This window comes from Lynx rufus, unplaced genomic scaffold (assembly GCF_022079265.1).
Source record: "Lynx rufus isolate CCGP_SWC_20201006 ecotype Redwood Valley unplaced genomic scaffold, mLynRuf1.p SCAF_5, whole genome shotgun sequence".
Lineage (NCBI taxonomy): Eukaryota > Metazoa > Chordata > Mammalia > Carnivora > Felidae > Lynx > Lynx rufus.
The window spans coordinates 81890055-81960696 of record NW_025814867.1 but is presented as its reverse complement, the minus strand read 5'-3'; the positions used below and the strand labels follow the sequence as shown (position 1 = coordinate 81960696).

Genomic DNA, 70642 nt, shown 5'->3' with positions numbered 1-70642 from the left:
GAAAGTGATCACCAGGATAAATCTAGCCACCATCTGTTACCATATAAAGTTTTTCAATATTATTAACTATATTCCCTACGCTGTACACTGAATTCCCATGTCTGATTTATTTTATATCTGGAAGCCTGTACCTTTTAATCCCCTTCCCCTATTTTACACCCTCTCCTCTGGCAACTGCCAGATTATTCTCTGTATCTAAGAGTCTGTTTCTGTTTTGTTTGTTCATTTATTTTTTAGATTCTACATATAAGTGAAAGACTACATATAGTCTTCGTCTTATTTTATTTAGCATAATACCCTCTGGGTCCATCCATGTTGTCACAAATGGCAAAATTTAATTTTTAAATGGATATTCCATTGTGTGTGTGCGTGTGTGTGTGTGTGTGTGTGTGTGTGTGTGTATAATCAATCTTCTTTATCCATTCATCTAATGATGGACACTTAGGTTGTTTCTATATCTTGGCTATTGTAGATAATGCTGCAATGAACATAGGGACACATGTATCTTTTCAAATTACAGCTTTCATTTTCTGCAGCTAAATATCCAGAAGTAGAACTGCTGTATTATTTGGTAGTTTTGTATTTAATTTTTGAGGAACCTCTGTACTGTTTTCCATAGTGGCTGCGCCATTTTGCCTTCCCACCCAAAATGCATGCGGGTTCCCTTTTCTTCACATCTTTGCCCATTCTTGCTTGCTTGCTTGCTTTATTTATTTATTTATTTATTTAATAGCCATTCTTACAGGTATGGCGTGATAGCTCATTGTGGTTTGATTTGCATTTATCTGATGATTTGTGATATTTAGCATCCTTTCATGTGTCTGTTGGCCACTTGTATGTCTTTGGAGAAATGTTTACTCAGGTCTTTTACTCATTTACTTAGGAATAAATTTAACCAAGGAAGTGAAAAATCTGCACAATGAAAACTATAAGTCTTTTCTGAAAGAAATCAAAAAGAAGACACAAACAGATGGAAAGAAATGTGTGTTTATGGATTGGAACAATAAGTATTGTCAAACGGCTGTATTCTGCATAGCTATCTACAGATTCAGTGCAATGTCAAAATATTATTACACAGAAAACACTATTTCAAAGAAACCACACAAATTTATGTTTCACATAAATAAAAGAAATAATCCTAAAATGTATATGGTACCACAAAAGACCCCAAATAGCCAAAGATATCTTGAGGATAAAAGAACAACACCTTATTTTAAACTAGATTTCAAAACCATAGTAGTGAAAACAGTATAGTACTGGCACAAAAATAGACATATAGACCAATAAAACAGAAAACCCAGGATTAAATGCTGGCATATAGAGTCAACTAATATTCAACACAGGGCCAAGAACACCCGGCAGGGAAAGGATAGTCTCTTCAACAAATGATGCTGGGAAAACTGGAGGAATACATGCAGAATTGAATACATGAAATTGGACCTTTATGTCACACCACAAACAGAAATTCACTTGAAATGGATGAAAGACTTACACATTAGACCAGATAACATAAAACACCTACAAGAAAATATAGGGTAGTAGCTTATCAATACTGGTCTTGGTAATGACTCTTCGGACATGACACCAAAAGCACAAGCAACAGAAGCAAAAATTAACAAGTGGGACCACATCAAATTTAAAAAAATTCTTCACAGCAAAACAAACAACTAACAAAATGGAATAAAATTTTTGCAAAGCATATGTTGGACAAGAGGTTAATATCAAAAAAAACCATAAAAGATAGCACTTAATAACAACAAAACCTCTGAGTATCTGACTTAAAACATGGGCAGAAGAACTAAATATATTTTTTTTTCTCAAAGAGGACATCAAAATCGCCAATGGGCACACAAAAGATGCTCAGCTTCACTAATTAGCAGGAAAATGCAAATCAAAACCACAATGAAATATCACCTTACACTTGTTAGAATGGCTATCATTAAGATGACAAGAGACAGCAAGTGCTGGTGAGGATGTGGTGAAAGGGAACTCATACACTGTTGGTAGGAATGTAAATTAGTGCAACCACTATGGCAAACAATATGGAAATTCCTCAAAAAATTAAAAACAGATTTACCGCATGATCCAGCAATTCAACTTCTGGGTGTATTACAACAGATGAGTGGATAAAAAAGAAAATGGGGTACATATACACAATGGAATATTATTCAGCCACGAGAAAGGAAGATATCCTGCCATTTATAATGACATGGGTGAACATTGAGCACATTTTGCTAAGCAAATAAGTCAAAGAAAGACAGGTGTTGTATGATATCACTCATATGTAGAATCTAAAGTCAAACCTGTGGAAGAAAGTAGCAAGTAAAATAGTGGCAACCAGGAGATTATAGAGGGAAAGGGATTGGTTAAGGTTGATGGTGTTTAAGTATATAAACTTCTACTGTGTAGAAATAAACCACAGAAATCTAATGCACAGTGTAATGAGTGTGGACAATAATATTGCACTATAATGATGTAATATGACAAATACTACTTCAATGGCAATCATATTTACAATGTATAAATTTATCAAAGTAACACATTATACACCTTAAATTTAAAAACTGTACTGTGAAATTTATCAAATAAAAAAAAGAGAAGAAAAAAACTCTCCTTAGCTTTCACTCCAATCTATTCACTTAGTTGCACTCCTAATAACTTGAGCTTTGTGGGTGCATAAACTGAAGTAGGATAGAAGCAGCACATTTGAAGAAACCTGGGGTTGGGAGATGAAAAATAAATATATAGCTGCCTAGCACATAATATCCTCCTAAAAACAGGGATTACAAGAGTGAACCGGACAGAGATCAAGAAACACCAGAATACTGGCTAGAGTTTTTCTTCACCTAGATGGTAAATGATGGATAAACACTAAGGAGTTTGGCTGCTCTACGGGGAATATCTTTTATGACACTTCCTTTAATTCGGGTTCAAAATTTTCCAACTATGCTCCATTGCATACTTCATCGAGCCACTCATGTGATGTAATTTTTGGATATATGTAGATTTATTTCCTGGAAGACTGAGATATTCAGTGATATCTGAAGGGCCGGAAAGGGCAGTGATGATAACTTTCTGAAGCACACTATAAAAAGAAGATGCGAATGGAAAATAAACTTCTTTCATAGGATTTGAATGTAGTTTCGTTTAAAGGAGGATGTGACTCTTGTAGAAATGAAAAGTAGACTCAGTGCTATCATAACACTGTGTGTGTAGGTGGTAATGAGCTTGAGGATTACAGTTTACACAGTGAGAAGAGAGGGAGGGAAACTTGGAGAGTAGATATACTTAGCATTTATTTCAAAGAGTATCTTAACAGTACTGAGTTTTTTTTAAACATTTTTCATTGTGCTCCCCATTAATCAATAGAGAATCAAAGATCCATTTTCTTGGGGTCATAATTTTAGAAACCACTTAGATGGAAGGAAATTAGAGAAATTTATAATGTGTTCTATGAAGCTACTACAAGCCTGATGATTGATTGGGAACAGCCTACAGAACATTTAAAAGGACTCATTTGTGCACTTGAAGATTAAAAAACTGACAGAATTGGTTTGATTTTTCTGAAGCATAATTTTAATGATCAGAATGTGAAGACTCGATGTGATAATTAAATTACTTAAATAACATTTGATGGTTTTCAAAGTGAGCCTTAAACTCTCTTCCTTCATTTCCCCGCAGCAAATAGAAACATATTTATCATACTTTTTGCTTATGTTACTTCCTCTTTGGGATTTCAGTTACCCCAAATATAAAACAAAGGGGTATATCTAATAGGATGACCTACTATATTCTCTTTATAGTATTATATACATTATAATGTAGAACAGTGCTGTCCAATAGAACTTTCTGTGATGAAGTGAGCGTTCTCTAATGCATTGCCCATTATGGTAGTCACTAGATACAACTCATTACTGAGCACTAGAAATGTGGCTAGTGGGATGAAGAAGCTGAATTTTCTTTTCTTTTCTGTTTTGTTTTTTGTTTTGGTTTTCTAATTTTATTTAAGTCCAAGTTAGTTAACATAGTGTAATAATGGTTTCAGGAGTAGAATTTAGTGATTTATCACTAACATATAACAGCCAGTGCTCATCTCAACAAATGCCCTCCTTAAGGCCCATCACCCAATAATTTTAATTAATTTATAGATGCACATGAGGCTAAGAACTCCATACTGAACATTCCTTTCACAAAACTCTCTCATACTGGCACACATAAACTATTTTATTCAAATGTAATATTTCATCAAATATCCTCCTAATAAAGAATTTGTTTTGCTTTCTTTTTTAGCCTGCTTTTGGAAATACTGTGTCTGAAGGTTTTTCTCTGGATACAAAAAGATAAGAACATTAGAAAAAGATACACATCTACTCACCACTACTTAAAGATTCTAGCTATTTGAGCATAAAGAAAGGATGGCGTTTATTCTGCATACTGTATGCTTAAGGTTTAAGTTGTGAATGATGACAAATCAGTTGCACTTTTGCATGGCATGGGTTATCAAATGGCCTTGTAGTGCTAAAATTTACAGTGCTGTATCTATTGTATGCTTTCCGTAGATTCATTTTCTACATATAATTTTGTCTGGTGATGACTCTGATTCTGAGCTATCAATTAAAATATTTTAAAAAGCGGGGCACCCAGGTGGCTCAGTCGGTTGAGCCTCCGACTTCAGCTCAGGTCATGATCTCACTCACGGTTCGTGAGTTCTAGCTCTGTTTGGGGCTCACTGCTGTCAGGACTGTCAGCATGGAGCCTGCTTCAGATCCTCTGTCTCCCTCTCTCTCTACCCCTACCCCGCTCGTGCTATCTCAAAAATAAATAAACATTAAGATAAAAAAATAAAATATTTTAAGGGTGCCTGGGTGGCTTAGTCAGTTAAACATCCAACTTCAGTTGAGGTTATGATTTCAGGGTTCCTGAGTTCAAGCCCCACATTGGGCTCTGTGCTGATAACTCAGAGCCTGGAACTTGCTTCAGGTTTTTTGCCTTTCTCTCTCTCTCTGCCTCTCCCCTCTCACGCTCTGTGTCTCTCTCTCAAAATTAAATAAACATTAAAAAATTTTTAAAAAAAGTATTTTAAAAATCATCTTGGAAATTAAAATAAATTTAATTGTATCAACTTATGGAAAAAATATGCATCATTGTCCTTTCTTTTTCTTATGATTGTGCTAACTACTATCTCTTTTCTGTTCATTTGGACAATTGTCACTGAAACTACTACAACCAAATGAATACATTACTGGGAGCAGAAATATATGGTTTATTAGACTCTGGAAGAAAGTAATATTAGATGTCTCAGAGATAGAAAACTTTCTTATAAAACAATTTGCCTATTGGTTTCTTAATTCTCATCTATGCCTCCTCCATAGCATCACGAACTATTTGAGACTCAGAATGTCTATAAGAGATTAGCTTCGTTGTACCAAAAAAATAAACAGAACAAAAGAACTCATTGGATTTCTCTTGATTCTTTTTTTTTTTTCCTTTTCACATCCATATATCAAACTTGCTCTTGCTTACATATGAACAAGCTTATTAGTCAATTCAAGGCTGGGAATTCAACTTCAATATTGTGTGTCACCTGTTCTAGCCCCAAAACATTGTCAACATAACTTAAAATAACATTAAGGACTAGACTAGATGGCAAGGCCAGCCTGCTCACATTCCCTTACTTCACAATATGGGGGAAATGCAGTTTACCTACATGATATCAATTTTGTGGTGCTTTAAGAGAAAATTATTGCAAAGTATGAACAATATTGCTTAAGTTGAAAAAACCATAAAACAAACCAAGTTGAGTGACATATCTAAAGTGCCATGTATATACTTGTTAGGAACCACTCAAATGTACATAAATATTAGTTGCTCAATCATGCCTGATTATTCCTACATATTTACACCAGTAGTAAACAGAAACATAATATTGTTATGAAGAAAGACAAAAATTCCCGCTTTCATCATCTCATGTTTATTACCTTTGGAACAGTTAAACAATATGCAGGCAGTTTGAATCTTTAGGAGTAAGGTCACACAGAAAGGTTTTTTGCTACTTCTTCCTTTTAGGAGAATCCATTAAGTTATATTTTAATAGTTTGCTTTAAGAAATTTAATCCCTAAAGCTATCTGTAGATTAAAGGTAGAATTTGTTAGACTTTCTGTAGTGTGAGTAAATTTTAAGATGATGCGGCATCATAAAACATCCCTCATAAAAATTGTTTATGTAATTGATGACAGAACACAGAAATCCATATTCACAGTTTGCTCTATGAAGCTTCACAAGTGAATGAGATGACTCATCATATTCTGAACAGAAATCATGTTTTAATTTCCTGCTATGTTAAAAGAATGCCCTATTTTGAACTGGTGTACTGTTGATTTATTTTCTACTTTGTATAAAGTAGTGGTGGAAATAACATGAAATAAAATAGTTATAAGTGGAGAAAACATTTTTCCTTTTTTGTTCATTAAAGTCTTGTATATATATTATATTATGAGATAAATGCATTATTACACATCAGAATAGATTATAAATCCATACATTGTGACCTCTGACTTTAATTAAATGGAATGCCATAAGCATAACTTTGCATTAAAAAATATAGGTGATAGGAAATCAATTTGTTTATTTCGACTTTAAACCTTCACCATGAGAACATTTTAGGCTAAAGTAGGCTTTAATACCTTTTGTCAATGCATGAAGCAGCAGCATCCAAGTGGATTAGAAGCTTACAGATAACCAAATGGGAGACAAAGGGAAGAAAGAACCTCCAAGGAATAGAACACATTGCTAAAATTGAACAGAAGGTTGAAGAAAGCTGGCAAGAAACATTTTAACTTCTTCTTCAATAATTATTTCAAATAGAAAGTCCTACAGGATATTTTCCGTGTACCACTGCTAACTTTCTTTTTTTAATTTTTTTTTCAACGTTTATTTATTTTTGGGACAGAGAGAGACAGAGCATGAACGGGGGAGGGGCAGAGAGAGAGGGAGACACAGAATCGGAAACAGGCTCCAGGCTCCGAGCCATCAGCCCAGAGCCCGACGCGGGGCTCGAACTCACGGACCGCGAGATCGTGACCTGGCTGAAGTCGGACGCTTAACCGACTGCGCCACCCAGGCGCCCCGCACTGCTAACTTTCTAATGCAAGCTTCTGAAAACAGAATCGGTTAGCTCTCTCAAAATTCATTTCTCCTTGCTATAGCCCATCTATCACAATTAACAAAATCATTCATTTACTGTTTTTTTCTAAAATTTGAAGACTTTCAGCAGTTGAAGAAATTTTCCCTAAACTAAGAATACAAAGCCATCCATGTTCTAAGTGCATATGTTCATTTCTGTGTGTCTTTGATTGTATTCTTTGGATCATACGTTTATTCAATTTTAGTTAAAATTAACAGCTATCCATTTCTCACCTCTTGTAATATGAATATACCTCCTCGTAACATTCTTCCTTTATATTCTAAAATAAAACTCTGCCCTATTCATCAAACTTTTCTCCTCCCATATATCAGGTCCATCTTACAGTGATTGCTAGGGTTTAAAGAAGTTTTCCAGAGGTTTTACAAACTTCTGCTACTCTCTGGTTCAAGAAATAAGTTGTCTTTGTGTTTTAAAAGCATACCCAATGTACCATTGGCTTATGTACCTAAGTTGTAGTAGTAATATTGTAGTTATTGTTGAGAACTGAGCGTTCCAGAGTATCAAACTTTATACTTCAATAGATCAATTAAAAATAATTTGAATCATTTAAAGAAATCATTCTTAAACACATTATACTTTTCAATGCCTTTTTAAACACAGTATATGAAACCAGTCAAACAGTTTCTTAGGCAAGTCAGTAGCATCAAAAAGATTGTTTATTGTACTGTGTTAAAATTATGTGTACTTAATAAGCCCCAGACTGGTCCAGTGGTTTACTTTTTGATGATTCCTAGTCTTCTTCCATACTTTCCTCTGTTACTCCTGTGTGGTTGTTCTCCTCATAATCAGCCACTGCTACTCTTAATTAACTACCAGTTGTAACTAAACAGTTTTTTAATGTTTATTTATTTTTGAGAAATATAGAGAGCATGAGTGGGGTTGGAAAGAGAGAGAGGGAGACACAGAATCCACAGCAGGCTCCAGGCTCTGAGCTATCAGCACAGAGCCCAGTGTGGGGCTGGAACTCACAGACCACGAGATCATGACCTCCCAGACCGCGAGACCATGACCTGAGCCAAAGTCTGACGCTTAACCGACTGAGCCACCCAGGCACCTCCTACCAGTTGTAATTTAGAGAAAGTGGTTAGGCACCATGAGATGTCCAAACCTGATAAATGATTAATATCCTTCACTTCCTAATTCTGTCAATATGCCCTGACCTGCAGGTATTTTTTTTTTCAGTTCTTTGGAATAATAAAATTGATGGGCTTAATTACTGTTTTTTTTTTCCTTGCTTACACATCTTCTTTTATTTCTGGAACTGAGGCTGTGCTTTATTTGGTTGAACCTGACTGTAATTTGAATACATTAAGAGAAGCCTAATCTCATTATCATTTCCAAAGAGGCTCCCAGGAAAAGGATAAAAGAGAAGAAAAAATATTTAACAGAACATATACAATATTGTCTTTCCATGTTCCTCAATAATGAACAAATAGATCCTACCTAAGTTTTACAGAAACAAATCAGTCTTCAGTTATTATTCTTCAACTGGATAAATGTAAGTGGGAATATAGAAAGTATTTCACTGTATTGTGTTTTTTCATTGTTTCTTAGAAAAGTAAAATTTGGGGCTAGGTAACCATTCCCGTTAGCTAAAATGTATATTTAAAAAATATCCATACATTGAAGTGGTCTGCATAATTTAATTAAAGCTGTAACAATACTGTGATGTGATGGACTGAAGTTCAAACTGTGGAAAGGATTTGCAGAAGATCAGTTCCTTAAAAGGTTAATCATTAAGGAGTGTAAAGAACTTCACTGGAGCATCTTCCATGTTTCTGTGATTTCACCCAGGGAAGTTGTGTCTGCAAAAACAAAAGTTGAAATTGTTAAAGCTACGAGAACTCCATAGATAAGGGGAATACCATCAACTTCGCTTGAGAAGAACTAAAACTACATGATGTTTCATTATACCTTTTATTTCTAGGACATATTTTTATTGCAAAGACAATAACACAAAATTAGATCAAAATGCATTAAGAAGAATATCTTCAACGTATAAACTAGGTGCTTATTCTCAAGCCACAGTTCCTTTCTTTGGGTACTTGCTCTATTCTATTTCTTTTCCATTTTCAATCTTGGTTCAAGGATGTTGCCATGACATATATAAGAAAGATAAAGAAAATCTGACTACTACTTCCTGTTTATTGCTATGATAACATATTGATAATTGTTGTATATTTTGCTCAAAGGGGAACAATCATAATACTGGAATTTAAACATGGCATTTCTGCTCTTTGAGAGTTCTGTCAGTATATTTGAATGATAGTGTGTCAAAATTGTTTTAAAATAAAAAAATTGTCAGTATAATAAAGCAACATGTGCCTTACATTCTTAAAAGTCTTAGTGCATATGGCAGCAAGGGGTAGCATAATCAATAGTCCTATTTCTACCAAATTTGATCAGGAAGGCATCCTGATTTCAATGGCCTAGAACTTGCTAACTGCATTTAGAGAAAACACCTCTCTGAATTTAAGTTGTGTAGAGCAGAAGGCTATAAAAAACTCAAAACTCAAAATTTTGGTCCAATATGTTAATGACTTGAGGAAGACATTGTGCAAATACCAGATTATCTTCCTTTCCAAAATATAGCAGAGAAGAGGTTAGCATTTGTTCTGCAAACTAGGTAACATAAAGCAGCTGTATCTAGACCTAAACTCAAAATAATAAGCAAAACTTCCACAATTAGAACCAGTTTCACTTTTAGTGTGAACACTTACAGTGAAACCCAGAAGGTGAAAACCCACAAATAAACCTGGTCTAAAAGAGCCTACATTAACTCCTACAGAAGCGGAACAAAGATTTTCACAGTCAGACATACTGTTTCTGTTTGTTTTAGAAATGTATAACCAGAGAAATTGGCATCCAACAATGACAATTATACCCTGAGGACCTTATAGGTGATGAAGAGAACTTTGGTCTAGAAGTCTAGAGACCTGAGTCCTGGACCTTGCTCTGTCTGAAAGCCTGTACAATTTTGAGCAAATCAATTTCCTCTCACAGACCCAATGTCCTCATTTGTTAAAAACAAAACAAAACAAAAGGATTGGATTAAAATAGACCTTATATTCTTGAATCTCTTAGTACTTAATCCAAAAAATATTGTACCAATAAGAAATAATATACCAAAAATTGTTTTGAAAAGTTAAATGGAAATTAGAAATCTATTTTTATGTTTTTTATTATTCATAAACCATAAAACATAAAACTTCACATGAGGAAGTAAAAAAGCATCTGAGAAATCCTGGTGATCGTGGCAGGAAATAATAAATAGAAACCTAATGGTTGAGCAGGTGCACTTGCAATGATTGACAAAAGAGAAAAAGAAAATATATGATGTTAAGTTTTATTCTAAACCTATTGTTCTGTGATATACCATCATGAAACTTTAATAACAAGGACAGTGATTTTCATGATACTCAACAAAGCCTATTAAATGAAGGACATAATATATTAATTTGGATTTCACCCATAGTGATTCGGGAGACATTATATTAATTCAACTACCTTTTGATAGTTTAGTAGCTCTCTGGAGTTTATATGGTCTAAAACTTCATATGAAATTATATGGAAATGAGTTTCCTGAATGATTTTTTTCTTATCATAACCTGTTTTGGCTTAATTCAGAGATACCAAATGGGATGTCCAAGGTGATAGAGAACAGGTGGAAACTGATCAAAGTTTTAATCTCAGTGTCATAATGTTATCAATACATCAAGAAACTGGAGGATTGTGATCCTGATTTCAAGGAGTTACTTGGTTTGTAATAGCAATTAGTTAGATCTTTCTCAGATATAAGGTGGTGATTTTTAACAATCTTAAAGAGTGACCATACTTGGTATATCTCTAGATGTAAAGAAAGTCTGATCTATGTTTTGAAGATGCTACTGCTCAAAACGCACTGTTCGTCACAGTATTCATTAAGCACCCCCCCCCCCCCAGTATTTGTGGACATTCAGTAACTTCATAACTTCATTGATCAAGAGCTCTGTGGATGAAAAAAGATTCTTTTAACTAAGTCATTCTGAGAATAAGAAAGTTGAAGTAAAATATTGACTTCTCATTGTGGTTTAGAGCAGTTGACAAAGAGAAAAAACAGGCATGATTCAAGTTGAGAGGTTCAGGGCTAATGTGATGCTCTTGGGGACTTTGCAGATCTGGTTTAAGCATCATCTTGAGAGAAATAAAGAGCAGAGTTTTCTCTTCTGTAGCTTGAAATTGTCAAACAGTTCCAGGTTGTCTTACCTGCTTGGGAGAGAGGATGCATTCTCTGTAGCCTTTCCTGGGAAAAAACATATTGCCTAGATTTTATGTTTAACATTTACTGTTTAAAACATATAATATGTATGACTAAATATACTTATTAAAATATAAGCTTAGAATTTAAGTTTTCTGGATTTGAATTCTACTTACATCACTTACTAGCTATACGGCATTGTGAATTAATTAATATATCTAAGCTTTTTACTTATTTGTATAATAAAATAATAATAATTGTTATTATTATTATTGACTACTACATGTCAGACGTTATTCTAAATGTATATTGTATATCAGATTTAGTCCTCTGCACAATGTAATGTGATAGAACTTATTATTATCCTCATTTTACGGAGGGGGATTTCAGAATTTCAACAAGATCCCACAGCTAACAGATAGATGAATTAGGATTTGACTACAAAACTGACCTCTCTAGCTGGCAGTTTTACCCCTTATACTGTACTGTTTCTCAAGGCACTGGAGAGAGTAATAGGACCTACTTTATGGAAGTGATTAAATGAAGCTATGTGTGGACAGCACTAAGTATAGGGTCTAGTGCAGAGTAAATTTTCAGAACTATAATCTAAGGTGTTATCACTTGCATGTACTATGTGTCTAATACATTATAGACTACTATATGCATCTAATTTAATATTCACAACACCACACTATGTATCACAATACAATCACCGTGTTATTATCTCAGTGTACAAGACATAGAGAAATAAGGTATCTTCATGGAAACAAGATAATGAATGATGACAGAACCAGGATTTTGATTAGGTGCTCTGATTCCGTGCCTATACTCTTTCTGCTACATCATTTGCTCTCCTATGTTCCATGTTATCATAATTCTGGGAATGTAGTTATTGGCAACAAAATGGTGTGTGTCACTGAAATGTGTCTTCTTCATAATAGAGGGATTAGCACACAGTTATGTACATGTGAAGGTGATTTATTACATCAATTAGAATTTTAACCATTGTTCACATATTAATACTCAATAGTTATATAAGAATCTGGGAGAATAACTGAATCTTTTTTATGGTGAAATATATCTCGGACATTCTTTTGCTTCTTTAATGTCATTTAAGTTATTTAGCATCAATATATTATTGAGTACAGAAATGTTGAAAAAGTTATTTTATAACCTAGGAAATCAAAAGGGCAATTTATAAATCAACTGAATCAATTAGCCCATGGCAAAACATTAATCAGAAGCCTGCATATATTGTTACTTTGTCAAATGGTACTCACAGTTGGAATCAATTAGCCTCTGGAATTTGAGAGACGGTTTCCACCAATCCGATCCACAGGGATACCAAATCGCCTTTTTGGATGATCTACTACTTTCCTGTAATAAACCACGTAGAACATTTCTAAGCTGAAGTCCAAGTTATTAATTAATGACTTTTGCTCCTTTATTTCTTGCAGATCTGGGCACTGTCTTTGGGAGTGGGCACACATATGATAGTTACCTTTCATCAGTGCCCACTATATGCCAGACACTATCTCTTATCCTTTCAACATCTGTTAAAGTGGGTATACCTACCTCCATGTCACATCTGAGGAATCAGAAGCTTAGAGAAATTAAATGACTTATCCAAACCAAACAGTGCAGTTGAGAGTTGGGTCTTATTAGCATATCAGTTTGCTAGGTGTTTAGCTTGGGTAAGTCCCTTCCTCTCTTCAAATCTTGGTGTATTCGTTTGATAATAGAAGAAGATTGAAGTCTGTCAGTGGTTTTCCCCAATCTCTGCCTCAAAATGGTTCTTCAAGGGAAAAATGGTAGTGGGAGAGGAAAAGTGCTGATGCCAACATTGAATGTGAAGTGCATCTCTCTTGTCTTCCCTCAGATTTTACCCAGACACACTTGGTACACAATGGTCTATGTCTGTTACATAGTCTCTGTGCCAAATACTGTTTGGAAAAAAAAAGCTTCATTATTACAATAAAGTTTAGGGGCACCTGGGTGGCTCAGTTGCTTAAGTGTCCGACTTCAGCCTAGGGCATGATCTTGCCGTTCCCAAGTTTGAGCCCTGTATCGGGCTCTGTGCTGACAGCTCAGAGCCTGGAGCCTGTTTCAGATTCTGTGTCTCCCTCTCCCTCTCTCTGTCCCTTCCCCACTCACACTCTGTCTCTCCAAAAATACATATTAATATAAATAAATAAATAGATAAAAAATTTAAAATAAAGTTTAAAAATCCTACAAGAGACCTTCTAGCTTGTACGTTCTATCAATTCTCTCTTTAGAAAGAAGAAACATCTTAATTTGATTTGTTATTGCCATGCTTTAGTTCTATCAAATCAAAATCCTAATGGAGAGGTCTCAGAATGCTCAGTACATGACTTTCACTGGCCATGGAGCTGTGAGAAGTTTTGAGTCTTCCTAATGAAGATAGAGACAACTTAACCAATTTTCAACAGCTTAAAGAGTTAAAAAGATTTGTTCAGAACGTTTTGAACAGCTTCTATTCTAATTATTTGCATTATATTGTCAATATATACTACACAATTTAAACACCAAAAATTAATGAAAATTTCAATATCTATTATTTTTTCCTATTATCATTGATCATGTAACTACTATATATAAGGTTATTTTTGTGGCTGTCTTGGGATTGATAAATCAGACACAGCCTTTGCTTTCGAAAACCTATAACTAAGTACTCACAGATGGGTAATGATTTAATAAAAATAAGAAGAAAAATCTCTCATTTTTATTGATGCCAAATTTTTACCTTATCAGCATTCCTCATATCACTATTAGGTAAATAATTTATTTAAAAACTCTGAAAAGTATAGAGAATAATGGAAACACAGGGGATTTTTATTGCTGTGTCTTACATATAAAACATTGTATAAACACTGCTTGATTGTAATTAAAACAATAAATTTGGTGGTAATTAATATTTACCTAATGCTTTGTAGAAGCCAGGTACTATGCTTTGTACTGTGTAGACAAAGATGATAAAAATGGACATTGAACCTGATATGGATCTATTCTCAAATGATATTGTAAGAATGACGCCATGTTATGTTTTTTTTTTTTTTTTACCTAATTCAGCCTTCTTTTCTGTTGATTAACATTCATCTTCATTTCCAAGTTGGCCCTTAGTTTTGCTAGTCAATGCAGGTAGCATTGTTTGTATGATCTTTATAAGGCTGTCTGCTAGACAACAGTTTGCTCAGTGGGGAGAAAGCTGAAAAAAACATGTGTAGTGCTTATCCTTAACCTAGACATACCTCTGCCTCTATTCTTCAGATTTCTAAAAAACATACCTTCTTAAGGGACTTCTGGGTGGCTCAGTTGGTTTAGTGTTCGACTTCAGATCACGTTATGATCTCACAGTTAGTGAGTTCCAACCCCATGTCAGGATCTGTGCTGGCAGCTCAGAGCCTGGAGCCTGCTTCAGATTCTGTGTCTCCCTCCCTCTGCCTCCTCCCCACTCATTCTCTCTCTCAAAAATAATAAACATTAAAAAATATTTTTAAACATACCTTCTTAAGAGGTGTCTATCATTTGTACTTCTGGATTTCTTGACACTACATTGGCTACGTATTTTTTGACTTGATAATCAATGAGGAAACATGTTATCTGTCAAATTAGCATAAAATTAATGATAAAGCATCATAGGGAAATTATGTAGATCAGCTGTACTTTAGGTATTCTGATGTAATTATAAATAATTACTGTTGAAAAAAGAAAATGTCTATTTTTTATTTTGTTTTATTCATATAAGTAAATTTATAGACTTTTATTTTAAGCAATTATTTTCCTTGTGGTAGTAAGAACAAGACCTCCTCAAAGATGTTCACACCATAACCCACAGAATCTATGTCACCTTACATAGCAACAGAGACTTTGCAGATATGATTAATAAGGACCTTCAGATGAGAGAATTATTCTGGATTTTCTGGGTAGGCCCAATGTGGTCTAGCCTCCTTAAAAGTGGAAGATGATTGAAGAAGAGTGGGTCAGAGGGCTGCAAACTGAGAAGGACTTAACCCACCACTCCTGGCATTGATGATGAAGGAAAGGATCAAGAATCAAGGAATGCTGTGACCTTTAGAAGTTCTCAGAAGAAAATGAGAACCTCAGTCCTACAACCAAAATGAACTGAATTCTGCCAACAACCTGAATAAGCAGGAAATGAATTCTCCACTATCGTCTCCAAGGAGTGTGGACTGCTGACCTCTTGACTTCTGTATCCAGCTGGCAGATTGGGCAAAAGAGAGCACAGAGCAGCTATCAGGGAGAGATTGAGAGGCTACACAGTGGCTAGCAATAATCATACGGCTACACTTAACTGAAAAGGAGACAGAGAAAAGTGGTATAGAATGACATATGGGGACTGTTGTATAGGACTTCTGACCTATAGAATTATAAGATAATAAATTTGTGTTGTTTTAAGTCCAGAAGTTTAAGGTAAGTCATTACCATAGCAATAAAATAGGAATATGTTTGTCTGATTTAGAGTTATGTCTAAGGGCAATTTGTTTATATATATATGTATATATATATATATATATACATATATATATATAAAACAATTAGACTGATGCAATTTTTACTCTTTGAACCCTTCAGTTCTTTTACTGACTACCCCACCATAACTCCAGGAAAAGGGTAAGAGAGAAGCCATCTCAGGGTCAAGGAGAGTGCTCAGAAGTCCCAGACAAATAAGAAGAGGAAGTGAGAAACCAACCCCTTCCAGGTGTTTAAAGGACTGGTTGAGAAGGGGAAGGAAACGACAGCTGGGAAAAAGAGTAGTGCCACACATGTGAACTGACCTCCCAGAGCACCTGTGGGATGGATGGTGGCAGGAAAAGTAACACTTCTGCTTTTTAATTTTTTAATTTATTTTTAAAAATTTATTTATTTTGAAAGAGAGAGAGAGAGAGAGTCGCGCATGAGCAGGGAGAGGAGTCCATTGTGGGGCTCTGTCTTACGAAGAGTGAGATCATGACCTGAGTGGAAATCAAGGTCTGGAAGCTTAACCGACTGAGCCACCCAGGCGCCCCTGCTTCTGCTTTTTTAAAAGACAACATGACAATCTATGCATCATTATAAATTAGAACAGAACATTTATTGGTTCATAGTACCAAGGCATTTTTTTTCAAAAATAAAGGTCCAATAAATGTAAAGAGGATTTTTTTTCTTTCTTTACCACAGTTGATCTTTTTCTGCTCAAGCAAATAGGAGGCAGCTGTAGAATGGTGGAAAGCAAAATATTTTTTTTCCTTCCTTCTTTCCTCATTCCATATGCTTTCCTTCCATCCTTTTCCCAAGATTTGATTAGCAACCAGGACATGAAAGACTCAGATTCTATTTGATTCTTCTACTTATTGATGGTGTGAGCATTTGTAAGACGTTGTCATTCTGAGCTTGTCTTTCCTTTTTGATAAAATTTAGATACTTCTTGCTGTCTATCTTCCCAGCCTGGTTATTTATTTAACATATTTATTTGTTAAGTAATATTTTATTGATTTATGCACAACCATATGTATTTGTTCTCTGCACTGGGGATAGAGTGATGAATATGACATGCATTAGCTGTTAAAGCTCACATTTTACTTGAAAAAAGCTAATGAGGTAACACACCTGAAATCATTTTACACATTTTAAGTGATTCTACTATTCTTTCCTATAAGTCCTGCCCACTGGTTTTCAAACAATTTGTAGTTTACCATTTCTACAAATAAAAGCTTTATAAAAGAGATCAATGCCTAGAATGTTAAGTGAAGAACACTCTCAGTAAAGAAGTGCCCCTTCTCCATATATGGTGGCCCCTGAAAGAGCTTCCAGAACCACATAAGGCTGCTTAGAGCAGAGTTTGAAAACCCCTGGCCAAGAGTATAAGAATGTTTTTGTTCTAGCCATAGATCTGTAATTACTTTGATTCATTTGCTAAAATTTGGGATACGTTTCAAATGCTCACATGTACCTTGAAATCAAATAAGAAAAATAAATAAAAGAAATATATATGAAAAACCATGCAGTATTTACAGTTTTTAGCAATAATACAAATGAAAACAATTATTCCCATAAAGCAGATAAACCAACAACATGATCATAGCTCAGTAAGTTAAGTAATTTCTACACAGTCTCCATCCATTTAGAAGTAAAATGGCAAGCTAGTATTTATCTTAACATTTTTGCTGATAAGAAAAATATGTCCAAGTACTACACTCTATGACACATACGCTTACAGGAACAAACAGTGTATAAAACATAAATAGTAAGATAGTGAAATAAGTGTTCTTAAGACCAAAGGGAAAACTGTACTTTCTGACTACCTAGTCCCTCTTGTGACAAAATAATGGTATGACATGGTTTATCTAATCTACCCTTTTCCATTCTAGAAGATTCTGAAATAGTTTAAGGATACAAAATACCTGCCAAACTAATACAAAGAGAATGGATTGGTCATTTTAAATACAACCTAAACTTCACATTGAAATATACTTCCTGTATAAAATAGGATTTGTTAAACATTTACATTCTTTGATAATTCACTTTCTGAAAAATTTTTTACACCCTAAAATAGCAGTTAGAAAACTTGTATTTAAACTTTTTATTGTGAATCACTTCACACATACAAAATAGTCTATAAATTTATCTACGTTCAGTTTAAAGAAAAATAAAATGAACATTCCTGTTGGCACCAAATTAAGAAACAATATAACCGGCCCTTGAATTCCCCAGTGTTCCTGCTTCCACACAGAATATCTTTCATGGTTCAGTCCCAGAGGTAATCTATAGACTGAATTTTGGTCTAATAATTCTCTTACTTTTCCTTATAATCTGTATGTATTGTTCAAAACTCTCTTGTTTAGTGAGGATGGTTCTAAAATTTTATTTAAAGAAATAACATATGAATTCTTCTTCTTTCAGCAAATATTTTGTGTTTTAATATTTGTCCATGTTGATACATGCAGTTTATTTTCACTATTGTATAATATTTTATTATACTAATTAATACATACAACAGTTTATTTAGATATTCTATCATAGACAGAAAATTGAGTTATGTTCTTTTTTGTCATTATGTACTAGTCAGCTGAAAATTTTCTTATAGATGACTTTAATGTACACTTAAGGATTTCTCTAAGTATATTTTTAGAAGTAGAATTGTCAGCTGTGCCTGTACTTAATTATATTACATAGTACCAGACTGTTCCAAAGTTGTTATAGCAATTTACATACCTAAGAGCCATGTATGACAGTTCCTATTGTTTCAAATCTAGGCCAACCCTTGCATTGTCAGACTTTCAGTTTTGCCATTCTGATGTATTTGTAATTATATCTCATTGTGGTTTTAATTTGCTTCCTTTGAATAAGTTTCTTGCCTTTTCATTTGTTTATTGGCTATTTGGATTTCTTCTCTTGGAAGTGTCTGTTCAAGTCTGTTGCCTGTTTCCTATTGGTTAGTTTTTCTTTTAAATACTGATTTGTAGGAGGGTTACAACTACTCAGAATATTAGATTTTGTCAGATGCAAATATCCTTTCTCAATTGTGGTTAGTCTTTATTGTGTCTTTTATGAAAATCTTTAATGTTGTTTTTAAATTTATCAAGATTTTTACTTTTTATTAATGATTCCACTCTAATGTTATGAAGGTATTCTCCTATTTCATCCTACAATCTTTTTGTAGTTCTTTCACATTCATGTTTTTAATGCTTTTGAAATTATTTTTTATTTATGGAAGGAGACAAAGGTCATTTTTTTTATTCATGACCAATTATTTATAAGTGTTAGATTCACCTTAAGTTTCATGGAAATTTCTTTTGCAGTTTTACCTAGAATTTTATTGCATCTAAGGTATAAATAAGTTTGGAGAGAATTAAAATTTTTATGATATTGAATCTTTCTAAAATCTTTTACTAAGGTTATCTTTCATGCCTTCTCAATAATTTTTTAATTTTCTCCATAAAGACGTTTCATGTTTATTGGAATTGTTGTTGTGACACCATATAAAAATATGTGCTGTAGGTTTTTCAACAGGTGTCCCTTACTTGGTTAAAAAGTTTCCTTCTATTTCTATTATCAGTTTACCAGTGATTTTGATCATGAATAGATGTTTACTTTCATTAAGTGTTTTCATGCACCTATTGGGTGATGTGGCTTTCCCTCTTCAATCTGTTAACTATTTTTTGTTTGTTTCTTTGTTTGTTGAGAGAGAGAGAGAGAGAGAGAGAGAGAAAGAGAGAATGAATCTTAAGAAGGTTCCATGCTCAGTGTGGAACCCAACATGGGGCTTGATCCCATGGCTCCAGGATCATGACCTGAGCTGAAATCAAGAGCCAGTCGCTGAACTGAGCCACCAAGGCACCCCTATTAACTGTGTTAATTGTCTTTCCAAAGCAAATCAACCTTACATTGTATTTTTTTTTCAACGTTTTTTTTTTTTTTTTTTTTATTTTTATTTTTTTTTTTTATTTTTGGGACAGAGAGAGACAGAGCATGAACGGGGGAGGGGCAGAGAGAGAGGGAGACACAGAACCGGAAACAGGCTCCAGGCTCCGAGCCATCAGCCCAGAGCCCGACGCGGGGCTCGAACTCCCGGACCGCGAGATCGTGACCTGGCTGAAGTCGAACGCTTAACCGACTGCGCCACCCAGGCGCCCCACATTGTATTTTTATGATGAACCCAACATGACAATGCTGTATTGTCTTTTTAATACATTATTAGGATTGTTTTGCTGAATTTTTTGGTAGAAATTTGTATCTACAATCATTAATGAGGTTGTCCTATAATTTTTTCTTGTTCTCTCCATATCTGTATTGGCGATCAGATAATGCTATTCTCATGAAATTGGTGATCAGATAAGGCTATTCTCATAGCAACAGGTTTGCACCTTCATTTTTGGTTATCCTATTGTTATTTAATTACATCATGGTAGGAAAATGTGTTCCATTTGATAACCAAGGCCTTAAAATTTTAAGGCTTATTTTGTGAACTGGAACTTCATTGACTTTAATAGTTGTTTCATGTGAACTTAAACATTTTCCCCCAATTGTTGACAGCATTTACTGATCCTGCTTATGATTTTGAGTCTCAAGAAAAGAAACAAGAATCAGAGTGTGGAGAATGATCCCTAAAAACAACAGTCTGATTTGCTGATATATCTTTTTATTTATTTTTTTTTATTTTTTATATGTTTATTTGTGAGAGAGTGAGAGAGAGAGAGAGAGAGAGAGAGACAGAGACAGAATGTGAGAGGGGAAGGGGCAGAAAGAAAGAGAGACAGGGAGAGAGGGAGAGAGAGGGAGAGGGAGACAAAGAAGCTGAAGCAGGCTCCAGGATGTGAGTTGTCACCACAGAGCCCAACGCAGAGCTCAAACTCACTAACTGCAAGATCATGACCTGACCTGAAGTTGGATGCTTAACTGACTGAGCCACCCAGGTGCCCCTGATTAACTGGTACATCTTAAAAGCAAAACAAAATGCTAGGCCCTATAAAGAAGTACATGCCGGGGCGCCTGGGTGGCGCAGTCGGTTAAGCGTCCGACTTCAGCCAGGTCACGATCTCGCGGTCCGGGAGTTCGAGCCCCGCGTCAGGCTCTGGGCTGATGGCTCGGAGCCTGGAGCCTGTTTCCGGTTCTGTGTCTCCCTCTCTCTCTGCCCCTCCCCCGTTCATGCTCTGTCTCTCTCTGTCCCAAAAATAAATAAAAAAAAAAAAAAAAAAAAAAGAAGTACATGCCACTCCAGCAACTTTGAGTAATATGCAAAAAGGAAGGATATAGTAATGGCTAACAGGGGATGTTCTTTTAAATAGTTCAGTAATTTAGATTAGTAAAACATAGAATGAAATTACTACATTATAAAGTTTAGATGAATATAGTAGCCAAGCTCCAACATGAACCCCAATAATACTACCATAATGCCATCTCCTTCCATACTGAGAAGGGTTGACTTCTGTAACCAACAGCATATTGTGATTAATGTGTGACATCCAAAGCTACATCATAAAAATATTATAGCTTCTGCCCTGCTTTGTTGGCTCTCACACTAGGGAAGTCATCTGCCATTTCCTAAGGACACTCAGACAGCCCTATAGAAAGGTTTATGTGGCAATGAACTAAAGCCTACTGCCAACCACCAGTGAGGAACTAAGACTTCCTGCCACCAGCCATGTTGAGTGGGTCCTTTTGGAAATGGATAATCCAGCTGTGGTATAGCCTCCAGATGACTGCAGCCCTGGCCAACTTCTTCACTGTAACCTTTGGAGAGACCTTGAACCAGATGCATTCAGGCAAATTTTTCTAGATTCCTGATGCACAGAAACTATGCAAGAACATAAATGTTTATGAATGTCTTAAGCTGCTATGTTTTGGGCAACTTGTCTGCATAGCAACAGAAATCTTACAGTGAGATTCGAAGTGCTCTGGCATTCTACAAGAGATCACATTCAATTTAGGGGTTCCAGGACAATTTACAGAGCACGTGGAAGCAATAAACAAACGGTGGCCCCTGAATTCTGCAATCTTGGCTATCACAATTTAAAATTAAGGTATAGGATTAATAAATTACTATAGGAGGGGGTGCCTGGCTGACTCAGTCAGAAAAGCATGCCACTCTTGATCTCAAGGTCATGAGTCTGAGCCCTACATTGGGGTTAGAAATTACATATGTACATACATAAATAGAAATGATTATGGGGGGACATATATAACTATACAAACTTGGAAGGCCTGATGTGGGAGGACAGTGAAATGAAGGACTCGGCAAAGCCTTGTAAAGAATGAAAAGGGAAATCATCAACGTCCACAGAGTCATGTTTAAAACAGGCAATTGGTCTTTTAAATTCAGATTCCAGGATATTAGGATGAAGGACCACAACCAGTGAATGATGATGTAGCTTTTAGGGGCTAATACATAACATCCGGAGTCCACATTCAGAAATAATAGAGAAATAAGATATGATCAATGCATGGATTTCAAAATGTCATTTGTACCAGTGATCAAGCTGAATATAGGATGTGCCTTTATACCTGCTTGTGAAAGGGCTTCTTTATATTTATTTCCTCCTTGGATCCGACAGATTTATATAACTAGTCATGGTTATCTAGTTACAACAGGAAGAAAGGGGATTAACTGAACATTCTCAATTCCTCCTCAAAAATTGGCCTATTAGGTAAATGGCTACTTTCTCTTCTGGAAGCAGTGGATCAAGGGGAGGGGGGGGGACAAGAAGCCAGTGTTTCCTTAACTAGAGTCCTGTACATGGAAATCTGAGGCTTAATAAATGGGATATGTTTAGGAGGATGGAAGAAGGTGCTACTTTGCTTAGCAGAAAGTTGATGTATGACTTTTGGAATTCTATTTCAAAGTGGTAATTCAATTTTAAATGGATTCCATTAAATTTATGATGATGGCACTGACTACACATAATGTCACCTTCGAAGTATTATCCCAGGGAATGGGTGTATGAAGAGGTGTTCGGAAACACACCATGAGCACTGGAATAAATAAGACTGAAGTCACTGTAAAGTAACACAGGCATGCTTGATTTGGAAACTGCTGTAAAGTACTAGGCCAAGGCAGAGAGGACCTTCATTTGCTTGGCTAACGAACCTCTTTGAGGGTCTAATGAAGCTTTTGGAACTTCAACCCAGCAAATAGGTTTACACAAAAATGTGTTCTAGGATTCTCTTTCTTGGGGAGAGTGGGTGATATACATATCGAAATCTATACATAGAATCAATTATTGGCACTTTGGAGAAAATATTTTAAATATATGAGTTAGACTAGGGAGCAAAGGCCAAAGGGACTGTCTCAATCTGTGGTGTTGAGCTGCAGTGATATAACAGTTATGAGGAAAATGGCCCCAGATCATTTTGATAAGAGCATTTCCTATTGTATAGCCAGGCTTTTCAATTAGGAGGAAGGAAACATGCAAATAGGGCACCATACTCTGCATCATTTTCCTGTGTTTCTCACTCTGAAATGGAGCCCATATTGAATTACCTTCTTTGGGCATCACCAAATAAGAGCTGGAAAGAAATAGCAAAAATTATGAGATCCAGGCTGGCCTAGGTCTGTAGTACTGTTTTGCAATTAATTAGGAAGGAAAATGAAGTGTTAGGATTTTTATCTTTAATCTTTGGGACTATCATCAAGAAAGGCAACTGTATCTGACAAAATGAAACCACAGTTGCTATTCTCAACCATAGTCTGATTTTATGTCTGGCTCAGGATAGAAACTCATATATCATTGGCAAAATTTTTCTAAAACTATTTATTTAATGTGTACATTGTAAGTGAACCTTGCTGTTCTGGGCCTTGGAAATGTGCCTTTTTCATGCAGAAATTCAATTTCTTCATCAGAAGCTGCTGCTTACCTAGAAATTCATTAGACTTGGAGTTAAACAATCTAGTGTTCCAGCTGGTAATCTCAGGAAAATCATTTTGTCTCCCTGAAAATATGCAAAGAAAATGGAGATAATAATATCTTCTTAGGGTATTATAGGGGTTGGAAAAAAACCCAACATATACCAGAATGTTAATTTTTTTTTCTATCTCAGTTTCAGCAGTGGCCTCAAAAAGCTGAGGGAAAAACAGAAGTAGGTGGCAAGTATTTCCTCTTGCATTCCAAAGTGAAATGCTAGACTCATGCAGTATTTGTAAAGGGGTTTCCTACAAACTGATTTTCCCAACTTGAATCCAATAAAAGGACTGAGATAGAACAGGTGAGGAAGGAGAATTTCTGTGGAGTGAGTTATTGGAGAACAGTGTTTTTTTCCCTCCTCTTATAGAGGGAAGGCTTCAAGAAAGCAATTTAGACAGCTTGACATAAGCCCGTGGAAGCAGGCAGGCCTGAGAGAACGATGTCAGTGAAATCTAAAGAGCAAGACTCTGTGACAATTTGTTCTAGGCAGAAATGAAGAGATGGTTCTATAAGGACAGCTTCAGTTTCAGTGACCGGAATCAAGGGCATGGGTTTTCTGTGGTGGAGATGCAGAGAAAGTAGTGGGTAGAGTTGGCCAAGGTTAATTATAAGAGGCATCTTCCCTGAGGGGCTTGCTGCCAGAGGTGATGGGTCAGGCGACCTCAGTAGGAGGCTGGTGGTGGTGTTAAATGAAGAGGCTGAAAAAGGACGATGAGGATGAGGGGCAAACTGACCTGCCTGGGGAGAGACATTGCAGGAAGCAAGGGTGTCTATATCAATGTTCCCAGAGGGAGTTAAGTGATGACTTAACAAAAATCAACTTTGAGCATTTACCGAGGCCAGAGAGTAATAAAGCCAGGTCATGATAGTATCAGTCACATCAGATTTTTCTTTATCTCTCTGCATTGCCATCCCTAAGACTGGGGAGGCAGAAGGCAGTCCACTGTATTAGGGGAAGGGGTGAGGATAAACTGATGACGAGCAACCCCCTTCCCACTGCAGCTTTACAGCATGAATGGGACCTAAGCTGGGGACAGGAGAAACTTCAATCATATTTATAATTCAGGCTAAGACATAAGAATAGTTATTTAAATGACTGAAATATGGTTGTTTTTCTAATAAAAGTAACCAGGGGGGTTTTTATTATTTCATTGGGACCAGTAGAGTTGTAGCACTGCCTTTGTTTTTATCCAAGTGGTACGAAACAACTCCTACTGAATGGGTGGTGGGTGCATGTGGGTGGGAATGAAAATGTTTTTCTGAGTTTGTCCCATGGAGTCCTTCTCTTTGAATTAAGTGGTTATAATAGCAGTGTACTGGAGCAAAGTTTATTGACCTGGATCTGTACAATGTGTATAATTATGCTGGGTTATCTTCTGTCTGCTTGCCAGAGTCAATCTCTGCCTTGTCTCATTTGACATCCAGTCTGGGAGGTTAACCTCTTTGGATCACATAAAAATTCCTTTGCTCTCTGGGTTTGGTTTGGGGTAGGCAATGGGTAGTGTTGTAAAGAGACTGGAAGTGAGGTCAGGATAATTTCCCCTGCCTTGCAAGGTCACTTCCCTCTGACTGAAGGTCACTGATTCTTTCAACCCATCTGTATGGTCTTCAGACCAGTGTATAAATCCATTATGATTCCCCTATACTCAGTCTTTTGTAAAAAGTGTTGTGAGCAAACCCTTCTTCAATTTTCCTACTTTACATATGCTGCCTGTTTCCTCCAGAAACCCTGACTGGCCCAATAACATTATTTGCTTTGCTGACCTCAAAATATTAATGAGAGAATGCAAGCAATAACAGTTGTAAAAATGTTTATAATAAGTAAATGCAGAGTATTAGTATTGCTTTTTTTCCCCACAAGGTATTCTCAGCATTGTGTGAAGGAGTGAGGAATTTAGAGAAATTCCAGGCCAATTTTAGTATATCTTCTATTAAAGGGTCAGACAGTAGATGCTATTTTGCCAGGGATATAATCATAGCTGCTTTGTTTTACTTGCATAAATGAGAAAACCATTCATTAACTTCAGGCTTTAAACAAATGAACTGAATTAGGAAAATACTTTGGTCTTCAAAGCATAATTAACTTTGCCCTGAGAATTAAAGTAATTTGCACATCCATCTGAAAATGAAGCTGGTGTCAAGTTGAGGTGGAAAAAAAGTTAAGCATTATACAAAATAGAACCAATAGTTTCTTTGCTTCATTTTAATATGATCTGACATAGACATTGTTCTGTTTGACTTTTCCTGATTGTTTTTGTTTCCCCCCAATCATTCATTTATCCTTCCATTTCCATCTCTTATGAAGTTTTTCATAAGCAGAATTTAAAAGTGTTCTTTCATAAATATTTTACAATAATTGAGAATAAAGTAATACATGTCATATGCCTGAAAGTCAGTTTTTAAATATGGAGTCATACACCAATATAATTTGGGGATCCATAGATGTTGGAAAATGTTACATCTTCAGTTTCATTACCCTCTTGTTAAAATATGAATAAGAATGCAGGGAACAAATCACAATACCTAGACCTTTGTCACAAATAGAAATCACAGATACATTCAGATCATACTTCAGCCATTGTAGAAACTTTGAAATTGCTTTTATGTTCAGCACTACTTGAAATGATTGTTGTTTTTTAGACTTGTCTCTAAAGCAACTTATTTTATATGTTAACAAATAAGCCTATATGTTGTTATATTACTAATTACTTTTACATTTTTCTAGTAATTCTATTTCTATGTATGGTAACCTTTGAACTCTTACAAATACTATCCACTTAAAAACAATATTCTGAGAAGGAGTCCATAGGTTTCACCAAACTACCAAAGTGGCCCATCACCCAAAAAAGTTTATGAATCTCTGGATTAAGTAATGAATGAAATCTTGGGGCTACCGTATGAAAATAGATCTCATACCTATGTCCTTCTCTGGGTGAACATGAGAAGGTAGAGAATGCATGCTTGAGAGGAAAGAATCTTGATACATACACATGAAAACCAGAGGGGTTTATAAGCAACAAGAAAGTGTGTTAAAATAATATGCTAATTCACAATTTTGTGAAAGCTTCAAAAATAAATAAGGAAGTGGTTAAAGCTACTTGGATTAATCGACCAAAGCTATTGTATCAAACACAACAAAAGACCAGCAATTAACCTTATATGTGGCCTCCCAAGCAAAATTACTATAATTTTTATGGATTTTCTTTTTATAAAATAGTTGCAAAACTCTGAACTGTGTCTTTTTATACTAAATATGTGAAAATATTCATTTTTCCCTGTCACTTTATTATACATATTTCAATGATAACAATGATTTTTGTAATGGATGATTGAAAAATTTATTTTATTTTACTTTTTAAATGCTTATTTATTTTCGAAAGTGAGAGCATGAGCAGAGGAGGGGCAAAAGAGAGGGAAACAATCATTTCAAGTAGTGCTGTGCTGACAGCAGAGAGCCCCACGTGGGGCTTGAACTCATGAACCAAGCATGAGATCACGACCTGAGCAAAAGTTAGACACTTAACTGACTGAACCACCCAGGCACCCCAGATGATTGAAAATTTTAATCTTTAATCTTCAGTTATCATTACACTTTGAAAAAATCTAAAATTATTTTTCTTTTAAAATTTAAGAAGGTGTAGATAAATATTTTATGCGCGAGCTATTACTTATTTCCCATTATTTTCCACCGTTCTAATATATAAGACAAATTTAATATTTACTTTGAGACTAAGAGCAGGAATTCCTACTAAAAAAATAAATCCTGAAAAAACCTCACAAGATGTGCCTTTTGAATTTCATTTGAAAGACTAAGACATCAACTATTGAAAAAAATTATAAAATGCATAAATAAATTACATCTATAGGAAAATTGTTAATGTGTATAGGTCATTCTAAATAATTTTTTAAAATTTTCTAATGTTTATTTTTGAGAGAGAGAAAGAGAGCATGAGTGGGGTGGGGTAGAGAGAGAGGGAGACACAGAATCTGAAGCAGGCTCCAGGATCCAAGCTGTCAGTACAGAGCCCGATGTGGAACTTGAACTTGTGAACTAGGAGATCATGACTTGAGCGGAAGTCAGACGGACACTTAACCGACTGAGCCACCCAGGCGTCCCCTAAATAAATTCTACATAAAACACTCCTGACATTGAAGGTCACCTTTGTTGCTATGCCACAGAGTAGAGAAAAGTCTTGTCTCTGATTTTAATTCCAGATATGAAACAAGGTAAAATGTCTAGATTAAGGGAGCTCCTCAACTTTTCAAGTTCATGGGGAAACTCTCGTGCAAATGTATTAGTTCTACTTAACCCATTTCCAACATCTGGAAGTAGTTAGAAGTGAAGAGAAAGGTAGAAAAAAAGAAAATAGATAATTATGATTTTTGACCACGTAAGATCATCAGTTGCTAAAATCCTTTCTGGCTTTCAGTGGATAAGACCTTCACAATCTAGCTTCAGAGATACCTTATAAGTTTATATGGGTTTTGCATTACATTTTGAACACAGCATCCCTGAGTAGCCCCAAATCTCTTTCCCAATTTCATTTCCTATCCTCTTCCTTATCTCTATCTGATATTGAGCCCACACCATGCTATTGAGCCTTCCCAAGAACATGCTCTGAATGTTCAAGCCTGTAAACCATATCGTACATGAGTCTCTCTTAACAGAATAATTGTTCTTAATCCACTTAATCTTTCAACAGCAGTACTAGTTATTTCAGTCAAAGTTTGTTATTATTGCTAAATATGAAAAATCTTTTTTTTTAGCATTTCTGGACAATTCTTGAAAAACACCCACCGTCTCCTTAAATAGTGATTGTTTCTGTTCTATTTTGTCCCCCTACACTCCCATTAGGTTAATTTATAGGTTACAATTTCTCATTCTGTTATCTATCTCTTTTGACATTCTGAAGTCATTTCCTCAGTCTTCTCATATGATGAATTTATTTATTCTTTTGCCAGATATAATCTGCTATTTCTTGCACTGTGTAGTTTTTTTTCCTTCAATTTATCATGGGATATTTTAGACATTGGCCAAATAGAATAGTATAGTAAGTTCCCAGGTATCTCTCAGTCTAAATCAACAATCAGCAATTAGGCAAATCTCGTTTCATCTGTTCGGTTCTCATTCCTGTACTATTTTGAAGCAAATCCAAAATAAGTACTTTTTTTTTATAGTGTAATATTGGTTTCAGGAGTAGAATTTAGTGATTCTAAGATAAATACTTTCAATCAAATTTTTAAATGAGAATCTCTCTCACTTTTAATGTAACTGCAGTACCATTTTCATATTGAAAAGTATGCAATAATTACTTAAAATCATCAAGTAGTGCCTGCTCACATTCACAATTGTTTCTCACATAAATTATTTTTTAAACAAATCATTTATTTGAATCAGTACTCCCCCAAATTGAGACTGTTTAATAAATGCCTTATTCTGCTTTAATCTTTAGGATCCTCTTTCACCTCTGTCTCTTTTTTTTTTCTTCAAAACCATGTAATTTATTTACCAGAGAAACTGGATTGTCTTGCAGTTTCCTATAATCTGACTTTTGCTGTTTTCATCCCTGTTGTGTGTCTGAAGTGATTCCTCTGTCTTTCATATTTCCTGAAAATCTACCTACTAGGAGGATCTAGAAGCAAAACTATTCTGTCTATTCAGTGGATTTTTGCCAATTTAATACGCACAAGAAGAGTATATCAGTAAAGTTTTAATATGCCTTTTTCTTATGATAATGGGTGGCATCTTTTCATGTGATTTGCATCATTTACATCTGTTTTTTCAGGAACTATTTTTACCTCATTCTTGAGCATTGTTCTTTTTCCTCTCAATTTTTAAAAGTTCTTTATATATAATAAAATTGTTAACACTTTGATGTAACTTATAAGCATTTCTCTAATTTATTATTTTTCTTTTTACTTTGCTTTATGATACCTGTAGCCATGGAAACTTAAAAAAATGTAAACATCAAATGTATCTAGTTTTTCCTTATTTTTTTCCTGAGATTTTCTGGATTTTGCATCAGAATTTGGAACACTTTATCTCTGAACAGAACTCACCAATGTTTGCTTCCAGTACTTATATGGATTCATCTGTTTTCCCACTTAAATTTCTGATTCCTTTAGAATTTATCATAATGTATGGTTTGAGAAGGGATCAGTTTTATCTCTTTTTTCCATATCTCCAAGTCATTTATTCAGAATCTATCCTTTCACTCAGTAATATGTGAGGCTGCTTTTTAAATAAAGTTAGTGTCTATTTCTTGAATTTCTGTTCTGTTTTTGTTGTTTTGGTGGTGGTTTTATCTTTGGTCTATCCATGGGCTATTATTATACTACTGTAAAGAAAGGAAAATATTAAAATATTTAGTAGGGCTCTTCTTTCCTCTTTCTTTGGGATTTTTCTGTCTATGCTAGTTTCTAATTTTTTTCTAATTAATTTTGTAATCAATTTAGGTAGATCCAAAAAGAACCCTGATGGTATTTTTTATTGCAGTTAGGTTAAGTTTGCAATTTAACTTAAGAAGAGCTGCCATCTTTTCTGCTTTTGAGTCTTTTGATGCCAGGAACACAGTGTGAGCCTCCATTTGTTCAATCCACTGTTTGCATTTCAGCATTATTCTCAGAGGTTTCCTCATATATGCTCGTATATGAACATTTTTAAAATTTTTATTTAAACTCCAGTTAGTGGAAATATAGGGGACTATTAGTCTCAAGCGTACAATATAGTGATTCAGCACTTCCATACAACACCGGTTTCTTATCAAAACAAGTATACTCCTTCATCCCCATCACCTATTTCACCCATCCCCCCACTGCTTTCCCCCTCCCTGGTAACCACCAATCTGTTCTCTACAGTCAAGAGTCTGTTTCTTGGTTTCTCTCTCTCTCTCTTTTTCCCCCTACATTCATTTATTTTGTTTCTTAAATTCCACATATGGGTGATATCAAATGGTATTTATCTTTCTCTGACTGATTTATTTTGCTCAGCATAATACTCTCTAGCTCCATCCACATAATTGCGAATGGCAAGATTTCATTCTTTTTTTATGGCTGAGGAAGGAGCTTTCTTTGTTAACTGTATGCCTAGGTACATTCCTATTTTAATGCAATTATAAATGAGGTCTATCTTCTATCTGACCTCTGCTGGTAATATAGAAGTACTATTAGCTTTCTGTATTTATGCACTTTGCATTTTAATCAAAAGGGTTTTGTTGTAGTAGTTTTTCCATTGATTATCTTTGTTTTCCAGTTTCTCATTTGTAAATAAAAATAATTTTACTTTTTTCTTTCCAATTCTTATGTCTCTAAATGTTTTCTCTTGTCTAAAGGCATTTCTAAATTATAGTAGAAATGATGGGTGTGGTTTTCCTATTCCTCGCTTTAGTAAAACTTCCCATATATGTCACCATTAGGTAAGATAGAGGCTTTGGGCTGAGGTGTATACATAAATACATATACACACACACATATGCACACACCATGTTAAGGAAATATCTGTCAGTTCTCATTTTGTTGTACTTTAAAAAATATAATAAATGCTAGATTTTGTCAAATGCCTTTTCTGCCATCTAAGGATATAATCATATGCTTTTTCTCCATTGCTCTATTTATATGATGGATTACATTAAAAGAATTCCTAATATTGAGTGACACTTTCCCGGAATAAGCCCAATTGGTTTAGATGTATTATATTTTTAAAGTTTTGGATTCTACTGATTAACTTCATATCTCTGGTTTTTGTACTGATATTTATAGATGACATAAATCTAAAATTTCCTTTTAAGAATGTAATGTTTATTATTTGAGGATCAATATTATATTTGTATCAGGAAATGAACTTAGAAAGTTTACTTTATTATGATCTGAAAAGGTAAGATAACCTTGGGATTATCTGATACCTTAGGATTTGGTAAAATTCTCATATGAAAATATCTAGATCTACTTTCTCTTGGCAAGCTCTTTTAAAATTAAAAAAAAAACTCCATGGTAATTGAATTACTTGTGTCTTTTGGGGTCAATGTTTGTAAATCATATTTTTCCAAAATTGTATCCATTTTCCAGGTCTTCAGTTTATTTGTATTCAGTTGAGCAAAGTAGTTCTCTTTTTAAAGATTCTCTGTTTTGGTGTTTCCATCTTGTCACTTCTAATTTTGTGAATTTACTTTCTACTTTTTTCTTAATTAGCTTAGGCTAACTAGTGGCTTGTATTTTTCTCAAGAAACACAGTTTTACATTTATTTTTTATACACTATGGTTTGCTTTACAAACATTGATTTCAGCTTTTGTTGTTATTCTTACCTTCTGCTTTTTTTTCTCATGGCTTTTCTTGACTTACTTTGCTGTTCTTTCTAGATGTTTTTGTGTGTCATTTTGCTTTACTTCTACTTTTAATTTTTATTGGTATAATGATGATTTTTATCTGATATTTGCTTTATGCGCCCCTAATATTGCATTTTCATTATTATTATCTTGAACAAAGCGTATAATTTTATTTTGTATTCCTCTTTGGCCCAATAGTTATTTAATGACATGGTTTATACTTTTAGGTAAAAATGACTTCTTGTTTTCTAGTTTTGTTATTAAGTTCTAGTCACACTGTGTTTCAGTCAGTGAATTTTTTTTAATATACTGTTTTTTAGAATTCCTAGAGGGTTTGTTTGTCACCTCAGATACGGTAAATTTTTTGAATACTCCATATGCACTTCAGAAGATGCTATATTTTCTATTGAAGTTCAGAGTTCCAAATAGATTTACAAATTCCATTTTATGGATTATATTGTATATGTCGTCTATAAATTTTAAATATATAATTGGCCTTGGATTTTAAGAAATGAATTAAAGTCTCCTATTCTTAATATGTTTCTTTCTATTTCCTGGCATTCCCTGTGGTTTATCTTTGATAAACATTGGTACACTCTTTTTAAATTTTTATCTATTTCTTTATTTATGTTTTTATTTCTTTTATTTTAGTTTATTTTAACGTAATTTTTCCTGGTATAACTTCTCCATTCTCTTATTGCCAACCTTTCTAAATATCTTTATTTTTAGTTGTGTATCTTAAATACAGAAAAGGGTTGGATTTCCCTTTATCAGCCAATCTGAAAATACTTGCATTTTACTTATTTGTTTAATTATTTTTAATGCTTATTTATTTATTTTGAGAGAGAGAGTGTGTGCATGCTAGCAAGTGGGAGTATGGGAGGGGCATAGAGAGAGGGAGAGAGAGAATCTCAAGCAGGCTCCACACTGCAAGCACAGAGTACCAGGTGGGGCTGGATCTCATGAACTGTGAGATCATGACCTGAGCCAAAATCAAGAGTTGGACACTTAACTGACTGAGCCTCTCAGGCACCCCCAAAACATTCACATTTTAATAGAAAAGTTACATCTATTGACATTTATTGACATAATCAGTATTTTTTGAATCTATCATATTGTAAATGTTGTATTTATATATGCCAATATTTTATATAGAGTTTTTCAATACTCCTTATTTTTTATGCTCTCTTTTTTTTATAAGAAAGTTTTAATTTCTTTCTTATTTTTTAATATGAAAATCTTGGTCCTTGCTCTCTTCAGTTGTTTTCTTTTATTCTTCAGTAAAATATTCATTAAACTTAGTTTGTAATCTTTTTTTCCCCTTCTTCTCCATGTTTCCAAGTAACTATTTGTAGTGATCACTTTGATTCTCAATTAATAGCCATGAAATAATCAAAATTCATTCTGAATTGTATATGCTCTCACTACTGTTCCTGAATTGTTAGATATTTGATGAATCTATATTGTCATACTATAATCATAGCACATGGCACTCTTTTCCTTGCAACCCTCATTTCTCTTAAATTATACAGTTATGGTCCCACCAATTCTTATCATGATATCTCTCCAGTCATTCCAGATGTCCAAAGAAACTCACTTAGTATCCTTCTACAAGAAGTGCTCATGGAAACAATATTCCCTAATTTTTTAAACGTTTATAATAGTTTATTTGTAGCCTTTATATGTGAAAATCTGTTCAAATGGGTATTAAATACTTGCCAATCTCCCTTTATTTCTTGCAAGCTGAGCTGTGTTAGATAGATTATATCTCCCAATATAGTCTCCTCTTATAATACTTCCTAAAGATATTGTTAGGATGAAACCTCAAAATGGATTATATGTATTTATGGTGTTGATGCAATATGTGTTTAGTATATATGGTGTTTATGCTATTATAAATTTATATTTAAATATTTACATATAACATCTATATATTGATTTTTCAATTATTTACTAGACTATGTTGCAAGATCCAGAAATCAAAAAAATAACATTTATTAAGAGGCACAAAATATTCTCCTCTAAAATTTCACTTATTCCTTGGATTTCCATGGCCTTCTTCATACATTGGTCTCTAAACATATCTCTTCTTGTTTTGCATTGTAATTCATTGTAAGTATTTTCATATTTCTTATTAGTATATGATTTCTCTGAGGGAAAAGACTATACTTCCCTCCTCTTTTCCACCAGAACCCAACACAATGCTTAGGACATAAGTTGAATTAATTTATATTTGTTTATTTAAAATAGGGTCTGGATTTCAAAACCTAGGTGAGGGATTATTTTCTAAGTACAGTAGGATAAATTATAGCCCCTAAGTGGTGGTTTTATTTCTTCATGTAGTTCTGAGACTCTCAGAACATAAGTCCAGCAAATTGCATCCTGTATGCTGAGTCATGGAGCACAGCAAAGTCGTGGAATCATGGACAAATGTGACAAATCCTAAAACTCCAAGTAAGCACGTAAGACAGGAGCAAAGGACATGGAAATGAGTGCATGAAAAAGTGGGGTGCCAGATGATGAAATTCTTTTCAGGGTTTGCTGAGGAGTTTTCTTTAATCTTTTAAGCAATGGGAACATTTCACCAAAACACTTTTGTGTTAAATGATGCCCCTGGTAGCAGAGATCCCCCCCTCACCTCCTAAACCTGTAATGTCTTATAATAACTACTTTACACGTGCATGCAATGAAATCTTCCTTAGGAAAGTATGACAAAAACATTCATACATACTGTAGCAGTCATTTTACTTCCTCAACAGTTATTTCCCAAATTATGCTATTAAACTAACAAGTTAGCTAAAACATTTAATGTTTACCTAATGTTTAGCTAAAACACTGAATGTAAACATTTAATGTTTACAAATATGTTTACCTACAAGGTTTTCATCATCTTTTCTTATGTGGAATTCTGTTTCTGGAGTTAGAGTGGCAGGATTAATAAATAAAAATGTTCCTTCTTCAAGAGTTCACTTACCTCTGTTTACCTTTATGATCGACAGAGCCAGCCGAGAGTCTGTCCAGGGGAGACCCAAAACCAGAGAAGCTCCTTTTCTTCTTTGTTTCAATTACATCATTCTCCAGAGACACAAGTTCATCAAGAAGCAAGAGTTTTGCTGCCAGGTTAGTGGCTGATTTCTCTTCCCTGACTGTGGGCGGTGACTGCACATCTATGACTCCAGAATCAAAAGCCTGTAGGGCAGGAGGGGGTGATTCCACTCATTCAGAAAAAGAAACCTCAAATATGTATAACCATCTGCCTTTGGCTTTTGCTACCTTTAGCTGACATGCCTGCCATGAAACTTGATTTCTTGTGGATTTATGCTCCCGAGAGAAAGACGTTTGGGAACAAAAATGCATAGAGATGAGGTATGTCCAAAAGCAATTAAAACAACAACAACACACACCCACACAGGAAATAAATAAAAATTTATAGGTCTGTCTCTAAAATTTAGTATATTAACTGAGCATTCTTTTAGACTCTTTCCCAGTAACAACTGCGTCCTTATCATTCCCATAGTGCTTTATCTATACTTCTTTCATCATTGTACGCATGACATTTTCCCTGTGTTAGATTGATTACAATATATTTGTATTGCTTATTAACTTGTGAATAACCTGAGGGCAATAACTGTGTCTAAACTAGTTTTTTATTTGCTCTCTTCAATGCTTAGGTCAGTGTTTTGCTCATAGTTTGTACTCAGTAGATTTCTGTATGTTTATGGAATGAAATTTGAAAAAAAAAAACAAACCTCACATTGTTTTCTTTTTACCTTTCATTCATACCTTATTGATTCAAGCTATTAAGCATCTGCTATGTACCAGCTTCTGCATCAGACCTGGGGGACACAAAAATGAACAAAATCCAGTCTCTGCTCTCAGGAAGCTTACTATCGCTTTCCATGTGATTTATTACCACATTGGGTTTTTTTTTAAATAGCTCATTTTATTTTATTTTTTTAGCACTGAACAGTATTCCATTGTCTGGATGCATCTTAGTTTATTTATCCATTCACTTCCTGAAGAATCTCTTGTTTCCAACTTTTGGCAATTATGAATAAGTTGCTATAAATATCTGTGTGCAAGTTTTTGTGTGGACGAAAGTTTTTATCTCCTTAGGTAAATACCAAGGAGCACAATTGCTGGATCATATGATAAGAGTATGTTTAGTTTTGTAAGAAGCCACTAGATTATCTTCCAAAGTGGCTGTACCATTTTGCATTCTCACAAGCAATAATACCACATTGTTAATGAGCGTCTACAGTGAGTCAGAAATATCCCAATGACTTTATCCTTTCATGTGAAATTTCTTATTTGTTTGTTTCACGTATTGGCACTTGACACTTCATTCAAGTCATAGAAGTGTGGGTGTCATTTATGAAGCCTGTCTTTTCCTTTCCTAAGCCCAATCACAGCATTTAAAAAAATGTTCCTATTAATAGTCTCTAGTCATTGTGGAGTCCAGGGGATATTACTTCTTTTCTAAGAAAGTGAGAATATTCCCCTGTGGGAAGAAATCAGCTCCAGGACCTCCTCCCTGCCCCCCTGTTAATCACATTCCTCCTTGTGCCAGACTCTTGCTCTTGGCAAGATTCTTTTTCTTCACTTTCTGCCTTTCTTCTTAGATTGTTTCCTCCATTCTCTATGTTCTTCATTTTCCCCAGTAAAATGAAAGAGTAGCATTTTCCAGCCTTTTCATCATTGGCCCCAGCAACTTTCTTGTGAAATACATATAGTCTGACACTCAATCTATTGAACCTCTTCTTTCTTAAACCAACCAAATCTATACTAAGTCTGGACAGTTCTTCCTGAAAAACCTCTCCCTCCTTTTCTCCCTCCCTCCCTCCTTCCTTCCCTTTCTACCTTCCTTCCCTCCTCCCTCCCAGAGAGAGAGAATCTTAAGCGGCCTCCATGCCCAATGCAGAGCCCAACAATGGCTCAGTGACGTCATGGCAGTGACAGTGAGGTCATGACGTGAGCCTAAATCAACAGTTGGACGCTTAACGGACTGAGCCACCCAGGCACCCCTCTCTTGCTCTGTTGTATTCTCATCAGTAGTGATTTATATCAGCTCCTCTTCACTGCTTAGTGTACATTGTTAATCATCTTATAACCTGCTTCTCTATTTTCTAACTCTCCCTTTTCTATTCTATCTGAATACTGCCATGAAGTTAATTATTCCAAAACACACTCCCATCTTGTAGAAATAAAATAAGAAATATCTCATACCTCTTGTTATTTGCATTGCAAACTCCACAATGTGTTCTAAACTCCTCTTAAAATCTCAACATCTACCACTTCCCTACAAAAGCTTGACAACATAGACACTGGGGAAGGGAAGGATGCTATTATGAGAAAGAAATTCTAAAGAGCAGGAGACAAAACTTTCAAAGGACAAAGATAGGAAATCTTTTATTATCTCTCAAAGCATCCTCCAAAAAAAATGTTATCATTCTTTCAACTGACACCCATACAAAACAGAGTTTTCTTCCTTTTTAAAGATATTCATGGGGTGCCTGGATGGCTCAGCCAGTTAAGCAAGCATCTCTGACTTCAGCTCGGGTCATAATCTCATTGTTCGTGAGTTTGAGCCCCATGTCAGGCTCTGTGCTGACAGCTCAAAACCTGGAGCCTGCTTCAGATTCTGTGTCTCCCTCTCTCTCTGCCCTCCCTGGCTCATGCTCTGTCTCTCTATCTCTCTCGAAAATAAACATTAAAAAATTTAAGATGTTCTTAATCCTCAGGAAAAAAAAATCATAGAACTCATATAAAACTTGTTCTTTGGTAAAATGCATTTGAGGCTCTCATTTGTTATTTAAGAAGTACAGAGACTATTTTCTAATAAGATCAAATAAGCCAAATTAATGTTTCTCTGTGTGGAGATGTCCTCACATTTCTTTTTATTTGTGCTTTAGTCATGGCAACAAGAAAACATTTGTACCGTAATACAAAGTTTGGCCAAAGCTACTCAGATTTTCACACGTAACACCTTCAAATTTCACACAAAAGCACTTCATCTTGATGTAATTGATTTAGTTAAAAATATGACTGAAATGATTATGAATTTTCTTTTATGCTTTTTCTCTTCAAAGAATACTAATACTTATTACTTCCAGGTTTTTTTTTTTTTTTTTTTGACATTCAGTTGGATTTCTCTGAATTTACAGTGAGGTCAAGACAGTAGAAAAAAATATCTTTTTCATCAGTTTTGTGTTATTAAGGCATCTATTTGTCAGCAGTATCTGCTTCTGACATTAGTAGAAATGGCTTATGATCATAAAAAATATATGGTCCCTTAAGCTAGTTTCCATTACCTCTGTTGCTACATCCACTGAGCGTACTTTTCCTGAACTCCATAGCATCAACGTCACAGCCAGAATAAAATGTGCATTTGCCAGTCTCCCGTCCAGCATCTGAGGGTCACATACATCATGGTCAATATTTATTAGTTTAGCATATAACGATAGAAAACAAAATCTCCTGTAAAGCTTGTTAGATGCAGGTGATAAACCGAATTATTCAGCTTCTCTGTGCTGGAGTGCATCTCTGCAAAACTTGAATCATACTTAAAAGAAGCTATCAGTCTCCTGGAATGAATTCTATCAAGGCATCATTTCCATGGAAACCTAGACTGGGATTATATAGCTATAATCATAATTCAGACTAACTAAAGTCTGAGAAATCTAGTTTTTTGTAATCTTATTCTTTGAGTATCTAATCCAAGGATTACAACCTTGCATACCTAAGGGGAAATGTGTGAAATTGGTCAGGTTTTAGAAAATAAGATCTAGTGAGGTCTGTGGTGCACCTGAGAAAATGTGCTGTGTCTGAAAGCATTTAAATTCATAATTTCAAAAACGCCACATATCTAATAGGCGAATATATTTACGTCATTGTGCTGTGTAAGGATTTCTTAAGTAATATTCAAAAGGTGCACATCTTATAGGAAAGAAATGCTTGTCATATTTCATTCTATTAAAATTGAAAAACTCCGTATTGTAAGATACAATAAACCAAAAAAAAATGACAAAGTACCAAGTGGAGTATATTTTCAACATAATATAAAAATTAAAACTGGCATTTGAAATATTTAAAAAATGATTTTTTTATAATCTTATTTAAAAAAATAATTCAAGTTAGTTAACATATAGTGTGAAAATGGTTTCAGTAGACTCTAGTGATTCATCACTTACATATAACACCTAGTGCTCATCCCAAGTGCCCTCCTTAATGTCCATCACCCATCTAGCCCATCCCCCCACCCAACACCCCTCCAGCAACCCTCAGTGTGTTCTCTGTATTTAAGATTCTCTTATGGTTTGCTTTCCTCTTTTTCTTCCTTCCCCTATGTTCATCTGTTTTGTTATCTTAAATTCCACATATGAGTGAAATCATATATCTTTCTCTAATTTATTTCACTTAGCATAATACATTCTAGTCCCATCCACGTTGTTGCAAATGGCAAGATTCTTTTTGATTGCCAAGTAATATTTCAGTGTATACATATACCACATCTTCTTTATCCATTCAAATATGATAAATAAAAATTTAAAAATAACAATAAACTTAATTAACAATTAAGTAAAAATGGGCCAAAGTTATGAATGGACATTTTGTAGAAAAGGAAATAGCCTAATGGAAAATAAACATCCAAAAGTACACCATCCAAAAATACATGCAACTTCTTTAATGCAAAAAAATGGGAGAGAAATGGTATACCCTTTGGCATACAGCAAGTTGGCAAAAATTCAAAGTGAACATTGCACATATTAGAATGGTGCTTGGAAACAGAGAAACATAAGTGATGCTAGTGCGGTTGAAAATTAATCCAATCATTTGGAGAAAATTGAAATATATCTAGAAAAGTTAAAAATGATCATGTACTACCTACAACCCATTTATTTCACTTCTTAGTATATAGTCCAAAGGAGCTCTTACATGTTTATATGGAGACCTGTATCTGAAAGTTCATAGCCTCACTGTTTATAGTGGTAGAAAACCAGAATCAACCCAAGGGCTCTACTCAAGAGGAAATGGGTGTATAAGTTGAGGTATATTCATACTGTGGACTTAAAACAAATGACTTAAATACATGTGTGTCTACTGTTAAAACAAATGACTTAAATCTTACGTGTATATATATGCAAGGATTGCAAAGAAGCCCTTTTGGGGGGATATGGGAAGTTTTAGAACAATATATATGGCATGCTACCATTTACCTAAATTGGGGATGCACAAAGCAATTTTGTGTATTTTGGAATCTATATATATAATTAAAGTATAAACCAATGGAACTTGATTCATAACTATGATTGCCTCTGTGGAGAGAGGGAAGTAAATAGGATTATGGAAGAAACATAGGGACTTAGTTTTAATCTACATATTTTTTTAAAGCAAGTGTGTCTAAAAAGTACATTTGTTAATTCTGTATAGTAAGCACAAAGATGTGTCATTCATGCATTTATAATTTTTTATATTAAAAACCCTATACAGGCAATTAAAGCTAATCTGTGGTCTATATCAGGTCTGCTGGCTGCCAATTTGACCGCTGGTAAAGGGAAAGCATTGTCTGATTTAGGTAAGATCACAGGCTGTGGGCTACAATAGAATGGGCATGATTTCACCACTTAGTACATGGCATCAGGAAAGATTCCTCCTACCCCCATCCTATTCAACCCTTAATGAGAACTCTCAGAAAGCTCTTATTTCCCTAAAAACATCATTTGGAAAGCTGTTGGGAGCAAAAAAGAAAGGATGGTTAGATGGATCTGAAGAACTGGATTTGAGTCTTCTTGTGGCTTTAGTATTAGTGACCTTGGATGTGCATCATTTAATCTATTTGCACTTTAGTTTTCATATTTGTGAAGCAAGGAGTAATTCTCATTTCAAAAGAGCTTTGAGAGGATTGAACTGATTCGTGTATAATTTCTTTGTCCCATATAGTATTTATAATTTGTAAGAAAGAACACTTATGAGGTAACACTAAGTATTTCTTTAGTAACTACATTCACTTTAGAGTGACTGGAGGTTTTTTAGAGTACTTCCTTATAGTACTATTACTGTGAAACCTCAGTGTGGATTTTAGCAATGAAGATTATCTGCTAGAACAAAGACAAATAAATGTTTTATATAGACAGAGTAGCATGTGTATCAACCATGTCTATTAATATTTAATATGGGCATAAAAGTATTTTAGTGTTGTTGATAACTTTTATCAAATATGATTTTAATTTTCATGTTATGTAGTCTAAACTAGTTCTTCTGGAGGTTACCAATAAATACTTTGGACTCTTATAATGTCAATCTCTAGTTACTTCTCTATATTCCGTCCTTTCTGAAAGGGGGCAGTAAATTCTGTGTTCTCTTTCTGACAAATTGATATCTGAGCGGAGTATTTTTATAAGTATCAAAAAACAATAAATCATGTCTATGTCTCTAAATTGAGACAGTAGAAAAATAACAAAGAATGCAACAGTTATAAAAATACCAACAAAAAATGCATCCCCTATTCTTTAGAAAATTTGCCACCAAATCATATTTTTTTACTTGTAATTATGCTGTTGTCTCTTTAACCTTCCTCAACATAGAGGAAGACATATCAAAACCTTAATTGTATTCTAAAAATGACCTCACATTTCTGGCATATCTTTATTTTTTAAAAATAGCTCTCTTAATCAAAGATAAACTACAATTGTGATGTTTTACTTTCTCATTTTTTATCATGTTAAAAACAGGTTACAAAGTGGGAAATTGCCCAATTTTATAAGCCTTTCCATGTGGATTTCCTTTAACTATTTTTATGTATGTTTTACTAACCAGGTTTCTCTTCATCTCTGCAATATTATAAATGGCACAGGATGATGGACATTTACAATATTGATGACTATGTGTGAGGCATATATTTTTGTGCTTGGGTGTATATAGGAAAAAAGTCATACTGTATCATCTTACAGATAACCACATCCTGATTATTTGGATAGGGAGATGTAAAAATAAATGCTGAGTTTAAATACACACATTTAATGGTTCAAAGCCATGCTTGTAGCCAGTTAACCAAAAGGCCAAGTTCCTAAATATGGCAGTTGGGACACTAATGAAAATAAACACCCTGGCACCTGCCACACAGAAGACATTTGATTAACTAGTTGAAACTTGATTGCCACAAAATTAGAAATAGAGGAAATTATAGGGAGGGAAGAAAAAGAGTAGGTTCAGTTCCATTTCCCTATTTTGTTGATAGTGGATAAATATAGCCTATGATTTAAACATCTAGTTGGCCCCATATACACTCCAAATCACAGAAAGAGCACTCAAGGATGTTCATTGTATGAATACACCAGAGTGGAGATGTTTGCAAATTTTTCAGTAATTTTTATTGAGTAATTTTTGAATGATATTCCTCTGGCTAGGGAGGAGCTTCAAAAGAGTGAGCATGGAATCTGCCTTATAAAATTAGGTGTGTACTTCATTCATTTTTAGCCAATTGGTCTGCTATGTTTGTGCATTTTCACATTTTATTTTTTTTTGAGAGAGAACTTTTAACATGAATTTTTTTAAGTTTCTTTATTTTGAGAGAGAGAGAGAGAGAGTAGAGGAGGAGCAGAGAGAGAGAGAGAGAGAGAGAGAGAGAAACCCTAGCTCCATGCTGTCAGTGCAGAGCCCACAAACTGTGAGATCATGACCTGAGCCGAAATCAAGAGCTGGACACTTAACCGACAGAACCACCCAGATACCCCAAGAGAACGAGAATCTTAAGTAGACTTCATGCTTAGGGCAGAGCCTGATGCTGGTCAATCTCACTACCATGAGATCATGACCTGAGCTGAAATCACTGACTGAGCCACCCAGGGGTCCAGCATTCTCACATTTTAAATAATACTGCTGAATAAACAAGCATTACATCATGTAACATCTTAATCTATGTTTCAAAGACTTTCCAACACATAAGAATTTCTTATATATCCCAAAGGGATCCTCGAAACAGTATCTGGAGTGGCAGTGGAGAGGGCAAGGTGTGAAGTTCTGTCACATGTAAGTTTGAGAAGCAACACATATTGTATATTCCCTACAGGAACATTGGGAGTGCATACTGACATAATAAAAACTCTGAAAATGCAGTAGCAAAGAAATTATGTAATTGTATTTAAGCTAGAATTAAATGAGAATTCTGTTAAAATGAAGACAGATGTTTGCATTACTGAGAACTGATGCTATAATGAATAACTTTTATGATAAAAAAGTCTCTCAAGTGGGCTGGAGCAAAGAAAGATTGAGAAGCATAGATCTAAAAAATGAAAGCAAATGAGAGTGAGGGGAGGTGTTAGGATGAGAGGGTTAAGCTGAAAGAAGAAACTACGTGAGCCAATATCTGATGGAATGCGCTTTGTGGTAAAGCTTTTAAACTGGGCTGGTGTTGAAAACAACAACAAGCAGACTACTCAGGTGATTAAGAACATTTCTCTTCAACCTGAGACTTGGTCATTAATGTCTGACTTATGGATAGTAGATCTATTAGAAAGTCTCAAGAGTACTGAGTTTGGGGGTGAGCCTTGATAACTTTGGAAATTTTTATTTACCCTAATTTACTTGATGGGAAATATTAAAAATAGACTTTACCCCACCGCTATCTTCAACAAACATTAAAAATAAAGGGCTTAGAGATAAGGGATAAAGGACTTACAAACTATCTCTTTTACCCTGTCTTCCCACTCTGGCCTAACACAGGCATTTAAGTAAGATTTAATAGGGCTTATTGAAAAGGGTCCCTAGTTCTGACACCATGAAATGGCCACATGTGCCTGCTTACAGCATCACCCACAGTCTTCTTGGAAAATAATGGTGGTCTTCCAGGTAATTGGTGAGTCAGCTTGGCCCTAAGTGAACCTAAACAGAGTAAGATCAAGTGTACCCTATACCCTACTCCACAAGTTATAGTCACCCACATCCTTTTTTTTTCTTTTATAAGTCAGCTCCATGCCCAGCACAGAGCCCAACAACAGGTCTTGAACTCATGACCCTGAGATCAAGACCTGCACTGACTCATGACCCTGACAAGACCTGCACTGAGACTAAGAGTGCGATGCTTAACCTACTGAGCCCTTTTGATAACAAAGAAAAGCTTCAGGAATAATAGATAACAGAGTGACTATCATTTTTTATTTTAAAAGAGGGCCTAACAGGGACAATGCTTAACACAGTCTGTGTGGCGCACTGTAATGAAGAGACTTGTGACACTCAGACCCTGCCTTGGCTTGACCAGATAGCTTGCGCAAACCCTTTCCGTTCTAGGCCGAAACGGGTTTGGTCTAAATGGCCTCTAATGTTGCTTCCCGCTTTTTAAAAGTCTGCTGGTGAATCTGGCTCTTTTCTGGTACAAGTGCAGACATTGTAGGTAATGATAATAGGTGGTGCATGTTTAGCTAGAAAAACCTTTCTGCTGTCCCTCAAGTCAGCCAGTCTATGCACTAGATTGCATGTAGCTTTTGACATAAACATACTCCTATTGAATTTAAAGTATTTCTAGCTGAAAAGACAGGGTTTCCAAATCTTTCATTTTAAGATGTCATTTATGGTAAGAGATCCCATTTTATACATGTATTTTGAAAGAAAATTGCTACCAATTAAATTATGACATGCTATCAAGTGTAAGACTCACTCTAATTGCAGAGATGTTAAAAGTGCATCAGAATGGATGAAATATGGTACATCTACGTATTTTCAAGTGTTTACTTGGGTTTTTTTTTCTTTTTTTCATCATGTTTAAGCCAGTATGCTCAATATTTTAAAAAATATAACTTTCAGTCAATAAATAGGTATTCAACAACATCAGAAAAATATTTCTGTGATGGCAAAGAAACAACCCAGAATTAGATTTGAAGGATAGGAGAAGCATCCTTACTGTGCTATTTCTTGGTCTGGTGACCTTGAATAACATGTCTAAATTGTCAAAATTGTCTAATGAAATTCACTGTATGAATTCACAGAATTTTAATTTTAGTTAACTAAAATTTTTAAAATTAATTTACAAATAGCATAAATCATTATGGATTTGGTTTAGGGCTTCCATTAAGAGCAATAAGTGTGTTTAATATTACATTTAATGTTATTTACTAAAAATATATAAATATATGTAATTATTTATGAAAAAACACCGTATCATTTTTATTCTTATTTTATGATAGCTAAAAACTTTTCAGTGGGAACTCTAAACTGCACATGAAAACATTTCGTGAACTGCAAAATAATGTGGAAAGATTAACTACACGGTATCAAAGGGATTATAATTTTGCTGAAGCCAAAATCCTTCCAGGGGACATAAGGTTTATACTCAGCAACCAGACAAGGAACTGAAAATTTGGGACCATTCATAAAGGCAATCTGCAACACTTATTTTATTTTATTTAAGAAAAAAAATTAATCTTTATTGATTTCTGAGAGACAGAGCACAAGTGGGGGGAGGGGCAGAGAGAGAGGGGAGACACAGAATCCGAAGCAGGCTCCAGGCTCTGAGCTGTCAGCACAGAGCCTGACACAGGGCTCGAACTCACAGACTGCAAGATCATGACCTGAGCTGAAGTCAGCCGCTTAACTGACTGAGCCACCCAGGCGCCCCTGCAACACTTATTTTAAATGATCAAGAGGATGTATTTCACTTGGACATCATGCACACAATCTTGATATTTCAGTGAGTGACAATATTTGAACAGTGTTAAAGAAGTTTGCTAGTAGTTTTCTTTGAAGGGTGAAATAATCATGTGCTTGAGACACTTGCCTGTTGCAAGGCAGAGACTCAGATCAGGTGAGTTGCAAGTCTCTTCCTTATTGGAGCTTCAATTCCACTGCCTCTGATGAATTTGGCCCCACAAACAAGAATGCTGAGTGTGACTGGGCACTTAGAACTTTAGAAGCAGAGAATTGCTTTCACATCCTCATAAATAAGAGACTTAAAAATCACTGAGGATTTTCACCCCAAAAGCAACTGAATTACAAATCATAGCTTCTGTCAGCTAATACATATATCATCTATATCGTCGTCACAAAAATACATCTAAGAAACATAGTCATGTTACTTTACTTGAGATTCTCTGCGAAAGTTGTAATTTTCGGTAAATTGTGTGATGAGTATTTTGGTCTATGTTTTGAGTATTATCCTGCCAGAAAGGTGCAAATCGAGGCTGCTTTAACATTTCCCCCCCTTTTTTTTGTTTTAATTAAAATATCAGAAACACGTTCTCTCTCATTTCTCATTGCTCTTCAGTCGGCAGAAGTACATTTTCTAAAATCACAGAGCCAGTTAGAAGAAGATCCAGAAAAACAACTTACATTTTCAGACTCTCAGTTTCATGCTCCTTCAAGTATAACCTATTTGTAAAAGTATAAAACATTTTCCCATCTCCCAAACAAATTGCTTATAAAGTAAAACGCTTACAGCTGAGGTGTTCTTAATGTGGCAGACACCTGAATTTTAAAAGGACTTTTCCTGAATACTATGAATCAGGAAGAATGATAACTTCCCACTATACATGTGTTAATTGGTTTTATTCTATTTGGCACCATTTTCATTCTTTTTTAGACACTACTACTTTAGAAAATCTCAAATTTTGTTGTTAAATCTCTCTCTTTTTGCTTATTTGGAATTGCCAATCATACTACTAGTCTGTTGCAAAAATTTATGGAAACCTACAAAGATACTTTAAAGGAAGATTACATTATTTAAAAGCAGGGGTATGTATCTGTGACAAAGTATGTAGAGTCAACATGGTGTGCTGAATGAAATGAATGAAACAGTCTTATGTGGTAGGTAAATAGGAATGCAGAGCAGATATTAACATCCTGGCTTTATTGACAGGAAACTGAAGCTTAGAGAAGGGTAGAAATTTGCCTAAGTTGTACAACCACAGTAAATATGAAGAAGTTTATGCCAGAGTCTCAGTTAGTCCATTAACGTTTCACAAGTCAGATTCTCATTCTAATGAAAGCAACATGAATCAATATTATCTAATAATTATTCCAGCAGAGTTTAAGATTTCTCCTTATCAAATCTTAATTTGTGCTTGGATCCCTGAATTAATGCAAGTTTCTTGATATAAAATGATGTCACCCAGAAATAGAAAAAAACTTTAGGGTATGACTGTAGACAATTCTGCTAAGGGGATTTGTTGTTTAATTCCAATGCTTTATAATGAGAAAAACAAGAATCTTTAACACTATGGATAGGAAAAAGCTGGCAGAGTTGCACATAAACATGCTGCTTGTTCATCTAATACATGGGGAATTTTTACCTGGTGTAAAGAGGCTTTCAAAAGATAAAGTTGGATAAATGCAGTTATAGATGATACATATAAGCCTCAGGATATTGTAGGCTATTACCACCACTTTTACCTTTAGCCCATTTTGTACTTACATATATTTAATAAAAATATTAATTTACATTTTAATTACATTAAACTACCCAATATAATCAATGAAAAAATACGGTCTAAAATGTACATGAAAGGCCCAAAATATAAATTTTATAATATGCAACAGGATGCATTTATTAGGTAAACATTACATATCAAGCACTGGAGATATAAATGTGAGTAAGACACTCTCCCTGTCCTCCAGTCGCTCACAGCCTGGTCAACCTGGAGACCCCCTCAACCACTTGCCCTGCCCAGGGACTTCCTCCTGCAACACTAGACTCTTAATGCTTCCGTTTCTTTCAAGTGCAATGGTTGCAAATAACCATTTTTTAAACATTTGCATTGTACTTTATTATTTTGAAATTAATTTACTTCCTTTCATTATCACATCAGTCACGTTAGATACAGGAAAAATATTATAATTTTGCTTTCTTAAATAGATGTACTGAGACAAGCAGAGTTACTTTAGAATCCTGGTGCCCTAACGCCTGGGACTGTGCATATACTTTCTAATACAATGAAGTCGACCAATAGAAAGAGGTTGGCCCTTAAGTTACACCAACGTGGTTGTGACTCCTGACTGGGCTGGCTTCTTAGCCTCTCTGTTTCTGTATTTTCATCAGGAATGTGGGGCAAAGATTTACTTTATAGGTTTATTATAAGGATTACAAATAATAAAAGTGACTAGCGCAAGTTAATTATGCAAGTAATAGCTGTCATTATCCTGTATTGCCTTCTAAATCTGGCAACTTCACAAAATATGCCCTAGTACTTTTTTATGTTATGAAAAATACTTTTTTACCCTTGTTCATTTTAAGGAACAAAGTTACCTGAAATCTAGAATTATGGCAAAGTTGTAGAAGATAAATTATAATAAGGTAATATTGAGTGAGGGAAGGAATTTTACTGAAGAGAGTTAGACGTGGCAAGCACTCTAACATTTGATGTTACAGCATATTATGCATTACCATTAGTTTCAGCAACAATATTTCTATGAAATATTTCCATGAAAATATTAGCATACAAAGAATATTCTTCCCATAATGGGAAGAAAAGAAAGGGAATTAATCCAAATTATACTCAAAAAATAATTATTCAATTTCTAATTATATTAACAAAAGTGAATTTTAAATTTAATTTTAATATAATTTTATATGATACATCTTTTTGTTTTACAGTTCATAAGATATCTTTATTGACTTTTTAAAAATCTGTAATTATCTTGTTAGGATCATGATTTTTCACAGGGTTTTGGTGATACTGACAGTATAGCATAGTCAGACTATGTCATAAAAGCAGAAACACTGCGGGCATGATGGGAATGAAGCATTTTGTTACTGGAACTAGACCTTCCACAAGCATGGGAACAACTGAGAAGAAATGGACTGCAAAGGAGGTACAGGAAGAGGAGAAGCCTCTACCAGCCCTGGCGTGGACAGACAAGTCAGAGCTTGCAGGGAAATGCAACCACCAAAATTGTCCCACGGGAACCACAGCTCTGACTTGGTGGGTCAGTGCCCAAGTTGCCAGTGGTGGCCTGGATGACATTTTAAAAGTGCATTTTTCACATGGTTACAGCCTTATGTATCATTAGGAACACAGAATTTTAGAAAGGGAGGGGATGCTCATTGGAAACTGTTGGATTTAATGCTCTCAAGAGATGGAGAGAGTGAGGCTCAGAGACAATGAACTTGGCCAAGGGAGAGGAGATGAAGGAGAGATTTAAGATGGACAAAGAAGAGGAGGGCTCAGGGTAAGGCATGGCAGAGGAGCTGTTCCTGTGGAAGCAGCCTCATGCGGAGGCCTGATGTCATGGAACATTGGTAAGGGAAAGGCTGGACAATAACCAGTTCAAGCCAACCAAGGCACCAGGCAATTATTGGCAGGTAATGCTAACCACTGCTCCACAAAGGTACCCTGAGAACAATGTGGAGAAAGAAGAGAGAGGGCTCAGTTACAAGAGGCTCTAATCAGAGAGATCTCAGACACAGGGGAGTTGACCTGTATAGAGAGGTATCCAGGGCTAGGAGGGAACTTGGGATCTTTTATAACCTCCCGATCTTTATAACCTCCCAAACTCCAGTTTTACTGAGGAAAGAATGAAGCCCCAGGAAGGCTGAGTGAAAGATGCTGAAGTCAGGACTGGGATTAGAAATCTGGTCTCCTGACCCCAAAGCTCCTATTCCTCTGATGGCACCATAGTAACTAAGCAAAAGGTGTCCTGTAGGTAGCGATCTCAGTAGATGAAATATCAGCAAGAAGGTTAAATGAGGTGACATGTAAAGATTAACCCCAAGTCTTCATTCCTGACTATAGGAAAAACTGGCTGATGTGGGAGCTTCCCTCGATCATTCTCCCACTCAGTCTCCCTGGCACTTGCAGCCCTTTTGTCTCTTTCCATAATAACAGAATATAATGGAGTCCTACTCTGTGCTCCAGGCTTGTCTGAAGTTACAAGCTATACAGTGACAGAGTTGGGGCAATATTTTGGGACTGCTTACTTTGAGTTCTTTTTCTTTGGGACAAGTTCAATTAATCTAATATTATTAAGCAAAGGTTCAAATCATTGAAAGTATTTGAACAAGAAGTTAAAATTATAATCTCGAGGCCCCCAAATCTGGTCTATAAACAGATCTGCTGCTCTACTGCCCATGATTCATTATATGAGAATCAGTTCAAAACTCTGAGAAAAAAAGGAGAGAAACAAATGTCAACTTTAAATGCCATATTGAGTGACATCACAGTGCAATTCACTTACAACGAGACTTCTATTCATATCTATTGGAGAGTTTCCTTAGAAAAATTCTGTAAGAGGGCTGAAGGCCAGTATCAAAATAAAGAGAAGACACAAACTGTACCTGATGCTTTTGGGAAGACATATCAATTTGATAGCTTCTATGGGCATTAAAATAATCATAAATTATTGTTAAAATTATTTAATTTCTAAAAAGGTAACTTAGAAACAAATAATTATCCCATTCCTTAACCTATAGACTCTAGAGGTGTAATTTGAAGGAGCAATATTCCTCATTAGAACTGAGTTTATTGAGTATACACTATTACCACACCCTGAAGCAAAATTTTAAATTTCTTACATGTAATTCAAATATATGTTTCAGATTAACTCTCAATTTGATCACTTAATAGCAAGAACACTTCAAATACAAAAGAATAGATATGATTTAACTCTATTCTAAACTGGTACTAATATCATACTTGTATGTTTGAATTTTATAAGAGGAGAAAGAGGATATTTTAGGTTTGAAGAATATAGAATATTGACTCTGGAACTTGATTAATTTAGGGATATTTCTTAGACTCCAATTTTGATAGAAATAAAGATAAGAGAAAACCTTTTCTTTCTACTTAGGTTTTTAAAAGTCAACCATTTTTATACATTTAAAAATTTTATAATATTGGACATCGTTGATGAAAGCAAAATTAAGACTACTAACACTTACAGAAAATCATTATCTTGAGTTGTCTTTCTCTTTGTTTCAAAGTGGAAAACAAAAGCAAAAATTAATCGATAAATATGAAATGTCTGAACATACAATTAGCTCCACCCTAATTTTGTATTATAAAAATATCTTCTTAGAGTTTCTACTCATTTTAGAGAGATAAATATTGCCATAAAACATTCAAGATCAGGATATAATCAAAACATCTTAAAAGTATGTGAAAATAAAAAAAGTAGTTAAAAGAAAAAAAAAACTAAATTTTTCTCATAGCTTTTATATATAACTTACCTTGTGAAAAATCAGGAGATTCTAACTTTAGAATCCTGTCTGTGCAGTTTCTTCCAAACTCAGCCCTGATGGTGAGTTTTCTCTCTGAGTTTTTATAGTCTCAGTTATACACCCCTTACTCCAATCCCTGCCTTTGCTTTCTCTTACATCATTTCTAGGTTTTCCACTGAACATTTTCCCAAGCTTCTCTTCAATCTCTCCTCCCCTCACCCTCTCTCTTACTCTTTTTCTCTGAGTCTTTCTCTTTTTCTCTCCTATTCTCCACATTTATTTTATCTATTGCTTTGATCATGGTATTTAAGTAGCAACAGGAGCTTGGGCTCTGGAAAATTTAAGTATACATTTAGTATTGTGTTCAGCCTTAGACCCATCACTTCTTCCTGAGGTTTTAGTCTAGCTCAGATAATTACACATCAAATCTGGGAAATAAAATGCAGTAAGATTTTTTCAAAAGAAAGTCACTAGGGTATTTCAATGTAAGATTTAGGGAGATTATAATCAGAAACCCAAACTGATTTATTGGTATATTTTTTGGACCCTTACATTAAACGATCATCTGTGGAAATGGTGAGTAGTTTCAGGCTCAGTCAGGTGCACAGCTCTGTGTCAGTGAATCTGACAGCTACTTCATAATTAACATTGCTATACTGGGAAGGTTGTTACCAACAAACCTATAAATACTTAACTGTGACATGTGGGCTATAAATGCAGACGTTGTAATCATTCTTATCTTTCTCTGTCCTCCAGGATTTTAATTTCTTTTTCACCAAGACATTCCTGCCTCTGTCTGAATGTTTTCTTCCTTTCCATTTCCTACTAATCACATTTACAACATTATACATGCAGATTGTAAAAAAAAAAATAAGTTATTAAGTCCTAGAGGTAATAAGTTATGTGTTAGGTCATTATTAGTTCATTTGGTTCAGCACTAGATAGATCCCCATTTGACAGGTAAAGAAACTGAGGCTAGATAAATTAAGTGATGTTATGAGGTCACACAGCTAGGAAGCAGTAACAGGGCCAGATTTCAAATACCTATCTTCTTAATTCCTTATCCAGTTCTTTTCCCACAACTTCATCCTGTCTCACTATTTAAAAAGCTAGAAAAAAATAACCCAAACCAGATCATGTTTTTGCACAAATAGAAATAAATTTGTTCTTTTTGGTTTTGCTTTAAAAAGCATTTAAAATACTACTCACTAGTGTAGGAACTATAACATGGTTGATTTGGATGTAGGTGGGAACGGACCGGAGCACAGTGAATTCGTGGGACAGTAAAATGCTTTATTTTTTGTGAAGGGTTTCCAGGGATAACATATGTCTCAACAAGCTTGAAATTTGAGTAGTTGGCAGTGATAGTTCACAAGTCAAGATAAAAATACAGCCTAATTGTGGACCCTTGTTTAGACATTACGGCCATAAAACGATTATGTTAGCTTGAATCCACATGATGGAAAACTCTCAATATAGATTTAATGGATGCATCCTAATGCTACCAGAAGCCAATATTCTTGATGTACCTTCTACCCTTATTTGAAATGCCTCCCTCAGCATGCTGACAAGTGATATCTGTGGCTGATTTATTCCAGATCTGTCCCTGTTTAAACAGCCCAAAGATTCCACCCTATTTGTGGATTTTGTTGACCTAATTCAAAAGTTTGACTTAACTGTTCTGCAGCAGTAGAAATAGCAACAGTTTATTCCAGGAACATAACCATGGTACATTTAAGCCATTTACACAGGATTCTGCATATTATCTACCCTTATATAAATTACTTATACATTTATACATGACAGAGAAATTCTGTTACCTTGAAAGGCAGAGTAGAAACCAGAGTATATGAAGAAATTGAAAGAATATACATCCAGTGATAGAAGGGAGAGATTAAGATGAGAAAGGGAGAAGACATTCATGAAAACTTTTCAGCTAGTATATCATTACTTAATCTGCAGGAAAACCTTGCTGAAGAGGTATTATTATTCATATTTAACAGATGAAAAAAACTAAAGCTCAAATATGTGAAATGGATAGCCCAAGTGCTCACAGCTTAAAAGTGATGGAATCAGGAGTTGAGACTTGCTCTGTCGGGAGTCTGACTGTAAAGAGACAGTACATTGAAACTGAGTAATTTGAGGAGAATTTAATGCGAGCAGAGTGCAAAGGAACCAGAAAGGACATTGCAGTCCTATTATTGGACTAAACCAATAATAGGCAGATAACCCTAATCTTGCAGGGTTAAAGGTAAGTACGGACAGACAGATCTGGGTAGAGAAAGTTGCCTGGCAGAAGAAGTGTGACCTTTCATCAAGGGATACAGCCAGTCAAGAGTCACCTAAAGGGGAGGGAATTTATGAAATAAACACCAAGATTTCAGTCTGCTTCCTCAATATAATCTCCTGTTGTGTTTACCTTTGGTCAAACCCAATTGGAAAAGAGATTGGGGCATAGATAAAAGACCCAGCACACTGTTTAACCTCAAAACTGTGTTAAAAGACATACAAATGAGATGCTTGGTAAAGATTATCATGACAGCAAATGCCATGATTTACTTGCATTAAAATCTGATACTTCCTAACATTTTTTTTTAAGTTTATTGGGGTGTTATTTATACACACAAAATCCGACCTTTTAAAATGTACAATTTTAGGAGTTCTGACAAATGTAAACGTTATGTAACCTCCGCTAAAATCAAGATATAGACTTTGTGTATATGTACCCCTGCACACCAAATTTTCCTCATGCCTCTTTAGAGTCAACCCCTTCCCCAACCCCCAGGTCCTAGTAACCACCGATTTGATTTCTGTCCCTATAATTTTGCCTTTTCCAGAGGCTGTAGGAAATTATACAGTATGTAGTCTTTGGTGTCTGGCTTCTTTTGCTTAGAATAAAGCTTCTGTGATTTATCCATGTTGCTAAATGTATCAGCACTTTGTTTCTTTTTAACGAGAGCATTCTATTGGATGGATGTACCACAATTTTTTTATCCATTCACCAGTTGGTGAAAATTTGGGTAGTTTCCAGTCCGGGATAATTATGAATAAAGCTGTCATAAACATTAACATAGGACTCTTGAGTTGATATTTATGTTTTCAGTTTTCTTGGATAAATACATATATATGAGATTCCTAAATCATGTGGTATGTTTAACTTATTAGGTAATAGCTAAACTGACTTCCAAAGTGGTTCTGCCATTTTGCATTCTTACCAGATATGTATGAGAGTTCCAGTTGCTCAGCATCCTTTCTAGCTTTTGACATTCATTGCTGTTTTCAAAAATTTAGCCACTTTAATAAATGTATACTGGTATCTCACTGTAATTTTTTTAAATGTTTATTTAGTTTTGAGAGAGGAGGCAGAGAGAAAGGGAGACAGCAAATCCCAAGCAGACTCCATGCTGTCAGCACAGAGCTCAAGGCAGGGCTCGAACTCATGAATTGTGAGATCATGACCTGAGCTGAAATCAAGAGTCAGATACTTACCCTACTGAGCCACCCTGGCACCCCTGTCATGGTATTTTAATTTGTATTTTCCTGTTGACTAATGATGTAGAAAATCTTTTCTTGTATTTATTTCCCATTCATATATTTTTGGTAAAGTGTGTGTTCATATTTTTTGCTTAATATGTAGTTGTGAGAGTCCTCATAGGTCTGGACACAAGAATTTTATAAGATTTGTGTTTTGCAATTTTTTTCCACTTTGTGACTTCTCTTTTCATTCGCATAACATGTTCTTTCACAGAGTATTTTTAATTTGATTAAGTCCAATCAGCCATTTTTTTTTAATGGATCATTCTTTTTGTGCCCTGAGAAATCATTCTCTCAGTCAAGTTTGGAAAAAAAATTTTTCTCTTTTGTTTACTTTCAGAAGTTTTTCAAAATCCTTTTGGCTATTCTAGATCTTTTACATTGCCATAAAAAAGTTTAGGATCAGTTTGTCAATGTGTACAAAAGAGCTTGCTGGGATTTTATTAGGATTTCATTGAATTTATAAGGTAAATTTGAGGAAATGTGACATCTTAACAGTATGAAATTTTTTGATCTGTAAACATAGTATACTTCCCTTTTATTTAGATATTGATTTTTCTTAACAATTGTTTTTGTTGTAAAAGGCATATAAATCTTGTATATACTTTGTTAAATGTATTTCCATCTAATTTTCTTGTTGAGGTATAACTGACATATAACATCGTATTAGTTTCAAGTATGCATTGTAACGATTTGATATTCATGTACACTATGAAATGATCACCACAGTAATTACCATTGATCTCCATAAAAATCATAATTTTTTTTCTTGTGATGAGAACTTTCAAGTTTTATTCTCTTGGCAACTTATAAATATGCAGTATAGTACTATTAACTATACATTACATAGCCATAACATTTATTTTATAGCTAGAAGACCATACCTCTTGACCCTCTTTGCCAATTTACACACCTTCAACCTCTCACTCCCTAGTGACTTATAACCTTGCCCTCCTGACATAAATTCCGCTTGATCATAACATATATCCTTTTCTATATTGCTGGATTTGAAGTGATGCAACTTTTTTTTTTTAATTTTTTTTTCAACGTTTATTTATTTTTGGGACAGAGAGAGACAGAGCATGAGCGGGGGAGGGGCAGAGAGAGAGGGAGACACACAATCAGAAACAGGCTCCAGGCTCTGAGCCATCAGCCCAGAGCCTGACTCGGGGCTCGAACTCCCGGACCGCAAGATCGTGACCTGGCTAAAGGCGGACGCTTAACCGACTGCGCCACCTAGGCGCCCCGAAGTGATGCAACTTTTTAAGTATCTTTATTAATGAGGGATATAGGCCTTTTATCTCTTTAAAATTTATATTTCAGATTTCGGTAACATGGTATATTGGTCTCATAAAATGATCAAGAAGAACTACATGCTTGTCTTAGTCCGTTCAGACTGCTATAATTCAAATACCATAGACTAGCTGGCTTCACCAACAAACACGTAGTTCTCATGTTCTGGGAAGTCCAAGATTAAGGAGTCTGCAGATTTGTTGTCTGGTGGGTACCTAATTTCTGGGTCATAAATTATGGTCTTCTTAACGTGTCCTCATATGGCAGGGAGAGTGAGAGATCTTTCTGGAACCTGTTTGATAAGGGCAATATTCCCATTCCCGAAAGCTCCACTGTCATGACCTAATCACCTCCCAAAGACTCCACTTCTGAATAACATCACATAGGGGGGTTAGGATTTCATTCAATACACGAATTTTGCAGGGACACAGATATTCAGTCAATAACAACCCACATCTATTTTCTAGAAGAGTTTGTGCGGAATTTGTATTATTTGCTCCTGGAATGTTTCATTGAAATCCCCAAGTGGGGTCATCTGTGCCATGAGTTGCCTTTGTGGGAAGGTTTTTAATTACAACTTCAAATTCTTTAATACGTCTAGGGCTGATCATTCTAGCTAATTTTCCTGAGTGCACTCTCATAGCTTTCATCTTTCATATAAAATGTCCATGTCATTAAAGTATTAAAGTTATTTAATTCTGGTGCTCTTTTTCTTCAGTCTTTTTTTTAAATTAGTCATTCTAGAATTCTATACATTTTATTTATCCATTGAAAGAATCAGCATTTGGTAATTTTATTATTTATTTATTTTCATTGTTTTTAAAATTTTTTTAATGTTTACTTATTTTTGAGAGACAGAGAGACAGAGTGAGAGCGGGGGAGGGACATAGAGAGAGGGAGACACAGAATCTGAATCAGGCTCCAGGCACTGAGCTGTCAGCACAGAGCTTAACACAGGGCTTGAGCTAAGCTGAGATCATGACCTGAGCAGAAGTTGGATGCTCAAGGGACTGAGCCACCCAGGTGCGTTGGTCATTTTATTTTAATGATTGCTACTTCATATTGTTTTCTTCCTTTTTCCCGATTTGTGTTTAATGTGCTCATCTGTTCCAATGTTCTTAATATGGATGCTTAGATTATTGATTATAGATACTTCTTTTTTTTCTAATATAGTTATATAGTGTAATATATTTTCCTTCTAAGCACTGCTTTAGTTATATCATATACATTTTTTTATGTTCTGTTTTTATGTTTTATTTAATTTGGAATATTTTCTAATTTTTTTTCAAAGTTTTGACTACTGGTTAGTTAGAATATGTCATTTAATTTCCAAATATTTGGTGATTTTTCCCATATTGTGTTGGTTATTGATTGCTAGTTTGTTTTGTATTAAGGAAACATACTTTATATTATTTTAATGCCTATAAATTTGTCAAGATTTGTCTTATGGCCAATAATATAGTTGGTGAGGTTTCATGTGTACTTTACAAAGAATGTGGGGGTGCATAGGTGCCTCATTCGTTAAACATCTGACTCTTGATTTCGGCTCAGGTCATGATCTCATGGTTCATGAGATCAAGCCCCACATCAGGCTCTGCACTGACACTGTTCAGCTTGCTTGGGATTTGCTCTCTCTCTCTCTCTCAAAATAAAGAAACTTTTTTTTAAGTTTAAAAAGATATAAAGGATGTGTATTCTATTATTAGTGGGTGGAATATTCTATAAATCTCAGCTAAGTTGGCTGATAATGTTCAAATCTACATTTTTAATGATTTTTGTCTGCTTGTTCTCCCAATTACTGAAGGATTATTGATGTTTCCAAAATTTCTTTATTTCTGTTTTCAGTTCTATCAGCTTTTGCCTTATGTTAGGGCTTTTTATATCTCTTTATCATTAGGTAATTTATCTTTTTATTCCTAGTAAAAATCTTTGTTTTGAAGTTTACTTTGTCTGATATTAAAAAATTCACTATAGCTTTCTTTTGATTGTTGATGGCATGGTGTATCTTTTCCCCCACATTCTTTTATGTTCAGTCAATCTAAGCCATCTGACACTGACAATCTCTAAATTTCAATTGGTTTGTTTTGACCATTGCATTTATTGCAATAATTGATGTATTTAAAACTACAGTCTTAAAAATTGGTTTTTTTTTTTTTGGTCTCATCTGTTCTCTGTTCCCCATTTTCTCTCATTCTGCCTTATTTTAGATGATTATTTCTACCTACTTTTTATTTTTTGTGTTGTTGCTACAGGTTTACAATATTCAGCACTATGTTGTCACAGTCTTTCTCCAAATATTTTTCTACTTCATACATAATCTAATAATCTTTCAACAGTTCCTTCTACTTTATCCATTTCTTCCTTTATTATTTTTTTTTTAATTTTTTTTTTCAACGTTTATTTATTTTTGGGACAGAGAGAGACAGAGCATGAACGGGGGAGGGGCAGAGAGAGAGGGAGACACAGAATCGGAAACAGGCTCCAGGCTCTGAGCCATCAGCCCAGAGCCTGACGCGGGGCTCGAACTCACGGACCACGAGATCGTGACCTGGCTGAAGTCGGACGCTTAACCGACTGCGCCACCCAGGCACCCCATCTTCCTTTATAGTATTACTGTTACACATTTAAAAATTTTACCTGTTATAAACCCAGTTTTTTTTCCATTTTTGCTTTACACAGTTATTATTTTTAATGATTTTAAAAATATTTAAAACCTCATATTTACTACATTTACCATAGCTGATGCTGCTCTGTCTGTGTGTGCATTTAGAGTTACAGTTCCATGTAGTAGTATTTTCCTTTTGCTTGAAGAATTTCCTTTAACATTTCTTATAGTGTTTTGTTCAAGAAAGTGTTTAATTCATCTTTTTAAAAAAATTTTTAACATTTATTTTATTTTTTTTAATTTTTTTTTAATGTTTATTTATTTTTGAGACAGGGAGAGACAGCATGAATGGGGGAGGGTCAGAGAGAGAGGGAGACACAGAATCTGAAACAGGCTCCAGGCTCTAAGCTGTCAGCACAGAGCCCGACGCGGGGCTCGAACTCATGGACCGCGAGATCATGACCTGAGCCGAAGTCAGACACTTAACCGACTGAGCCACCCAGGCGCCCCAACATTTATTTATTTTTGAGAGACAGAGAGAGACAGAGCACAAGTAGGGCAGAGAGAGAGGGAGACACAGAATCTGAAGCAGGCTCCAGGCTCTGAGCTGTCAGCACAGAGCCTGATGTGGGGCATGAACCCACAAACCGTGAGATCATGACCTGAGCTGAAGTCAGACACCCAACAGACTGAGCCACCCAGGTGCCCCTAATTCACCTTTATTTTTAAATGTTATTATTGTGCACAATGGAATTCTGAGGTGACAATTTTTCTTTCTGTATTTTAAAGCTCACGTTCTATCTTTTTTGGATTAGATAGGGTCTGATGCAAAGTCTGCTATTACCTGTTTGTCTATGATGTGTTTAATTATATTTTTATTTATATTTATCCTGAAGGTCCCTGAGTTTCTTGGTTGTTTTCTTTTATTAATTTACGGGGATATTGGCTATTATCTCTTCAAATATTTCTTTTGTACCCTTCTCGGTTTTTTTTCCCTGTTATTCTAATTACATGGTTATTAGATCATTTGACACGATCCCCTATCTCCTAGAAGGTCTGATTTTAACTTTTTTTTAAATGTTCATTTATTTATTTTGAAAGCAAGAAAGCGCGTGCGCAAGAGCGCATGCACATATGCAACTGGGGGAGGGGCAGAGAGAGGGAGAGAGACAATCCCAAGCAGACTCCACACTGTCAGCATAGAGCCCAATGTGACGCTCAATCTCACGAACGATGAAATCATGACCTGAGCCAAAATCAAGAGTAGGACATTTAACCTCCTGAGCCACTAAAGTGCCCCTAAACTCTTTTCCTTCTCTGTATTTCAGTAAGAATATTTTCTATTGATCTAGCTTCAAATTCATTTACTATTTCCCATGCTGAGTTCAGTGTCTGCTATTGTTTGTGTGTGTTAAATTTTAGTATGTCATAGGCCTAGCAAATAAGGATTCACTTATGTCTTGAGCTTCCAGGAATTATAAATTCTAATATAGCTTACAAATTGGCTTAAAAATATTATTTAAATATCAACTGTTTTCTTTTGTAACCACTTTAATGATGGCCTTCTTTAGGTACTCTACCTAAGGTCAAACCTTTTGTGTGCCCTTTCTCCCCTCAGGGGGGCTGCAACCATTTGAAATTTCTACTTCTGATTGTCTACTGACCTCAGTTTCCTGATGCATTCTAAAAAGTTATGGTTTTGCATGATTTTGTAAAAGTGACATTGTCATCCAGCTTCCTATAAGCTAAATGGAAACACAAGTCTTCCTCCTTACATTTTTATGTCGTATAAGAATATTTTGATAATCCATTTCTATTTATTTTTTGACAAGATTGTTTTTATTATCATCCCAACTTTGTAAACAAGAAAACATTTATTTGAGAGATGCAAAGCATGTTCTCTTAGCTAGGTTCTTATCTTCTACTGCATTTTTCATTGATATAAATCATCCCTCGAGTGAAATTCAGAGGTGTGAGAACTGCATTTACAAGCCCCCTCCTATTTTCATTTGTATTCAGCCTGAAGTGAACTCCAGAAAGCTACATTTCTGTTTCATCCAATCTCCAGGTCAGAGGACTAAATGCTGCCTCTGGACTCTAGGAAACTCATCATGTCACTCTGGATTGCACAGATTTTTGATATATTCCATGTCTAGGGCACACTGCACGTATGTACTTGCTATGATGGAGCATTTTACAACAGACTAGAGCTTTACAGATCCCCCTTTGAGGCAAAGCCCATTGGCTTCTGCCTTTATTTTATGGGGCTAGAGTCTTGTTGGCTCTATTTCAGAAACTGTTTTTACAGCCACACTGTTTGCTGAGCCTGATGGAATACCTTTGCCATTTGATACCTCTGCCCATTAGACTCTTTCCCCATTAAGATCACCTGACCAGTTACATTAACTTCAGGATTCTGTCTGCTAAATTCCAACAGTTCAAATCATTGACTTTACCAATTTAAGGACATGGAAATGCTGGGACGCCAGAAGCCACACTAGAAGGCTAACTGCCTTATATATTCTTAATTCTCTTTCTCTGTCTCTCTCACGCACACGCACACATGGTGTCTGAACATGGAATGATTTGATGACTTGTCAACATATAGCACTTCAAAACTGACAAGTCTTTATATAATTTATGTCACTGCTATAGTAACTGCTCTCCTGTGGATGCAACAATACTCTTAGATAACGGGGCAATTATTATTAACACCATTATACACATGAAAAAACTTTAAAGAATTATATAGATATATAAACTTAGGTATATAAGTTTAAAGAATTATATTTACCTGTTCCTTTAATATGCAAGGAATTTTGCTGGGTCTGTGGAAGTCTTGACCCTGTTCTCAAGGAGTCTATATTTGAATGGGGAAGACAAAATTGAAATGCAAGTAATTCCAAGATGGTCTCCATGTTATGCTGTAAAGAATTCAACCCACCTATTTTAGCTTATTTGCATGATTTTTATAAGCGCTTCTTTCCCTAAAGAATCATCTAATACTTGGAAGTTTTCCAACAATATCATGTCAAGTGTGTTCTCTCCCATGCTGAGTCAGGAATTACTTGTCTAAAGTCAAAATTACGGGAAATTACAGGGGTGGACACTGAATAATAAGAATAACCATTTATTGATTACCTTCTTTGATACAGGTATTGTATTATGCTTTTGCAGTCATTATAAAAATAAACATAATTGATTGAAAACTTACCATGTGACAGCATTGTTATTAAATTCTCACTTCTATGCAGTGAAGGGAGACTGTGATTATCCTCATCTTACAGAAGAAGAAATAAAAACTTAGCCAAAGTCAATAAACTGGCTAATAGTAAAGCCAACATTTCAGTCAAATTTTTCAGATGTTAAAGTTTATGTTTTTTAGCAACTACACTGTACTGTCTCTCCATGTCATCCTAAGAACAATCTTACACAGTAAGTACTATCCACAATTAAATCATGGGGAAACTAGGTTTGGACTATGTTCAAAGTCATACAGGTGTAAATGAGAGATCTGGGATTTGTGTGCAGGAAAGACTATTCAAAAACCTTTTCTCTAAACCCTACTCAAGACTGTTTTCCACTGTACTACACCAGAGACACTGAGAGGTAAACTTGACAGCTCTGGGTATCCTTGCCTTTCCTGACATGCATCTGTTTAGGCAATCAGCTTCCATCACAGTGGAGAAGTAATATCTCCATGAATTATGCATCCCTTAAACTTGTCTCCATGAACTCACACTGGGAAGGATCCTCAGGCATATCAAAATAAATAATTTTTTTTAATATGCCATGGGACATAACCTCTCAAATAAGTAGGAAATGCCACTAACAAGCTGATTCAATTCTCTAAGCATCTAGTAAAGCAAAGCTTTACCTTAAGTAAACATACCCAGTACAAACACAATGATAGAGATGTCTAAACATGCTAACAAAACTTTTAAACACAGATATGATATCCAAAGGATGGAGGTAATAGTCCTCTTCTATATTGGTAAGATTGCATCATCCTTCAAGAGAGATACAGACAGACTAGAGTGTCCCAAATGGGGGGCCAGCATAGGGTGGGGTCTGGATAGGAGTTAATCTAAGGACCATCAGAACTAAGGATATATTGGATTTGAAGAAAAGTAAATCTGTAAGGAATCCTATCATTATCCTGGATTATTTACATTATATACATTATCCTGTATAAATTACAAAAAAAAAAAGATAGATTTGAATTCAACAGGAACAAAAGGATTGTTTTCAGTAACATTTTTATTTAATACTTTTTGACGATAAAACTATTCCTCCCAAAGAACAGTTAGCTTCCATATCAAAAGCTACTTGGGAAAAAATGGAAATATCAGGTGTGCTGAAGAAAGGATTATCACATCAAGAGCGGGGTGAGATTAGGAAACTTGTAAGGTCCTTCTAAGCTTTGTGATTCTATTAACAAAAATGAAAATACGTTCAAGTAGATAAAAGAAAGGCTTGTTTAGATTATCTTTTATATATTAATCAAAGTTCATACATACGAAAGTTTTGAAATATAAAACCATACCCTAGTGTGATTGCCACATATATTGAGCAAATCAAAGTAAATTTTCATCTGATTATACTCATATCTGTCACATAGTTTATATCCTGTTGCCTAAACAACTCTACTGGCTGAATAAAACATATGTGTAATATGTGATATGATCATTACACTTTCTTGTTTCAGAATTAGTTCTTCTTACACTATTTTTGCTCATGAAACTATAAATATTTTCATTTCCAAGGGGGGTATACAGGTGTAGGTATGAATGTAAGCCCTGGTCAGATTTCACTCATTTCATCAATTATTAGCTCTGTATATTACAAATAGTGATTTACTCAACTACAGGCAGAGCATTCTAGAATTATAAACCTTTTAATTCATTGTTTTCTCAAGCAGAAACAACGTTTAAGCTTATTTTACTATGAAGTCAAATCAAGGAAGGAAGGATGGAACGACTTACCAGTGATTTGGTAGTTTTTGTTAAACTCTAAATTTCCTTTCAAGTTTCAGGTTACTCCTAACCTGAAATATTGAGGCATATTGAGGGATTTATAACTCAATGACTGGGAATTAAAAATAAAAAAATATTTTATACACATATATGTGCATATGTGATATGTGTATATTGTGATATGTGTATATGTGATATGTGTATATTGATATCAATATATGCGTATAAAATATGTAATAAATATATATTTAGCATTTATTGAGCACACACTATGAACCATGTAACTGCTTTAAGGTGTTTTACATATACCAGTTTATTTAATCATCACAATAAACCTATGAGGTAAATTCTTTTATTATATTCATTTTGAAAATAGGAGAACTGAGGTATACAGAAATTAATCAACAGATTTATTTTGGTTCAGAGGCCTGATGCTTAGCCATTAGTATTTATTGGTAGAGAGAATGTACATAGTACATCAATGTGTTCATCATAAAAGTTGGTCAGTAGTAAAGATGTTTTCCTTTCTACTGTTTTTAGCAAGTCAATATTTTGTCTAAATGTTATTATATTTTTATATTTTCATATAATTAATATAATTTCTTTGATAATTTTTTTTATTCAGAGCTTGCTCTTTCTTGCTATTCTTTCTCTCAATTGTTTCTCAGCCTTTTGGCTAAGATCAAGTCTTTCTTTCTTTCTTTCTTTCTTTCTTTCTTTCTTTCTTTCTTTTAAACACACAAGCACAGTACACTAGCATTTTCAATGTTTTTATGACTTTGTGTGGTAGAGGTGAATAGATATTTAGCAGGGGAAAGCGAGTTTCCTTTTTTTCCATGCATAATCTTCATGCCCCACAGCCTTCTGCAAAACTGGACTTTTGGCTGGCAGGCCTGATTTAATTTAGAAGTATCCCACAGTTTTTCCCTTTGTAGATTAGAAGTAAGATACTTAAGAGAACAACGACCCTCTGGAACCATTTGTTCCTCCATGAACTGGCGTAATTGGGATCTGGAAGTGATAACTGGATCTCTGCCATCCTGAGCTGGTTTGAACAACTGTCACATTTTTGGGTTTCTGGTTCTTGATCTGTGAAATGAGGAGCTTGTTAAAATGATCCTTAAGTCCTTTTTCCAGTCTTCCAGTCTCTGATTTACTAAGTCAGGCAACTGCTTATTTGAGAATGTGTTTACAGTAACGACATTGTTGTCGGTTTCATTTCCATAAATATTTCCTGAGCATCTTTTGTATATCAGGCCTTGACAAAGTCACAGGGCAGGAAAAAGAGTTTGTAAAAGATAACCTGTGTCCTAAAGTCACTTAAGGTCTTGCAAAGAAGAGGTTAATTTTAGAAATAATGGCATTTCAATGTGATTGGTACTATACAAATGGTATAAAAAAAGTTTTATGGAAGCATAGTTTAAATACGATTTGAGAGATTTACCTTCTGTCATATTATTTTAGTTGCCAGGGTGCCTGAAGAGTGGCTGACAGATCTCACCCTAACATTAAGTATGTGAACACATGGTTTTTGAATAAAGAGGTATCTTAACCATCCACAGGCCAAGATTAGAAGAGGACTTTAAGGTCCACAATTGAAACCATAAATGGACAAAAGTAATTTTTTTTACATCCAAGATTCACATCTTTCAGCCTCCAAGGATGCTGGTATCAACCTACAAATCAAAGTCCAGGCTTCAAATTATCTTACATAGGATGATCACCATGAAGTATTTTCTCGAACAGGAATCACACACGCTTAGCCTTGTTCCTCTACATTTCTTAGAATATAAAAGAATGCTGTTCCTTCCACTTCACCTTGATTCTTTGTGTCAGCATTTATACTGGTCTGCTCATTACCTGAAATAAACTCTAACTCCCTTGTCTGCCAATTTCCTAGAATTCACTGACCTGCCAAAATGAAGCAATGCCTGACACCTCTCATTAGAATGTATCCTTCAGCCATGAATCTAATTATGAATGTGGGTATGGTAATAGGAAGTTGAATGTGAAGGTGGGGTTTAACTTTGGGCAGAGTTGACAAATGAAAAGTCTGTGAATGTGAGCACAGCTACCTCCCCCTGGTCTGCCCCACAACACTCTCCTTTCAGCCGGTCGTCGCTGAGCAGCAGTGGGGCTCTGCCATTTGTGTTCATTTTTCACTCATGCGTGAAGTCTAGCGTGAAATAACAACAAAACATGCATTAAATTATTGGAAAAAGATTTCCTTCTTGTATAAAGGAGACAGAATGAACTAAAAAATCACTGAAAATGAGAAACATTAAAGTTCAAATAGCACTGTATTAGAATACTTAATTGCTTCATTAAAAATCGTAAAGGATAGAGCAGCTACTTCTTCATGTATTAAGTTTTAAAACACTTTTCAAAGATTCTGAGTTCATTAAGCGACAAAACTCCCAATAAAGTGTTTCCCTTAATTGTTTTGTTCACGGCTCCTTTGGCAAAATGTTATTAAATAATTATGAGTTCTTGAACTTAGTCTCATCGAGGAAAAAAAGTTTATTATTTATGATGATCTGATCTAAGCAACTTCATGAGCCTCCATCCCTATGAGCAAGGGTGATATTTTAGTGAAGGTAAAGGAAATCGAAATAAAGACTAGCCCATTTACTTCCATATTACCAAGATGCGGGATCTAATACTAACAACAATAACCACCAACATTTATTTATTCAGTGCTTCCTCAGCGCCAGCACTCTTGTTTAATCTGCACAGTAATGCTAAGACACAGGTACTATTATTCGCCATAAATTTAAAAAGAACTAACTTTGATAGGAAGGGCTTACATGACTTATCAGAGGTCTCCCAGACAGGAAGTGGTAGAGGGGGGGATTTACACCTGATGTGTTCAGAGTCCACATTTCTAAATACATTCTACATGCTTCCTGAATATAAGCAATTTCCATTCACCCTCTTCTTTTTCTTTTTTAAAAATTTTTATTTAAATTCAAGTTAGTTAACATATAGTGTAATGTTGGTTTCAGGAGTAGAATTGAATGCTTCATCACATATATATATAATACCCAGCTATTCACCATTTTAATTAGAACTAGTTATCTAGAATTATACACCTATCTTTTCATTCTTGCTTTTCTTTGTTCCCCAGAAACCTGCTAAGGTAAACAGAGTATTTGGGAAAAGTCAGAAAAAGTATATGAAAGAGGTTATGCTAACCACATGTATATTTTAAACAACCTCTTTTTAGAAGCAGGGCTAGGTGACTTTTTTTTTTTAACGTTTATTAATTTTGAGAGACAGAGAGACAGACAGACCACGAGCAGGAGAGGGGCAGAGAGAGAGGGAGACACAGAATCTGAAGCAGACTCCTTTGAGCTGTTAGCCCAGAGCCCAACGTGGGGCTCGAACCCATGAACCGTAAGATCATGACCTAGGCCAAAGTTGGACACTTAACTGACTGAGCCACACAGGTGCCCCAAGGGCTAGGTGATTAAGGAAGGAAAAATCAGATGTAGGGCTATAGATTCTGGGCCAGCATTGTTACCTTAGTCCAAAGAATTTCAGATCCTAGGGAGAAAGCTCCCTATAGAACTAAGGATTTAGAATGCAAGGCTATTGACTAAACTACTCTGAAGTAAGCTTCTGTTGGAAATGTTTTTCTAGATCTAATGTCTTAAAATTAAAGCTCTATCCACTTGTAACACAAGCAAACATTGATTCATTTAACTCAGTATTTTTTAAAATTGATTTACAAATATAGATTCTGGGTGCATAGTAAAAAATTTTGTACTTAAATTCAAGAGCATTACAAATGAGTTAAAGACGAAAAGCAGTACAATTCTATTATCACCTCACTGATTTAGACCATCTTTAAAAATTAGCTTTCACTTTCTTGAAAGCCTCATTTTCTCTTTCTTATGAACACACTATTACCAGGGCAGAGAGAAAACTTGATTTTCCAAATGTTTCTCTTCAGGTAGGTTTGACTCTGCTACTAGAAGAGGTTTGTATCTAGGGATCCTGTGGACAGACCAGACAGCCTGCAGCTACTATATGGAAGCTAAAATTAAAATGATGTGGCTTCATTTCTGGTATGTACTGTTCATACCTTCTTGTATAAAGGGATGGCTACTCTTTCCTTTTGTTTCAGGCTCTATCAGATACTCCTGACCTACAAGATACTCCTGTGTTTGGCTTACTGGAGTCATCCTTACTCCATTTTAGGAACATTTCTACATTACTTCCTTTTTGCCACTCCATGACATTTTATGTTTCGTTTTTCTGGTTTCTCAGACCAATTGGTTTTATTACTGACTCCCAATGGTCACCTCATTAGTTTGACTATTTTATTTTGTAATTGCTGTTGGATTTTAATCTTTAATGCATAGCTTCTGGGGTCTGTTCTCTATTTTCAGGTTATTAAAGTAAGAGGTCCCTACTTCTGAGTTCTATTTCAGTGCTATGGAACATGTCCTGACTGGAATTGCCTTTCATTCAAACTCCATCTGACGAGGGATAGAAAATATTATTTCCCTTTACTCAGAATCAGGTAATTGGAGAAAGTAGGGGGGTGGTGATTAGAAAATCTATAGATTAGAAATATCCATAGAATTGGTGTGAAAAAAATGTAATCTATGCATTTCCTATTGCATAGATCTTATTAAAAGGGGAACTAAGTATGGTTGTTTTGCATCCTCAATTTGGCTGAATTTCAGGAACAAATGCACAACATGAGCTAAATTTGTATCCTTACAGTTTTCAGTGCTGTCTGGGACATACTTTTTAGATAAATTATAAACCAGTATTTTATCTTATTGTTTAAATTCTGATAATTAATGTGTATTGGTCACACGATAATACCTTAAGTTTGCTTAGAATTTAGATTCCATTTTTGGGGACACATGTCTTTTGGATACACATTACCTAGAATAGAGCTTCTCAGTATTTTCCAAATAGACTATATCCTCAAGGTGATATTTCTAAAGAGTACATGATAACTTAATATTAAATATCCTTTACTTAGTTTCCAAAGACCACAAAATGCTCTCTATTCTGTAAGTCCTTTCCTATTCTCTCCAGTTGGCTTAGTTTTTCTTTCTGTGCCATTTCATAATGCAAGTACCTTTGCTTTAACTTAAAACTTGACTGCATCTCTGACCCTCACATTGGATTGTAAGGTCCTTGACAGTAGCAACAGCATGTAATCACCTTTGTCTCCAGTCCAGCATCCAGGTTGATTCCTAAATGTGTTGGATAGTGGTAAGTTTTCCCTTAACTGAGCTGCCATTTTGTTTTATCTTTATCAGAATCATATGGCCTCTTTGGAGGTTCCATCTCATGAGCTCTTTTTGGTTATTTGCTAAAATATTCTTAGATTTTTCATTTTTTGTTAAAAATACCAGTTCCTTTTGGAGAGCTGATTGATGGTTTATATCTTAACAACCTTATTAAATTTGATGAAAATCCATACTAACTGAGTAGTCTTATTTCTAGCTTTCTTATTTCTAGTCTTCTTGTTCTAGCTTTCACTTTTTACATTTCAAATAACTCTGACCAGATTACTACACTAGGTATGTTCTTCATTCACACACACACCCCTTTGGGCAAATTTTCTGCAGAAAGGGATACTAATACCTATTCTGTAATGTTGTAGGGATGATTAAAGTTAATAATGTATGTAAAGCAAATGCTTAGTATATATTCAATAAATGTTGACTATCATCATAGTTTCACATTCAGTTGGATTTTATAAAAGAGCAGTATGTTGGGGTGTTTACTATCATTATTACAATTGTTCAGTTGAGAACTTAAACAAACTGAAGTGGCAGGCTCCAAATCACATATCCAAGAGTAGAGATTGTGTTGAACCTTGAGCAGATTGTTCTCTCATTCTCAGATAATTTTCACATTGGAGAGTAGCAGCATGCTAACATGTAGAGAAATTAGTGGTAGATCTTTTTTAGAAGTGTTTGCAAGTTAAAATAGGAATGGGCAGTGATGGAAATGAAGATACTCTGATGGTAGAAGTTCTGTCAATTGAGGAAGTTCTCAGGAGCCCCTTAATACACAACAGAGAACAGGTCACTATATTGTATACCTGTGAAAGTCTTCTGTCTCAGCTAAGAGATGGACCATGCAGACTGATACAGCTCTTTGAGCAAAGCCATTGCAATATATATGTGTATATATGTGTGTGTGTGTGTGTGTATACACACACACACATATATATATACGTATATATGTATATACGTATACATACATATGTGTGTATATATATATATGATTTTTAAACGGTATACATATATATATATATAGTTCTCTGTGACTGAAGCATGATAAAATGTATATGTATCGGGATAGGTATTAGAGGACAGAAGATCCAGAAGGCAGATTGGTTCATTTAACAAATTACAATTTTTCTCAGTTATGCTCCAGAACTGGGCAAAACAATAGAGGCATAAAGAGGTGAGACATGCCATTCCTCTGCTTGAGAACCTCATTCTGAGACAGGAGGTTGAAAAATAAGTTCAGTGGCCACTGTATCTTGTACAGTGAGAACATACAGGAAGGAAATAACCTCATCGCCTCTGCCTGGGGGTTCAGAGGAAAGTTTCATAAAGTAGGAGATATTTAAGATTTGAAGGATGTGTGAGAATACTAAATGATGAGGAAACATTACATGCAAAACCATTTGTGGATTAAAGTGCATGTTCTAGGAAAAGTATTAAATTGGGGCCAGAATATATAATGACTGGGGGGGTATAATCTTAATCTTGGAAATGGAAAATTAAAAATATTAATACTAATAACAAGATCATTGCTTCATATTTAAAATGTATTCAGGGGCACCTGGGTGGCTCAGTTGGTTAAGCGTCCGGCTTCGGCTCAGGTCATGATCTCACGGTTTGTGAGTTCGAGCCCCATGTCAGGC

General features: G+C 35.1%; 1 protein-coding gene across 1 annotated transcript; it reads right to left on the bottom strand.

Moving 5' to 3' along the window:
• Window positions 1-12734: 12734 nt before the first annotated feature.
• OSTN (osteocrin) lies at window positions 12735-38593 on the bottom strand. Its single transcript, XM_047098952.1, has 3 exons — window positions 38495-38593; window positions 35158-35372; window positions 12735-12819 (listed from the first exon to the last, which is right to left on the bottom strand). The coding sequence occupies exons 1-3, from the start codon at window positions 38591-38593 to the stop codon at window positions 12735-12737; spliced, it is 399 nt and encodes a 132-aa protein (XP_046954908.1).
• Window positions 38594-70642: the final 32049 nt, after the last annotated feature.

What these genes read in the sequence shown, in the direction of transcription:
- OSTN (XM_047098952.1), bottom strand. Translation starts at nt 38,593, where the DNA reads ATGCTGGACGGGAGACTGGCAAATGCACATTTTATTCTGGCTGTGACG. An exon ending in CAGTGGATGTAGCAACAGAG is followed by an intron (nt 35,373 to 38,494) that starts GTAATGGAAACT and finishes CCTGCCCTACAG; the next exon opens with GCTTTTGATTCTGGAGTCAT. An exon ending in GATCATAAAGGTAAACAGAG is followed by an intron (nt 12,820 to 35,157) that starts GTAAGTGAACTC and finishes GGTTTATTACAG; the next exon opens with GAAAGTAGTAGATCATCCAA.